This window comes from Marmota monax, unplaced genomic scaffold, assembly GCF_021218885.2.
Source record: "Marmota monax isolate L192 unplaced genomic scaffold, Marmota_monax_Labrador192_F-V1.1 WCK01_AAM20220418_F8-fsc00215, whole genome shotgun sequence".
In the NCBI taxonomy this organism is placed as follows: Eukaryota; Metazoa; Chordata; class Mammalia; order Rodentia; family Sciuridae; genus Marmota; species Marmota monax.
Genome location: NW_026695214.1, coordinates 196,640 through 256,609, shown reverse-complemented (window position 1 = coordinate 256,609; position 59,970 = coordinate 196,640). Strand labels below are relative to the sequence as shown.

The 59,970-nt window shown below is 52.3% G+C and overlaps 5 protein-coding genes, 1 long non-coding RNA gene and 1 pseudogene across 9 annotated transcripts; 3 read left to right on the top strand and 4 right to left on the bottom strand.

Annotated features, from left to right (window-relative positions):
- Window positions 1-9,511: 9,511 nt before the first annotated feature.
- Window positions 9,512-13,694, bottom strand: A1bg (alpha-1-B glycoprotein). Of its 4 annotated transcripts, none has more exons than XM_046430985.2 (8): window positions 13,539-13,691; window positions 12,722-12,757; window positions 12,342-12,623; window positions 11,762-12,034; window positions 11,351-11,641; window positions 10,564-10,860; window positions 9,781-10,068; window positions 9,512-9,641 (listed from the first exon to the last, which is right to left on the bottom strand). In XM_046430985.2, the coding sequence occupies exons 1-8, from the start codon at window positions 13,558-13,560 to the stop codon at window positions 9,634-9,636; spliced, it is 1,497 nt and encodes a 498-aa protein (XP_046286941.1). In that variant the 5' UTR covers window positions 13,561-13,691; the 3' UTR covers window positions 9,512-9,633. The 4 variants fall into 4 exon arrangements, with proteins under 4 accessions (XP_046286941.1, XP_046286940.1, XP_058430733.1 ...); XM_046430984.2 differs by lacking the exon at window positions 13,539-13,691 and adding an exon at window positions 12,831-12,982; XM_058574750.1 differs by lacking the exon at window positions 12,342-12,623 and having other exon boundaries at window positions 13,539-13,694.
- Window positions 13,695-15,541: 1,847 nt separating this feature from the next.
- LOC124084092 (adenylate kinase isoenzyme 6-like) lies at window positions 15,542-16,777 on the bottom strand (annotated as a pseudogene).
- Window positions 15,542-22,647, bottom strand: LOC124084081 (uncharacterized). Its single transcript, XM_046431037.2, has 3 exons — window positions 22,049-22,647; window positions 18,466-18,580; window positions 15,542-17,626 (listed from the first exon to the last, which is right to left on the bottom strand). Exons 1-3 carry the CDS (start codon window positions 22,537-22,539, stop codon window positions 17,420-17,422), a joined length of 813 nt encoding a protein of 270 aa, XP_046286993.1. The 5' UTR covers window positions 22,540-22,647; the 3' UTR covers window positions 15,542-17,419.
- A 4,570-nt stretch (window positions 22,648-27,217) lies between these two features.
- On the top strand, window positions 27,218-32,442 carry Rps5 (ribosomal protein S5). The gene is made up of 6 exons (XM_046431041.2): window positions 27,218-27,375; window positions 28,197-28,305; window positions 30,980-31,189; window positions 31,361-31,489; window positions 32,149-32,247; window positions 32,326-32,442. Exons 2-6 carry the CDS (start codon window positions 28,198-28,200, stop codon window positions 32,392-32,394), a joined length of 615 nt encoding a protein of 204 aa, XP_046286997.1. The 5' UTR covers window positions 27,218-27,375; window position 28,197; the 3' UTR covers window positions 32,395-32,442.
- Window positions 32,443-32,595: 153 nt separating this feature from the next.
- Window positions 32,596-35,430, top strand: Rnf225 (ring finger protein 225). Its single transcript, XM_046431033.2, has 2 exons — window positions 32,596-33,315; window positions 33,722-35,430. The coding sequence occupies exon 2, from the start codon at window positions 33,733-33,735 to the stop codon at window positions 34,708-34,710; it is 978 nt and encodes a 325-aa protein (XP_046286989.1). The 5' UTR covers window positions 32,596-33,315; window positions 33,722-33,732; the 3' UTR covers window positions 34,711-35,430.
- An 8,527-nt stretch (window positions 35,431-43,957) lies between these two features.
- Window positions 43,958-54,006, bottom strand: LOC131423698 (uncharacterized). Its single transcript, XR_009225600.1, has 2 exons — window positions 53,001-54,006; window positions 43,958-45,993 (listed from the first exon to the last, which is right to left on the bottom strand). It is a non-coding gene; the product is annotated as an uncharacterized LOC131423698 (long non-coding RNA).
- Window positions 54,007-54,265: 259 nt separating this feature from the next.
- Window positions 54,266-59,091, top strand: Znf584 (zinc finger protein 584). Its single transcript, XM_046431030.2, has 3 exons — window positions 54,266-54,397; window positions 54,869-54,995; window positions 56,112-59,091. Exons 1-3 carry the CDS (start codon window positions 54,281-54,283, stop codon window positions 56,993-56,995), a joined length of 1,128 nt encoding a protein of 375 aa, XP_046286986.1. The 5' UTR covers window positions 54,266-54,280; the 3' UTR covers window positions 56,996-59,091.
- Window positions 59,092-59,970: the final 879 nt, after the last annotated feature.

Below are 59,970 nucleotides of genomic sequence, written 5' to 3'. Positions count from 1 at the left end.
TAATCCCAGTGACCTGGGGATCTGGGGAGGGATGTGGTGCAGTGACACTCACCTGTAATCCCAGTGACCTGGGATCTGGGGAGGGATGTAATGCAGTGACACTCACCTGTAATCCCAGGGACCTGGGGATCTGGGGAGGGATGTGGTGCAGTGACCTGGGATCTGGGGAGGGATGTGATACAGTGACGCCCACCTGTAATCCCAGTGACCTGGGGATCTGGGGCAGGAAGACTGCAAATTAACAACCAGCACCCCCCCCCCAAAAAAAAAAATCCCACTAACTTGGGCAGTTGAGATCCTGCCTCTCAAGGTAAAAAATGAAAAGGGATGGGGATGTGACTCAGTGGTTGAGCACCCCTGGATTCAATCCCTAGTAAAATAAATAAATAAATAAATAGGAGCTGTAGCTCAAGGGTGGAGCGCTTGCCTAGTACGTGTGAGGCACTGGGTGCAATCCTCAGCACCACATAAAAAGAAATAAAGTGTCCATCTACAACTAAAAATATCTTAAAAATTAAATAAATAAATGCCACTGGAAGAGTGAAATATATATAAATATATAAGGTATATATAAATAAATACATATAAAAAAGTTGTGTGGGTGTGTATATATGTGTGTGTCTTACACACATTGTGGATTGAACTAAGGGACGCTTGGGCACTCTGTCACTAAACTACATCCTCAGCCATTTTTTTTTTAAAGAGAGAGAGAGAATTTTTTAATATTTTTAATATTTATTGTTTTAGTTTTTCAGCGAACACAACATCTTTATTTGCATGTGGTGCTGAGGATCGAACCCAGCGCCACGCACATGCCAGGTGAGCACACTACCGCTTGAGCCACATCCCCAGCCCAATCCTCAGCCATTTTTATTTATTTTTTTTAGGTTTTTTTATTTTTTAGTTGTAGTTGGACACAGTACCTTTTACTTGATTGTATGTGGTACTGAGGGTCGAACCCAGGGCCTCACGCTTGCTAGGCGAGCGCGCTACCACTGAGCCACAATGCCATTCCTTCAGCCATTTTTATTTTGAGATAGGATCTCTCAAAGTTGCCCAGAGTGACCTCCAACTTGGGAACTTTCTTCCTTAGCCTCCTGAGTCACTGGAATTATAGATGTACGCCACCATGCTCAGCTTCATTCAATATGAATGAATATATATATGAAATATATATATATATACACATGGGCTGGGGTTGTGGCTCAGAGGTAGAGTACTCTCCTAGCACGTGTGAGGCACTGGGTTTGATCCTCAGTACCACATAAAAATAAAATAGAGATATTGTGTCTACCTATAACTAAAAAGTAAATATTAAAAAAGAAATATATATATTTATAAATATACATTTTTAAGCAGAAATTTCATAGCCCTAGAACCCAGAGGGACCCACCTGAAACTGCTACTTAACACTTTCCAATATTGTATTTTTTATACCAAAAACTTGTCTAAACTGTCTATAAATTATTATCCTGACTCTTTAACCACTTTCTTTCTTTCTTTTTTTCCTGTGCTGGGGATCAAGCCCAGAGCCTTGCACATGCTGAGAAAGGGCTCCACCACCAAATGACATCCACAATCCAGAAGCTCACAAAGTTTTCATGACGTGTGAAAATGTTATGTTAGATGTAGACCAATGGTAGAACACTTGCCTAGCATGTGTGAGACCCGGATTCCAATCCCCAGCACCACAAAGATAAAAACAAAAATTCATGAGCTTATTTTAAACCACTACAAGATATATATTCATTTACTTACTGGTGTCTCCATCTCAGCCACTTAACTTTATTTTTTTTTTTTTATCCTGGTACTGGGGATGGAACCCAGGAACACTTTACCACTGAGCTACATCCCCAGCCCTTCTTAGTTTTTATTTTGAAACAGGCTCTCGCTAAGTTACTGACTCTGGTCTCAAACTTGTGGTCCTGCTGCCTCAGCCTCCTGAGTTGCTGGGATTACCAGCCTTTGCTTTCCTTTGTGAAATCCATCATAAATAACATTTTTTGACATTCATTTTCTATCCATTTTCTGAATATTTCAGAAAGTTGCCCTCAGGGGCCGTGTAGAAATGTGTGGGGTGTGTTTGTGTCATGATGACTAGGGGAGGAAGCTTGCTGTATTCTGGGGTGGGAGCAGGTGTGTTAAAGTCCTGCATGTGAAGAACAGGCCCCAAAAGGAAGTGCTGTCCCTCTACAAATGTCAGTAGCTCCCCCATCTACAAGTGGGGCTGGATTCTGAGAAGAAGGGTTGATACTGAGCCAGAGGCATGAGCACTTAAAGCTCTTGTGACATGATTGCCCCCAGGAGTAGTGCAGTGGCTTCCCACTGGCTGGCCCCCGCCAGCATTCACTGCTCAGGGTTCCTCTAGAGTCGGGATGGTTGTGCGGGGAAGCCCCTGTGGAGGAGGGACAGCAGACACCTGTGCTGTGCCCAGCTCTGCACCTGCTGACCAAGTGACCCCGGAGCTCCCTTCCCCAGCTTTTCAGATGCACGCAGTACTGGGGCTCAGTGGTGAGGGGTGACTGTAACAGGCAGGCCTGGACCTGAAATCTGTTCTCCTCTCCTTGTACGCCTGTCACAGGCACCTGTGTCTGTGGCCAGCAGCACTGCCGCAAGTGAGTCGCACCCTACCTTGCAGCAAGGGAGACAGGTCCAGGCAAGGGCCGGCCAACGCAGACTGAGGCCAGGGCCTGGTTCCTGGGCCACTGAGCTTGACTGGACTAGAGCAGCGGTCACTTCACCCTCGACCTGCCTCCTCCCCCGGAGCATCCTGTGAACCTGGCCAGATGAAGCCCCTCAGGCGCCCTTTGCACCCATGAAGGGCAGGTCGGTGCCGGCATGCCTTTCCCTCACACGTCCTGCTCTCCAGCTGCCCCTCAGCCACCGTCTTCCATCACGGCGCTTCATGAGGGGTGGGTCTTGGGCCTCCTGGGAGCTTGAGTGGCCAGGTGGGCACTCCCAGCAGCAGGCATCCACTGGGCTTCTGGGGGAACTGTCACGGTCATTGGCATCCAGATGGACCCCTTGTCCAGCCAGTGCTCGCTGAGCACTGGGACTCCCCCAGGCCAGAGCAGTGTGGTGTGAGGGGTGCAGCCATCCTCGGAGCTGGGGTCCTCCCTGGGGAAGCAAGTGTGGCAGCCCAGGTGAGCACAGTCACTCCCTGTCTCTGCGGTTGCTTGGTGTGTGTGCGTTCACGCACTGAAGAGAGTCCAGTGGTGCTTCACCACTAAGCTACGTCCCTCAGCCCTTCTTATTTTGGGGACAGGGTTTCAATATGTTGCTAAGACTGACCTCGAACTTGTGGTCCTCCTGCCTCAGCCTCCTGAGTTGCTGGGATAGCACCCCTGCCTGGCCTCTCTTGCCTCTCTCAACTCAGTTCCACCTGAGGTTTTTCTTCCGACGCTTAAGCTAAAATCAGGACCCCTGAAGGATGGAGAGTTGGTAGGGGTAGGGAAAATCAGAACCCATGATGCAGTTTGGGAGGTGTGGGAGGGCAGCCTTGTGTCCTCCAAGACACCAAGTGAGATGCTTCCTTTTGGAAATGGGCCCAAGGGCTGGGAGTGTAGGCAGCGTAGAGCGCCTGCCTGGCAGGCTGGAGGCCCTGAGTCCAGTCACCAAGACGGCCTCCCACAGGAGAAAAAGATGGGAACAGGGCCAGGTGTCGGGGCGGTTCACGTCTTCCCGGACGGAGAGGGTGGCCAGCGCCCTGGCAGGTCGGGCAGCGTGGTGTGATAGGCTTGTGGCGCTGAGTTGGGGCTGTTGAGGACAGCAGCCTGGCGCTGAGCCCCAGAGGCAGGGGCGAGCAGAGCAGTCTGGAAGAGCTGGGCCTCAGACACGGCCAGCGAGACCACACGGGAGGGCTTTCCTAGCCCCCAGCTCTGTGGACACCGGTGAACCTGGGCAGCTCAGAGGCCAGCAGGACTCTCGGGGGACACCTGGGCAAAGTCTGTCACCCAAGAGCCAGGCTTCGGGAACACCCCAGGGCCTCATGAGGGCATCCTTGCCCACCAGCCTGGCCGTGAGCCTGCTGCCTTGGGAGACAGCGGCAGGAGGCCAGACTTCACCTCCCAGCAGAAGGCTCCCTCGGGGAGGGGTGGTCTGTTGGCTGGTGGGGGGGCAGCACCTCCCTTCACACACTCAGGGGAGAAGTCCAGGTGTGCTGGATGTAGGAGAACATTCCAGGCACCTCAGCCCTCGGGGCTCACCAAAGGGCCATCCCAGAAGACGCCGCATGCCGCAGTGAGTGTGGAAGGCCTTCAGCCGCGTCACCCACCTGGCCCACACTGGGGGTCCACAGAGGGTCCACACTGGGGAGAAGCCCTACAGGTGTGGGGAGTGCAGCAAGGCCTTCAGCCGGAGCACCCACCTGGCCCACACTGGGGGTCCACAGAGGGTCCACACTGGGGAGAAGCCCTACAGGTGCGATGCGTGTGGCAGAGCCTTCAGCGACTGCTCAGCTCTGATCTGCACCTGCGAGTCCACTCTGGAGAGAAGCCCTACGGGGGCCAGGTCTGCCCCAAGGCCTCCGCACAGAGCTCCTCCCTCATGGAGCACCAGAAGACCCACACCAGGGAGAAGCCTTCAGCCGCAGCTCGGCCCTCCTGGGCACCTGAGGGTCCACGTCAAGGTCTGCAGTGACTGAAGTTGCTCTCGGGACAGAACTGAGCCTTCCTCAGAGCCTCAGCTTCTACCAGTCCTGAGCCCTGAGTCGAGAACAGGGTGGGTGATGACAAGCCCCCCGGGAGCCTGACGGCAGACCAGGGCTGTCAGAGAATCTGCATTTGAGGACCAGGACAGAGTGATTCGGCCAGCTGGGCAGCTTCCAGAAGGGTCCTACTTTCCTTAATATCCCACTCAGGTCAGTCCCCGAGAAGAGGCAGCTGAGCTCGGATTTGGATGGGTTCTCGGGGCTGGGGCAAGTGGAGGCTCGCGTCTGTCAGGGCGCAGGTGTCCCCAAGGCTCCGGGCAGGGAAACCAGCCATGCTCTCTGGGACTGCGCTTCTCACTGCTTCTGTGCTGCTCAGTAAAGAAGGACGCCTGCCGTGACTCCTCTGTGCCTTTGCACCCAGTGTCCACTCCTCCCTCTCTGTGCCTGACTCTGAGCCTGCCTCCTGTGAGACCCTCGCCAGACCGTCTCTCGCTCTCCTGTTCATCCATGCTGCTGCCCTGCGTCTGCCCACGCCCTCTGCCCTCTGGCTTGCCTCACGCACCCGTTTGTTTCACCCGAGGCCCATCTCTAGTGCACCCCTTCCACCACCTCATGCAGCCCTCCGCGCCTCCCGCCTGGGTGACAACAGGGTCCCCTTCCTGCCATCATTCTCTCCCCTGCTGCGTCGTCCTGGGCCTGGTACCTGAAGCTGACTGTGTCGCTCTGGTGGGAAGCTCTCCACCTACAGCAGACCTTCCTGAACGGTCACACGTTGGCCAAGACACACGTCACCCTGGGACCCGAGCAGCCTTTCGACCATTCTCAAGTGTGCGAACAAATGCTGCCCCTGGCTTGTGTGCAGAGCTGTGACTGTGGTTCCAGAGTGCCGCCTGGGGCAAGCCGGACTCCTCACCTGCGGCTCCGTGACCTGTTCTTCTCCGGCCTTGTGTACACAGCCTCTTGGAACGGCGTTGGTTCCTAAAAAGTCATACTTTCCCCACTTTGCGCCTTTGTTGCCTGTACTTCTCTTTCCTTTGGGATGTCTCTCATGTTCCCGCCTCCTCAAGCAGACTCCACTCCTCTCTGCTTCCAGGCACCCTGCACTCCACATTGTCCCGACACATACAGGCTCCCAGATCTGCACCTTGCAGGGCAAGAGCCCTTGTGCCCAGGCCAGCTGGCAGGCAGTGACTCAACATGTGTCTGCATTGAGTCTTCCCTTCCAAGGGCCCTCGAGCCCCTGGTGCCGTGGATTCAGTGATTGCCGCCCTTCACCAACTCTGCAGCCTTGCCCCTCTTCCAAGGTCCAGCGTGTAATTGATGTCCAGGTTCTGTTCCTTGTTATCAGGGTGTCTTTAGGCCTCTGCTTTGATGACCCCATCCTGTGTGAGGCACTCAACCTGCCACATCATGCACTGGTCACTGTCACCCTCAGCATCTCCATCACATGGTCCCTCTGTCACGAATACACAGACCACAAAGACTGAAGAGGTTCAGAGCAGGAAGGTGAGACCCAGGGAGAGCCCGGGCACAGGCAGAGCTGGCCACACATGGCAGAAACTGAGGGCTCCAGTGACGTGGTAGCCCAGGTTCCCACACGCTGGGAGGAACAAGATTGGCATGAGCCTGCCGTCCAGCTGCAGAGCCTGCTCCCAGGGTGACTTCCTGAACCTCCGTGGCCTCCTCCATAAAGCAGGGACAAGATCACTGTACCACACCTGACCCCTCTTCTGGCTCTGACTGAGGCGCCCAGCTCCACTTTGCTGTCCCCCATGTGCCTGGCCTCCATCTACCAAGGCTCCAGGCTTCTCTGCCACTTTACCGTGGGATGTCCATGTCCGTCTGAAGGGCAGGCAGGGGAAAGAGGAATCTACTGAGGGACTGTGCTTGCTGGTCAGTCTGCCAAGTAATCTGTATACAGTATCATTGACTCCTCACAGCACACAGAGGACAGGGGCATCCCTGTGGTGCCAGGGGCTGGGGATATAACTGACTGCTGAGGTCACATGGCCAGGCACTGGCAGCTCGGGACTTGAGAACACCAGGTACTTCAGCAGACACCATGTCCTAATCTGGTGAATATACTCAAGCCACCAAATTGGGCACTTTGGAAAAGTGAACTTTAACTGGGTGCCGTGGTGCACACCTGTAATCCCAGCTTCACAGGAGGCTGAGGCAAGAGGATCACAGGTTCTAGGCCAGCCTCAGCAACATGGACCCTGTCTCAAAAAAACAAAAGTGCTGTGGGTGCAGCCCAGTGGTAGAGGACCCCTGAGTTCAATCCCTAGCACCACACAAGACAGAAAAGAGCGTCACACCTTCAGCCAGTCTGATATTTTAAGAGTGAGAAGGAACAAATTACAGGTTGAGCATCCCTAATCCAGAGATCTGAAATGTTCCAAAATCCAAAAACTTCTGGCTGCCAATATGATGCCACATATGAAAAATTCCACTCCTGACTTCGTTCAGTGGGTTGCAGTCACATGCAGGTGCACTAAAAGTACTGTATAAAAGTACCTTCAGACTGTTATAGAAAGTGTAAGTAAAAGAACGGAGTCTCATTTAGATTTGGATCCTGTCCGTCAAATATCTCATTATATATGCAAATATTCCAAAATCTGAAATTCAGCATGCCATCTGTTCCCGTGCATTTTTTTTTTTTTTGGAATTCAACCAAGAGATTTTATTGGGGGGTCTGCCTGAAGGAGAGGCAGAGAGCAGAGAGAGAAGAGGAGGAGGGCAGAAAGAAAGGGTAGAGAGGAGAGAAAGAAGAGGAAGAGGGCAGAGAGGGACAGAGAGAAGAGAGTATGTGCTTATAAGCTTTGGCTTAAGAGGGTTGCATAGGGGATGTGGTGGGTGCTGAGTGTCAGGGTGACTCAGGAACAGCAAGTGGACACTGTGTCCTATGGGGATTGGTCAAGAGGAAACCTTTGAATTCAGTGCTCTTGGCTTGGTGTCCTTTGGAGAGGAGGGGGAGGGGTAAGGGATTCAGTGATGTTTTTGTGAGAAGGGGGAGTCTCCCACACACCCAATATTCCTCCCTTTTTATTTTTGTGTTGGAAGTAGGTTGACTACGGTGACGAAAGTTCTCTGGCTACTTCCTGCTGGAGAGGGACATGTGAAGGAAGGGAGGGATGGTCAGGGTGCGGGGACAAGAGAAGCATCGCTGTAAAGGCCAGGGCGCTGAAGATGTGAATTTCCTTGGGCTGAAATTGATGAAAGTTCCTCGAAGCCATAGGTCATGGATAGTCTCCATCCAATCCTTGTCCCTGCAAATGGGGGGAGTCAGCCAGGTGTCCTGTCGGAGGGCCTCCGCGAACTCCGCGAACCAGGTGAGCCACTTTGATGAGCCAATTTGTAGGCCGATGGTGGATGCGAATTAGGCGATGGAGAAGATGGGCGTAGGTTGGTCTCCGCTCAGGTGATCTCTGATGGGATGGGATCCTGCTAAAGGCAGGGGAGCCCCATCCGAGTCAGGGCACCAATGAAAGGTGAGTGACTCACCTGAGATGGACATTCAACCAAGAGATTTTATTAGGGGGCTGCCCGAAGGAGGGGCAGAGGGAGAAGAGAAGGAGGGCAGAAAGAGAGAGAAAGGGTAGAGAGAGGAGAGAAAGAAGAGGAAGAGGGCAGAGAGAAGAGCTGTTCCCGTGCATTTTGGTTAAGAGATACTTAACCTGTACTAACATCAAGAATGACACAGGCTATAGCACAGATATTAAAAGCACAATAAAGGAACATATCAAATACCTCTGTACACTTATATCAAAAAACTTAGATGAAATTGCTGCCTTGAAAGTCAGAAGCTACTAAAATTAACCAAAGAATGTCCTATATTAAATTGAATTTATAAACATTCTGGAAAGTGAAACTCCAGGCCCAGAAAAATTAAGTCGGAAATAGAAGAAAGGGAATGACACACAAAACAGACAATAGAAAAATTAACACAGCCAAAGTTCTTTGAAAACATTTTTAAAATTGAGCCAGGCATAGTGGTGCATGCCTGTAATCCCAGCAGCAGGGGAGGCTGAGGCAGGAGGATGGTGAGTTCAAAGCCAGCCTCGGCAACTTATCCAGACTCTGACTTTAAGTAAAATAGTTTTTAAAAGGCTAGGATGTAGCTCAATGGTTAAGCACTCCAGGGTTCCATCTCTCTCTCTCTCTCTCTCTCTCTCTCTCTCTCTCTCTCTAATCATATATATATATTTAATAAGCCCCCAGCTAGAGAAAGAGCTCACATCATTCATGGAAGACGTAGTCATTTATAGACATCACAGAACACTTTATCATTACTTAATGATGCTAACGCACCTACTGTGTGCCAGGACCTCACCAACCAGCTCTAGGCAGGGACCAAGCAGTGGTCCACGGGGTTGTCAGAGCTGTGGGAGAGTCCAGCGGCTTACACAGCTCTGCCGGCACCATCCAGGACCACCATCAGACTTGGAGGAGGAGACCACAGAATGCAGCCTGGTGTGGGGACTGCCCCTGTCAAAGCAGGGTTGGGAGGTCTGGAGACAGGCTACCTGCCAGGCGGAACAGAGGTGCCTCGGGAGTAGGAGGCAGCTTGGTGGAGGAGGCGGAAGAAAGGGATTTGGGGGGCCCGGGGTTGTGGCTCAGCGGTAGAGCGCTTGCCTAGCATGCGCGAGGCCCTGGGTTCGATCCTCAGCACCACATAAAAATAAACAAATAAAGATATGGTATGCAACTACAACTAAAAGTAAATATTAGAAAAAAGAAAGAAAGAAAGGGACTTTGGGAAGTGTGGACCCAGAATTAGTCCTCCACCCTCAGGATCCAATCCAGAGCCCATCCACTTTTCAGGACACAGATCTCAATTCTGAACCTATTGACAAAGACACGTTTTAAACATTCTTGACATTTATTAACTTCTAGGAGAAACGAGGGACAGGCTGCCAGCCTCCCAGGGTGTGGCCATCAGCTGCAGCAGGAGGGTGGCAGACCTACGTGGGTCCAGAGCGGAATCAGCGTCCTAGGCAATAAGACCCGAGAAGTGAGACAGGAGCCAGGCCTGGGCCCCTGCCCGGGACACCCCTTGGGAAGGAAGGGGCGTGGTAGGTGGCCCGCCTCGCCCCCTCGGGTGCCCCGCGGGCCTCCTGCCCGGTGCTTACCCGCCACCAGGAGCTCCACCGGGTCGCTGAGCCCCGACGGGAAGGAGCCGGCCCCCCAGGGGTGGTAGCGGCAGCTGTAGTTGCCCGCGTGCTGGGGCCCCACGAATTCCAGCACCAGGTCGGCCGAGTTGCCCGCCGTGCGGAACGTCACCGAGGGCTCCTCCTCGCCCGCGCGCAGCAGTTCGAAGGCGACGTCTGGCACGTGACTCTCGCAGCGCAGGACGGCGTCGCGGCCCGCGGGCACCGGCCCGCTCCACAGGGCTCGGAGCCGCGGCCGGGGAAGCAGCCCTGCGCGCAGTGCGCAGTGAGGCCCTGGCCGCTCCCGAGACCCCCGTGCCCGCGGCGGGTCTGCCTCTCCACTCCCTGCCCCGCGACCCAGCCGTCGCGCTGTCACGTCTGTATCTGGCCTCTGCGTCACGTCCGCCAGGACGACGGGACCCCCAGGCCCGGCCTGCCCCGAGGTTCCGTGGGGGCCCCCAGCGTCATGGAAGGGAAGAAGCCATCCAGGAAATGGCGTTCTCCGCGGTGTACGGCCCAAGGGTCAGGCGGCAGGGCGCGGTCTCCGGCCCGCCTCCTCCCCAGGAGACCTCCACGAGGGAACCCCGGAGCTCGGGAGAATCACCCCTGGCCCCCGAAAAGGGCTTTGAAGAGCACACCTGGCTCTGGCCCCCAGGCCCTGGTCAAGCACCACCTGGAGCCCACGGCCAGAACTGGAGGCGCTGCGGGGCCCTCGGAGGAGGGAGAGTGAGCGTCACGCAGACGCCCTGCCCGCGCCGTGCTCACCGTCTACGCGCAGTTCCAGAGGCACGCTGGGTGCCGAGCCCGCGAAGGGCGGCGTCGGGTCCACGTAGATGCAGCTATAGTTGGCCGTGTCCGCGGCTGACACCTCGGGCAGCTCGAAGACGGCCTCTGGCCCCGCGGGGCTCAGCAGGCCACTCAGGCGCAGCCCGCCCGCGCCCTCGCGATTCAGCGCGAAGCGCAGCCCCGCCCGGGGCGCGCGGCACCGCAGCCGCACGAGCGAGCCGGTCGCAGGGCTTGTGCCCTCCGGCTCCACCACGAGCACCGGCGCGGGCAGCGTCTCTATGGAAGAGAAGGAGGCTGACCTGGCCGAGGGCGGCTGGGCCTCGAGCTGTCCCTGCCTTTGCCGGGACCCAGCTCCCGCTATAGACATCCCGCCGCGCGAAGGACCGCCTGCCGCCAAGCGCACAGCGCTTCCCCGTCCAGGAACACCGGCTCCCAGGAGGCGGCTTGGCGCCCGGGGCCCGACGGCCCTCGGTCGGGGGCTGGCACCGCGGGGTCTGCGGCGCCCGGGAACTCGCTCCTGGGGCTCGCGGTCCAGGGCCCACGGTGTGAGCCTCAGCGAGCCTGGACTTGCGGCCCCGGGGCTCGATGCCCGCCGCCCGCCCTGGCCCCGGGACAGATGGCTCCTGCCACACCCGCCGCCTGACCCAGTCATTCCCAGCGGGGCCTGGGTGTTGCCGCGTGGACCATCTGCAAGGCGCTTCCGCAGGTCCCACCTCTCCCTCGGGCTCCGGGAGGGCCACGTGCGCCCGCCGGTCGCCTGACTCACCGTCGCTCCACACCAGCTCCGTGGGCGCGCTGTCCGCGGACCAGGCGGCTTCCTCGGAGCGCAGCCGGTAGCGGCAGGTGTAGGGACCGCTGTCCCCCGTGTCCGCCGCGTTCAGGTGGAAGAAGACGCGGTCCGGGCTGGTGCTGCTCCTGGGGACCAGCAACTCCTCTCCGCGCCGCCGCAGCTGAAAGTGAACGCCGTCCAGGGGCGCCACGCAGATGAGGGTCGCGCGGTCGCCGGGGCGCAGGACCTCGGGGAACTGTGCATTTAAACTTGGCGGCGGAGGCGTGGCTGCGAGGCAGAGAGGTCGCTGCGGTGGCGCCAGTCTGCCCAGCAGCCTCAGGAGCAACCTTCCTTCTCTGAATTCCCACGCCCCGCGCGGGGTCTCAGTGTTGGGGGGTCAACACTCACTCATCTCCTCGATGCTCACAGTGGCGCTGGGCTCAGAGGGGTCACCTGCGGTGTGGGTCCGGTAGCTGCAGCTGTAATTGCCGGCCCGATGGACTGGGAAAGTGACCTCTCTGCCCTGCCCGGCCTCAGCCACCTCCAAAAATTCATCGTCGCCTTCCCGCCTCAGCAGGAAGGTGACACCCAACAGCCCCCCGTGACACAGCAGAGTGGTGTTCAGGCCGGGTGTGATCCAGGGCACCGGCTCCGTGGAGAGCCAAGGTGGGGGCAAGGGCTCTGTGGAAGAGGCGGGGGGGGGGGGGAGTGGTTCTGCCTGACTCGGACCCGGGTGGCTCACCTGGACCTGGACCCCATACTCTGAAAAGGGGAGGGACCCAGGTAGGTGGAGCATATTTTTAAGGGAGGCAAGAGCAAGCCTGGAGGGACGGGCCCTGAGCCCTCTCGGGGGATTCAGCCATTTATTCTCAGCCCTCTGGGGAGGGGACAGATGGGAAGCGGGCTCAGAAGCCAGGTGACTTGCAGGGAGACTGCCCATCAGCTTCCGCCCCACTGCCTCCTGGACTCCATCCTCAGCCCTGCACACCTGTCCCTGTCACTTCCAGGAGGTTGCTCAGTGCGGTCCATCGCCCATCCCTAAGCCTTGAGCGGCAGCGGTAGAGGCCCTGGTGGTCATTGGTCACTGCTCCCAGCGGGAACTGGTGCTCCATGGTGGGTGCGCTCAGGTGCACGAGCTCCTGCATCACCCCACCCTTGAGCAGCTGGAAGTCCAGGGTGGCCCGCCGGGCCTGGCACCGCAGGGTCACGTTGGCCCAGGGTTCCAGCAGCGATTCTGGCTCTGCCCACAGGCTGGGTTTGGTCTCAAATACTGGGGCAGGGGACGCTAGGTCAACTTGGTGCTGGGGGACAGGGGCTCCCCACAGTTGGGGGGGCCCCCTGTCCCCCAGGCCCCAGCCCTGCACTTACCCACGGCTGCCTTGGTTGCTGGGTCCAGGGTGAGACCTGCAGAGACAGCACCCATGATGCTCCATTCACATAGCCCTGTCCCAGGGTAGCCCAGACCCCAATGCCTTACCCCAGAGCAGCAGGGAGGCCACCAGCACAGACATGGTGGTGACCCCGCACTCCACTGCCTACGAGTGTGGTGTTGTATAGAGTGGCAGGTGGCTTGGGGCACTGACCTCTTCCCTTGTTTGTCTTTCCCAAAAGGCAGGGACAGAGGCTTTGGGACTGGGGACAAGGATGAACCTTACAGGAGCCACCATGGCTTGAGCAATAGTACTATTAATGGATAACTGGTGATCCATATGCACAGCACTAGGGTCCTTTTCGGAGAAGAAATGTGGAGTCCTCTCCTGCCCTCATGAGCCACACCCCACAGTGACCCAGAGGTGGGGGACCCTGTGAATTACTTGGGTTGTCTGGAAGCCTGGGGGCTGCCACTTCTCCATCAAGTCCCACCTGTTACTCAGGACACTCAGCTCAAACCTGTGTCTCCAGCCTCTCCTGGTGACACAGCTGTGGACACTACCTAGGCTGCCCAAGTTCCCCAGTAACTAGCCTACGGTCGTGTAGGCCACCCATGGGAGGTGCCTTGTGAGGGCCCCATGACCTACAGCCCGCCCTCCCCAACCCCGAGACCTTTGCTGAGCCTGGTGCTCTGGGGAGATGAGTGTGAAAGCTGACTCTGGAGGACCCCAATCACACCCCAGTAGAGCTGCAAAGCCTCACTCCTGTAATTAGCATAAACTGGGGAATAGATGTGACATCTAAGGGTACTTACCAAAGAAGACGGGATACAACATGGGCCTGTTAATCAGCTTGTCATTAGGCTGCCGCTCTCGTGATTTTGTCACTTTGCTTCTGAGTATTCCTACACAGAGGCTTTGGGGGATGCCTCATATCCAAGCCGTAAGAGCCAGGATCAACTATTATTTCCCTCCCAGTTCTGGGGAGTGAACTTAGGACCTTGAACACGCTAGGCAAGCACTACCATTGTGATACACTCCCCACCCCCAGCTGTTTTTACTTTGAGACCGAGTCTTGCTAAGTTGCTGAGGCTGGCCTTGAACTTGTGACTTTTCCACCTCGGCTCCCATGTAGCTGGAGTTGCGGGTGTGCATCACAGTTTCCATCCCTGGATCCTCTTGATTCATATGGGATAACTTACAAGACGCGTCATAGTTGTTAGCTCTTGCAGCTTGAAGATCAAGTTTGTTTAGTAGTCTGGCTGATAACTGGACTCCATGGTGGCCCAAATTCAATGAGACGACTTCCAGAGCTGCTGTGGTGTAATGAGGAGAATCCAAAGGCTTTAGGACACGGGAAGTGCTGGAGTGCACTTATCCTGTGCAACACCATGCACACACGCACCCCCACCACTCTCCTCCTCAGCCCAGGCTGGCTCCCCCTCTCCGTGTCCTGAAGGCCTTTGCCACCCACTTGCCTGGCTTGCTCTCTGCCCCTGAGGCTATTAGATCTTCAGACAAAACTTGAAAATAGGAGAGGGGAGAAGATTGTTCTCCTATCTCTGTACCCACTCCAGCAGTTATTCCTAATCCCACCTGGAAAGGAATTAGTTGTATATCCTGCTTAGCTCTAATGGATGATGTGAAAGGTGTGATTAGAGTCTTATTACTAGGGGCTATGCTAGATAGACTAGTGTACACGTTCCTGTCCAGTGAGCTGGTAGGCACAAGTAGGAATTTGTTCAACAAAGAAACTAGTTTCAATAATGAACATGTAAGTTAGTTTTTTTATTTTCAAATCCCCATGTGAATAGGGTTCCAGTTAATGTAGCCCCTGTCAGAGGCTGGAAGGGACCATGGGACTGGTCTAGGGTTGCCCCTAAGGTCTTTTTTTTTTTTCCTGGTGATGAGGATCAAACCCTTGGCCTTGTACATGCAAGGAAAGCACTCTACCAACTGAGCTAAATCCCCAGCCCAAGAAATTTCTTTTTATGTCAATGAGACTCCACAGTCAAGTTTTCATATCCGAGGATTAGCAAGCATTCTGCAGGGATAGGGTTGGAACAAGTCTCCCAAGGGAAGATACTGTGCCAGCAGAAAGTCTGTCCTGGCTGTAGCCTAAGTTTCTGTTTAATAATTAATACTTTTCAAGGTTGGTTTTCAGAAGACTGTACTGTTTGTTTAAAGGGGGCATATTGGGCCTCTGCATAATTAGCGTGGTTGTCTGAGGGGGTAATTATTAAGGTGTGGTTGCAAAAATGGTCTTCTAATTTCCCCTAGTTGTGCCCTCTGCTCCCTCCAGATAGAGGGGCGCCTGGAACTTGAGCCTCATTTGGGTTGTAATAAGCCCCTATATTGGCAGGCAAGATGAAGTCTTAGTACTGAAGGAGTTGAATTGCCCTTGCAGTCATTGTGTTTAGTAGTACCTGTGATTTTAAATTAGTATAAATCATCAAAAGTCATTAGCTGGAATGGATGACCACCTTGATATTTAGGATGGATACACATGGCCTGGAATGGCAATATTATCTGTGGAGCTGCAGACAGGTAAATCCAGCAGTCCTTGGCCAACCCTGGGTTAGACAAATTTAAAAGACAGTGGGTAAGGTGTAAAGTTTTTCTTTTTTGCTTTACTTTTTACTTTAATAAATCATCTGTATCTTCTATAATAAGCATAAAAGATACCTACCTCTTTGGTCATATTTATTTAGTAACTAAAGCATTAAATGACAATTTTTACTTTTAATATTATGTTCATTATACTTGAGATTGTTTAGCTTTCATGTAGAGAAAAAGAGACCCAGGCATGTGCACCTGCTAGGACTGCAACATGATTTTAATATTTACTGGTATGTGGACAATTTCTATGAAGTGGACAGAAAGAAATCAATAAGAGTGACTGTAAAGTGGCCAGTCAAGTGCTATTATCTCTAACCCACTGCTCAATCCATTTCAAGATGTGATCTATATTATTCTAGTTCTGGTTTATTGCTGGACAGTTGATGCACAATTTCTTCTGTAGGATGCTATGGCTTCTTCACAGAGAACTTGAAAAATCTCACACTGAATGTTATCTTTTAATTTCTTCTCACCACATAAACCCTTGTTTCAAGTCTTTTGTACAATAAACTGTTATCTGTTCTCAACACAAAAACTATGTGAAACCAGTGTCCAAGGAAGAAATCACAACTATGGTAATCAACAATAGTTTTAAAGTGGCACCCCCTTTCTCCACAGAAAAGTCTTGTCTTCTCCAGAAATCTTCACCATGGCTGATTTTAGGACTGTCAGCAAAAGAGTCTCTGCAAAAGAGTCCAATGTAGATAAACTTCCTATTTTCGTGTTGCCCTGTTTATTTGGCCACTGGCTGAGAATACCAGCACTCCAGGTTCTGGACACCCCTTACTAGTTTTTCAAACGTATCCAGTATAGTAGTTTGTAGAAATGTGCAAACAAGGCCTCTGGCCTTGAGCTGGGCTTCACAGAGATGTCTACATTTTTAAGATAAGAGAAGTTGCCAGTTGGGCTCCATTGTAATAGCTGGCAGGGGGAGGAAAGAGAGGGGAGAAGAAGCTCCCCCCTTCTCAGGTGTTGTCCTTGGAGGGTTAACTTGCCCAAAACAGTGAAAGAAAAAGCTGCTTTTATGTGGACTTCTGCAGACTGTGAACTTCTGAGCCCCTCCCCTTACATGCTGGGTGTAAAACTCTGAAACTACAGGAACTCGGGGTTCAGGGGATTAACGGATTACAGCAAAAGCTGTGCCCTCTGAACATGGCTGCAGCCAAATAAAACTGTTTCCTGCTGTCCTCGGTGCCTTGCCTCATCTATCCCTACAACAGTTTCACCTTCTCTCATTTGGTTTTCTAACTCATCAACTATTCTATCTTCATCTAAAATGGGACAATCATATTCTTCATCAGTCATTATATAACTACCCTTCTCAAGCTAAATCACCCACATTAATGTATTTCAGTCCTGATATTGATGCAAGTCCTTTGCCTATTCTAGTTTTTGCAACCCCTGGAGTACCTGGCCTTTTATGACACATTTCCATCGCATGATCACATCCAGAGGCACAACTCTGGTCTGCATTTCGGGTCAGGAATTATATGGGATCAATTGTAAAGTTTTAAACAAATATGTTAGATCTAAAGATCTCTTAGAGGCTGACTTGAGCCAATTACTGACCAAAGGGTGAGGTTTAGTCCTGGGAAGGAGATCCCTACACCTTGGTTGGAAGGTTTTATGGTCAGCATTGCAGAGACAATGAGTAAGTTTGGTTATAGATAAGACAAAATAGTTATTACCTTGTTAAAATACTCAGCTAATCCTTAAGTGATTGTACTAAAGAGTAGCTTGAGGTCCTCAATTGGCTCACTGAAGGGGGTCTGCAAATCCAGTCCTGACTCAGGAGAAGCAGGAGCTATCTTCACTCTTTGAGTGATGTATGCGGCTGCTGATTTATGTGACCTTAACAACTGTGGAGGTGGCCAGGATTACTAGGCAGGGTCCCTTCCATTTAGGTTTTTTGTTGGTGGTGGTGTTTTGGTACTGGGGATTGAACCCAGGGGTGCTTAAGCATTGAGCCACATCTCCAGACCTTTTTACTTTTTATTTTGAGACAAGGCCACGTTAAGTTGCTGAGGCTGGCCTGAAACTTGCAATCCTCCTGCTTCAGCCTCCTGGGCCGCTGGGATTAGAGCTGCGTGGGCCACCGCGCCGGCCGTTTAGGTTTCAGCTGGTTTTCCAGAGACCCTCCTTTCAGGATTTTAGGACTCGGTGTTCGCGACGCACGCTGAGCACTTCCAGGGTTTAACTGGGCAGGGGGCTTTCGCCTGGGGCCGTAGGTGCACAGGGGACAGGCTTCACGTTTTTTTCTCACCGTAGCTGTTGTTCTGTCACCCTGGAGAGTCGAGTGGGTTCACGACTTCTCTTCCCATAGAGTCGTGTGGGGCCCAGGGCTTCCCTGCGGGGGACACAAGGCGGGCACAGCCGCCAGCCCTTCCCGGGAGAGCACCTCCAGGCCCGGGTGGGCCCTTCGGTTCCTACTGGCCACTCCCCCTAACTGGGACCCCCACCTCCCCTTCGGGTTCCCGCAGGCCGGTCCTCCCGCGGCCACCAACGCCTGGGCCGAAGGAACAGCGCGGCTGGCACTGCCCAGGCGCCATGGCAGGCGAGCGAGCCAGGAGTGAGGCGCGGCCAGGGACCGGGAGGGCCCGGAGCCGGGGACTGGGGACGCGAGAGCGAACTAACGCACGAAGAGGAAGGGTGCGCCGAGAGGACCCGCCCGTCCAGCCCCGCAGCGCGCCAGGCCCGGCGCTTCCGCCTGAGCCCCACTTCCGGGCCGCTCTGGGCGCCGCGGCGGCCGGGTTCTCGGTGGTCTCGGAGAGGCTCCTCCGGCCCCGAGCCCGGCGGCCGTCCGCCTCACTCAGCGTCCTGGCCGAGCCCGGCTCCCCGGACTGAGTGACGGCACAGGCTCTCCGAGGAGACCTGCGCCCGCCCCCTCGGAGCTGAGACGGCGCGGGACCCCGGCCAGCGCCACCCCGCACCGTCTCGGCCGCTGGCGGCTGCTTCCCACCAGGCGCTGGCCGGCCAGTGGGGGGGACTGCGCGTCCCCGCTGAGTCCGTCTCCTCGCCCCTGGAGCTTTGTTTCCCCCGGGCAGCCCCCACTCCCAGTCCTGGTGGCTCAGACGAGTGTGGGCCCACGGCCCAGCCAAACATCGCTCAACGAAAGACGTGCACCTGTGAGCATCTGGGGCCGAGGATTCTGCGGGCGCCTCCATTTCCTGTAGAACTTGAAGCTCTGAGCACATCAGCTGGAACCGCTGCAGCCTTCTTCAGCTTAAGAGGGGAGAACCTATTAAGGGAGTGGATGGAGTCCACATAGGGAAGAGAAACGTTTCCTGTGCTGTAGCAAATTACCACGAACTCAATGACTTAAGACAACCGTAATGTGTCGGGCCTTGATGATGCCTGTCTGTAATCCCAGACACTCGAGGCCTAAAGTAAAGGACTGTGAATTGAAGCCAGCCTCTGCAGTTTACTGTACCCTGTGCTCAGTGGTAAGGTTCCTGGGTTCCATCCCAGTACCAAAAAACAATGTATTTCCCCCCACACACACACAGTTCTGGGGCCAGAAGCCTGACATGAACATCACTAGGCTGAAATCAAGATATCCTCAGACCCTGGGTTCAGTCCCCAACCCCCCCCCCCCCCCACACACACACACACACAGTTGATTTCAGCTGAGCTCCCACTAAGGCTCTGGGGAGAACCACTTTTCTTGCCTTTTCCAATGGGTTTAGCTGCTTTCCTTGTATTCTTTGGCTTGTGGTCCCTTCCTCCATCTTCAAAGAATTGCAGACATCTTACTATTTCTCTAGTCAATAAGTAAAAATCCACCAGGTTGGTGGCATACACCTATTATCCCAGCTAATGGAGAGGCTGAGGCAGGAGGATTTCATATTCAAGGACAGCATCGTCAACTGAGTGAGACCCTGTCTCAAAATGAGTACTGGAGATGTAGGTCAGTGGTAATGCACCCCTGAGTCCAACCCCCAGAACCAACCAACCAACAAATAAAAAACCAAGGAAGTAAAAATCCTTAACACGTTTGTTTTGTCTCACTTTGCACAAGTAATGATTTTAGCTTTAATTTTTTAAAAAGTCTTCAGCAGCAGGCAACACTGCCATAACAATTACAGGAGCTCAGTGCCATACGACACTTTTCCCCTGGGACAGTCTGAAGTGGGTCAATGGGCCCTTCAAGGAAGGCTGTGTCCCCAGTGACTCAGGGGCCCAGGTCCCTTCTAACGTCTAACCAACTTCCTTGAGTCTTCAGCTGCGTGTTTTCTCTCTGGCTATGAAGCAGGTGAGGAAGATGGTGTACTGTATTCCATGTCATCTATCATCTGTCCACACCCCAGAGCTAGACCCCAGTTGCAGAGCTCAGGGTAACTGCAGGGGAGCTGCACTATGCAGGCTGTGTGCACAGGATGAGAAAGGGGACTGTGGGTGTCCCTCTCTTGGATAGGACCCGCCATCCTCCCCTCTACCCTGAGGCTCATCATTAAAGCACCCAGCATCAGACAGAGCCCATCACCCTCGCTCTCACCCTCCAGCTTTTCCTGGCAGTCTGAGTGCCCACAGGTGGCCTACTGTACCCACTTAAGTTGAGTGAAGTCATACAGGGAAGGAGTTCCCTGGGTTCGATCCCGAGTACCAGGGGTTCTGCCCACAAGGAATCCCTGGTCTTTACTGGCTCTAGCTCCCAAAAGGGCCTTCAGATGAATGCAGCTTCGACTGACATGTTGATTTCAGCTTCAACCCCGGCACAGATGTCCAGTGAGTGCTGAAACTTGCTGTCTCTGAGGGCCGGCCCGGAAGGAGGCCAGCACAGTGGGGAGACCCTGAGTCAGAATCACCCTGCCAAGCTCCTCCTACTTCTTCACCCTAATATACAAGATGATAAGTGTCCGTTGTCTTAAAAACACACACCTGCTGGTTTGATGGTGCACCCCTGTAATCCTAGCAACTCAGGAGGCTGAGGCAAGAGTACTGGAAGTTCAAGGCCAGTATCAGCAACTTAGCAAGGCCCTGAGCAACTTAGACCTGTCTCAAAATACTCAAAAACGGGGGTGGAGAGGGTTCGCTGGATATGTAGCTCATTGGTAAAACACCTCTGGCTTCAACCCCCAGTACCAAAGAACAAACAAAACAACACACACATATACACACATGGGAAATTTTAAGCATGGACAATTAGTACTCTGGTACAGACCCAGAGTGCTCAAAGAAGGTCTAGGCCTGATGGCTGTTGCCACTGTCACCGAGCCAATCCCCAGACAGGGCATTTCCCTGGCATGACCTTGCTGAAGTCATGAGCATATAAGGAAGCTAAAAAGGGGCCCTGGAATGCTGCAACTAGAACCAGAGGGCATGAGAAGAAGCCGGGAACACCAGCTTGGAGACCTTTAGCCTCATTCACAGGATGGAAGATGAAAATATGAGAATATTTTTATTTTCTGTACCTTACGGTTTCTTTCACTCAAAAGTCTTTCTGAGCTGGGAGGTTGGCACACACTTGTGGTCCTAGCACTGAGGCTGAGGCAGGAGGATCACCTTAGTCCAGCCTGGGCAACAAACAGACCCTGTCTCAACAGCAGCCCCTCGTGGGGCCAGCCAGCAGCAAGTCTTTGATACGCAGACTGACCAGTTTGGGCCCTGTGCCTCTGGAGGCAATATTCCTGTTTCAGTCGTCCAGGGCAGGTGCCAAACAACTAGGAAATAGTCTGCGGTTTAAAGCTTGCCGGAATCATTCCAGCTAGACTGTCGTAAACTGTTTTCTCTGCCCTGCCCTGCCTTTCTGGCAGGCCTTCCCCTTGTCCTGCCCCTACTGCCTCCTGACAGACCTCAGCATTCCCACATGGCCTACAGGGCTGGGTACATGGCTCAGTGGTCCAGTGCCCCTGAATTCAATTCCCGCGGCCTGGGAAGTCCTGTGAGCCCAAGAGGATCTACAGGGCAGGTCTGAGGTGTGGAGAGGTGCCCCCTCAAAAATAAAAAAGACTGGGAATATAGCTCAATGATAAGAGTGTCCTTGGGTTCAACCCCCAATACTGTTGGGGGGGGGACGGGGGAGGGGCAGGACCAAACCAACAAACAAAAAAAACCCTGCCCCCTACAACCCAACCCAGGCCTTGCGGCCCCCCGCTTCCTTCCAGCTTGCACCATCCAACTACCCGACCTGAAACTGAAAATCCTTCTGATCTTGGACCCAAGAACCAAGAACAAGCATGGCAAGAATAATCTGGGTTTCAGGTCCCCGGAGCTGGGAAGCATGTCCCCAGTCCTGCATTACAGCTGTCTCAGGCTGCTTTGACAGCAAATCCTTTCTAAGTGTCCCCAGGGATGCTGGTGTTGAGAGCAGGATGCAGAATCACCACCTTAGGGCACAGGGGAGCTGAGAGACCAAGTGTTCAAGACTAAGCCCTGCAGAACCAAAGGGCGAAGAGAAACCCAGGAAGTTAGTGAGGTTCAACTCCCCCAGGGGGTTGGTCCGCGGCCCGGGAAGTCCGGTGAGCCCAAGAGGCTCTACAGGGCAGGTCTGAGGTGTGGAGAGGTGCCCAGTCCACCGCAGCAGCACCTCCCTGGGTCACAGGCCAACCTCCCCGACCATCCTAACGGACAGTAACCCTAGCCGTCGGTCCTGCACGTACACGCGGCGGGAAGCGGGAGGCCCCTGCGTGCCGGCACGACTCTTCTGTACCTGTCCCCTCTTCTCCCCACTGTGCCGCCCTCGGGGACAGCAAGTTTCAGCACTCACTGGACATCTGTGCCGGGGTCGGAGTGAAGTGGGGCAGTGAAGGCAAGCAACGCACTAGGCGTCCACTTAGAAGAACAAGCCGTCGGGGACGACCAGCGGAGTGCCGCTGGAATGTGGGGAGGGGCGGCGGCTTCTTCTGCCTTTCCACGGGGGCGTTGGCGCTGGGTCCGACCGCGGGAGAGGAGCCGCCGGGCTTGGCCACGCGCAGGGGAAGCCAAGTGCAAAGGCCAGGAGGCGCCACCGGAGGGACCCGGAGCTGCCCCGGTAGTCCTGGGCCTGCCCTCGTGGGGCGCGACCTCCCACGCAGCCTGGAGAAGGCAAACGACAGACTGCGGACCTGCCCGGAACTGAAGGCGCGGACCCAGAGTAGACGGACCGGAAGTACGAGGCTTCCCGCCGCCGCCGTCCCCAGGCGCGGGAGAGCGTAGCGCTAAAGCGCCCGGAGGTCCCCGCCTCGAAGGCCAGGGTCCCAGGTCCGCGCAGAATGCCATTTACTCGCCCGGGGCGGTCTCAGGGCCACCGCCCCGCACGCAACTCGGAGCCCTCCTCCCGGATCCTCCGGGCCGAGCGGCACTGAGGGTTTCGGGACCCCACTAGGGTAATGGCGGACGACGCTTGCGCTGGGGCTGCTGGGAAACGTAGTTCTGCTGGGCCCTTTTCTCGTTAACCGAGGTAGCGGGGAAACCTCGTTTGTCACGGCAACCAGGTAGTGCGTCCCCTTGGAAGGAGAGCTCAAACCTGCGTCGTCGTCAAGGAGACAGCGTCCGGGTAAAGAACGCCTTCGCGCCCGTCCCGCCGGGCCAAGCGGGAGATTGGCCGGCAGGATGTTGGCTAGCCCTGCGCCCGGTCACGTTTTCGAGGGGTCGGGACCCAGAAATGGGCTTCCATTTCCAGCCTCGATGCAATAAGTGTTGGGTGGGGATGCAAAACACCTGGAGAGTTCTGAAATGTCCCAAGGAGCGTGCGCTCTCTGGAATGACAAAATCAGAATCTCAGAGTGAAGGCATCATCTGGACGCCAGGTGACTCTACAGCCTCGGCGGAGAATCACGGCCTCCCACAAAAGTGGTGAGACCGTACTGTCTCCTTGGTCCTTGGTCTTGGATAGGATGAGCTGGTCAGACATCCTACCTATTTGTCACTCTCATCTTGTCCCCATCGATCTCGTGGCCCCCTCCATAGACCTTTTTTTTTGGGCATTGGGGATTGAACCCAGGGCCTTGTGCTTGCAAAGCAAGCATCCATAGGCTAATTTTGTTAGCCAATCAGGCACAGGCAGAGTGCCACCGATTTGCTAACCCTCAGATTACTCCATTCCCTTTCTCAATCCTGTGGCAATCTGGACATGGAGCCCCCTGCACCAAGGGGTCTGTTTTCCCTGTCCAGCAAGGTTAGTCCTTAGTTTGTTACTCTGCCTAGGACATGTCAGTGCTTCTCCAGGTTGGAGTGATGACTGAAGGGCACTTGGAGGACCGCTGGCCCCCTGTGTCATCTGGTGGCTCCCAAGACCTTAACTCCAAAAATCTTAAGGGGGGTGGTGGTTTAATGAATGGAGCAGGTTCTGCCACTGGCTGAAGGCCTGGGTTGCTGCCCTCCAAAAATACACAGGACTTAGGCACTCACGCATAAAGAGGAGTTCTGAATTACTGAGACCTCCGGCTCTTGTGCACAGAAAGGGCCTCCCTCTGGAGTAACTACCTGGTGCATGATCCCATGGCAGCCCACCCACAGACCCTGTTGCTGTGCTTAACTGGAGCCACTATTCTGGGTCCAGTTCCCAACAGGGGCCCTGGTTGTAGGATCTGGAAGTGCAGAGGTGAAATGAAGATTGGTAGTTCCCAGGAGGGGAGAAAAACACAGTGGCTTGGCCAAATTTCCTCAGGAGGGAAAAAAATTTTTTTTGTTGGTTTGCAGTGTTGGGGATTAATCCTAGGAAAATAGTCTATCACTGAGCCACACACTTAGACCTAAATCACAAATCTTGAAAACCGTAACAAAGTTAGAAAAAGTAAGGAATTTCAGCAGGAGTTGAAGGCATCTAGGTCAGTGGGGAAGGCAAAGGTTACCTTCTTGCCTGTCCTCCCCTACTGTATTAACCTCAGTGCAGCACTCATTTTGGAATTCTGACCTCCTGTGTGTTGTATTATGTCACTAAGTTTGTGGTAATTTGTTACATCAGCAAACAGGAAACTAATACAGTCTCCATGAGGTACTAGAAGGTCTGACAATTTAAAAAAATCTCTGACCTATGTCCCTTTTGAGCAGAGTAAGGGAATGCCTCAGGCCTAGAGCCTCTGCCTTCAACCTCATCAAGCACAATTCAACCACAGTAGTACCTCTATGTACTTATGCCTGTGTTTCCAGCACCTGATGCTCCCTCCCCACCCACCCCCAGTACTAGGGATTCAACCCAGCGGCACTCTATCACTGAACTATATGTTACCAGCCCTTTTCATTTTTTATTTTGAGACAGGGTCAAAGTTGCCCAAGCTGCCCTGTAACTTGCAGGTCTCAGCAGCTAAGAATACAGGGGTGGGGCTGGGGTTGTGGCTCAGTGGTACAGAGCTCGCCTAGCATGGGTAAGGCCCTGGGTTTGATCCTCAGTACCACATAAAAGCAAATTAATTAAAGATATTGTATCCAACTACAACTAAAAAATAAATATTTTTTTAAAAATACAATACAGGTGTGCTCCACTATGCCTGGCCAGCCTCCCATTTTCTCTACTAGCTAACCCTAAGTATGGGGATTGGACTGGATCCATTCTTATCAACACCCCAGCACATGCACTCTCCCTGTATCTCTCCAGATCTACAGTCATCCTGACAACACAGGGTCTCAATCTGCAGCTTGCAGACTGAACCTAGAAGAGGCTTAAGCCAAGTCACCCAGCAGGTGGACTGGCACAGGCAGCTGTCCCTAGAAGCCTGTGTTTGGACACACTCCATAGGCATGGCACTGTGGCAGGGAGAGACAGGGCAGTCCTGCAAGAACTGGAGAGTCAGTATGCCTGTTCATTCCTTTGCACCTTTATTTCAGCAGGCCTGGAGGCAGGACAAACCCTTCTGTAACTACAGCCCATAATCACATGGTTACTGGGCAAGCAGCATTTCCTTTGAAGAGGGAGAGTGTTTAGGGATAGAGTCCCTGTCTGGATTATGCCATACCTAGGGAAAAGGACCACTCCTTGTTCACAGAACAAATATGTCATAGGCATTGTGTATGTGCAGGGGCCCCCAGAATTGTGGGAGACACAACGCAGGGACATGGGAAAGACAGCTGAAGTAGGAGAGATCACACCATGGGGCAGCCATCGGAGATTCCTTCTGCTCTTTGACCTGAACAATGTTACTTCATCTCTCTGGGACTCGCTGACTGTAAAATGGGTATGTCCACCTCATAAGATTGTTTTTTTTTTTTAATATTTATTTTTTAGTTATTGGCGGACACAACATCTTTGTTTTGTATGTGGTGCTGAGGATCGAACCCGGGCCGCACGCATGCCAGGCAAGCGCGCTACCGCTTGAGCCACATCCCCAGCCCATAAGATTGTTTTGAAAGGTAAGCAATCTGGTTCCTAGATTCTTAATTGTCCCTATGGGATCAGGGAGCTGCTTACCCCAGAGTAATTGCTAACTATAGGAGGCAAGAGAATGAGGTAGGAAGGATGGCATCTCAGGTGTCACCGTGAGGTTATCATGGTGACACGGAAGTAAAGGCCAAACATGGCAAAGGGAGCTTTTCAGTATCTGGAGTATATTAGTGCGGATGTCTGCAGTAATAAATTGCCACAAACTTAGTGGCTTAAAACCACAATTTACTGAGTTCCGAAGATCATAAGTTCATAAGGTGGTGCAAGGGCACATTCTCTGTGGAGGACCCTTCCTTGTTTTTTCAAGCTTCTGGTGGCTCCATGTTCCATGGCTTATGGGTGCATCACTTCAATCTAGGCCTCTATGGTCACATGGGTGTCTCCCCCAACTTTGCCTCTTCTTTCCCTTGTGGTTTTGGGCACTGAACCCCTCTTGCACTGAGCTACATCCCTAACCCATCTTTATAAGGACACTGTCAGCCCCTCCCCAGCTGACCTTTTCAGAGATCCTTCTGGGAGCAGCTGGAAGAAGCAATAGCTGGGGAGATAGAGGCCTGTATGGGAGCCGGATAGGGGAACAGTCCCATCCCTCATTACAGCCTTTGGTCTCAAAAGCAGAAGTCAGGGGGCTGGGGATGTGGCTCAAGCGGTAGCGCGCTCGCCTGGCATGCGTGCGGCCCGGGTTCGATCCTCAGCACCCCATACAAACAAAGATGTTGTGTCCACCGAGAACTAAAAAATAAATAAATATTAAAAAAAAAAAAGCAGAAGTCAGAGGCTGGGATTGTGGCTCAGAGGTAGATCGCTCGTCTAGCACGTGCAAGACTCTGGGTTCGATCCTCAGCAACACATAAAAATAAGATAAATACAATAAAGATATTTCTAAAAAAAATTTTTTTTTAAGTAGAAGTCAGCCTAGTTCAAAACAGCAGCCCAAGAGCCGAGGCCGCGGACATAGTTATGAGCACCAGGATAAAGAACGCCCCCGAGGGGACCCAGCTTGCCAGCCCTGCCCGGCTCCAATTCCCCCACCTCCAGATGGGTAGCACTGCTCCAGCATGTGGGTCTGGCTCTCAGCGCCGCGAACCCGTCTCCCCAGGACGCGAAACTGTGGAAGCAAAGGCACGACGGCGGGGAAATCCCGGCGGCAGGTACCCGGAGGAATGACCGCCGCGGCCGGGGACCCGCAGACCCAGGCAGTGGGGAGGGGCCGCGCGTGGACGGCGCATACTCGTGGCACTGCGGAGGGCGGTGGCAGACTCACTCCACCAATGCGGAGACGCGATGCGTGTGTCCTGAGGAAGCCGTCCTGAGGGCGGCAAAGAACGATAGGGTACCGAGCCGAATGCCAGGCCGAAATGATCGCGTCCCGGACTTCTGCCCTCATTTGAAATGGCGGCGTTGGTCTTGGACGTCTAGGCACTTGGGCACTGGCCCCCGTGTCCTGGCAACGACGTCTTACTGCACTTCCGCCAGGCAAGTTGTGGTCCCGCTTCTGAGAGTGCGCGTGCGCGGCGGATAGGCGCGTTCGTCTGATTGGGAGGCTGCCCTTCATCCTCACTCCGGATTGGTCTGTGAGCGCTCAGTGCCACTGTGCTCTCCCGGAGCCTCTGCTGACCCGGAAGTTTTCCCTCCACTTAAAAGCGTCGGTCTGCGCTGCGCGGCCTCTTCCTGTCTGTACGAGTGTGGCGCGTGGTGCACGCGGAGCGACCGAGACTCCCCAGCTGTGCTCTCAGGTTAGGCTGTAGGGGGGTCTGGGTCCCGAAGGGGCGGCCCAGGGTCTTCTGGAGATCGGCGGAGGGGCCCAGGGCCCTGCGCCTTCCGTGCTCGGCTCTCCCCTCTTCTGGAAAACGGGTACTCGGAAGCGCGCGCGGCCAAAGCCACTGGGTGCTACGCCGTGGTCCTCCACCGCCGAGGCCGCGCGCCCGGGCACTGATGTGGGATTTTCGGCTGCACGTTGAGACTGGAAGTTCCCGTTCTCGTAGCTCCTTGGTAACCGTTTGTTACCAGTATTCGTTTTCCTCAGAGAATTCTTAGTGTCTGCCGAGTATCAAGCCGGAATGGAAACTTTTTCATGGGTTCTGTCGCAGCATTTGTGCGGTTATCCTTATGTCAGATAGTGTTACCACCTCAAGGATGCGGAAGACGGTCAGAGCAGCCTGTTTTGCCTGGGTAAAATTGGCATGGCGGTGTGTGATTCCCGTCAGATGCTGGGCTGAGCATTGTCTGCTAAGCCGCTGTAGGGCTTCATGAAGCAGCTGTGGACAAGGTGACTTGTCAGATCTTGGAACCGGGGCTCCGGGGTGAGACGGATGGCAGCCGAGTGCTTTTCCGAAGCCTGAGAAAGTGGTCCCTCCTAGCTTTTCAACTCACCGCTAGGAGGAGGGTCAGCCTCAGGGGTGGGGGTGTGGGTGGGGTGCCTAGATGTTCACAATTTGTTTAGGTCCCTTCTGATTCCCACAGGATGGGGTCAGCCTCACAGTTGATCCCACCGGAGTTGGAGCGTGTGCTCCAGGCTGGTGGACTCTGTTTATTTCTGCTCTCACCCTGTCCCCAGGATGACGGAGTGGGAGACAGCCGCACCTGCAGTGGCAGAGACCCCGGACATCAAGCTCTTCGGGAAGTGGAGCACTGATGATGTGCAGATCAATGACATTTCCCTGCAGGTGAGGGGGACTTGACACTGGCCTTCCCTACTAGGCGTTGGAAGGAGATGGGGATTGTTCCACTAAGTCAACATTTAAAGTCAGGACAGTTAAAAAGATCCCTGGGCTTGTGGCTCAGCATTAGAACCCTTCCCTAGCATGTGTGAAGCCTTGGGTTCAGTCCTCAGCACCACATATAAATAATAAAGGTATCATGTCCACCTACAAGTAAAATATGTTTAAAAAAGATCGCTGAATCACCACATCCACTCTTTCTTGTATCTTGCCTAAAGGTTAGTACAGTTTTATATGGGGTTCCTTTTTCAGAAGTATCACATATACTGTTGCATGCGTTTTGTTGTTTTTGTAGTGAATACACATAACTGTTTACCATTTAGTCTAGGGTCTATAGCTCAGTGGTAGAGTGCTTGCCTAATGTGTTCAAGGCTAGGACTATACACACAAAAAAAATATTTTTCTATTGTTTTAAAGTGGAAGCATCTGGGTGGTTTGGAGGGGGGGTTGGACAAAATGCCTTTATTTTATAGTTTTATTGGTGCTAAGGATCGAATTGAACCCAGTGCCTCACACATGCCAGGCAAGTGCTCTGCCATTGAGCTATAGCCCTAACCCAGCATCTCGGTTTTTTTTTTAACGTGGTCTGGTTATCCAACATCATCTGTTAAGACTGTTTTAATTTTTTATTGTGGGTTGTTCAAAACATTACAAATTTCTTGACGTATCATATTCCACACTTTGATTCAAGTGGGTTATGAACTCCCACCTTCACCCCATACACAGATTGCAGAATCACATCAGTTACACATCCATTGATTTACAAATTGCCATACTAGTGTCTGTTGTGCTCCGCTGCCTTTCCCATCCTCCACCCTCCCCCCTCCCCAAGACTGTTTTTTAACCAGTTGAATGGTGAACTTGTTGAAAATCAGTTGGCCGTGAATATATGGGTTTATTTCTGGATTCTGAATTATGTTGTTGGTTTGTATATCTTATGTTTATGCCAGTACTGTGTTGTCCTGATTACTGTAGCTTTGTAACATGTTGAAATCAAGAATTGTAAGTGCTTGTACTTCTGTCTTATTCTCATACTGTTTTACAGAGTTTCTGCCACTCCTGCCCCTTGATGCAGAGGTGTGCACTTTGCTGAGCATGCCCCCAGCGCTCAAATAGCTTCCTGTTTCAGGAGTTTCATGGACCTTAGGAGCTTGTATTTTTGAGGGCTCTTCCTGTGTTTTAAAAAAAATTGATATTAAAGGTTATATTTTGCAAGCCTGGAGTTCCTAGCACCTTGGGAGGTTGTGGCAGGAGGATCACAAGTTCAAGGCCAGACTCAGCAACTAACTGAGGCCCTAAGCAACTTAGTTAGACCCTGTCTCAAAGGAGAAAATAAATTTAAAAAAGAGCCGAGAATTCAGTGGTTAAGTGCCGCTGGGTTCAATCTCTAGCACCATAAAACAGTAGTAATAATAATAATAATGATGTTTTGTGAATGTGTTTGTATAAAGATAAATGTGAGTTGTGTTTACTTTTTTTCCTTTTTGTTTGAAAAGAAATTAAAGCATTTTTGTTCCCTCTAAAGATGCCATAGCACTTATGTACTGTGCCTAAAGGATACAGGATTATTTTCATTCTGGATGTCTGGGAGAGCTTCACTTCACCCCTCCATGGGTTTGCGTAGGCAGCTTTGTATATTGTGGTGCAAGGGATGGAATCTAGGGCTTCTTGCATGATAGGCGAGTGCTGTACCATAGCACCCCACAGGCCCAAACTTCTTCATTAGGAACCAGATGGTATGTTTTTGCCTCACGGTCACATTGGATTTCAGTTACTTTTTTTGTTTTTGTACAATGCTTTAGAAAGGTAAAAACTATGGGATTGAGGTTGTAGCTCAGTGGTAGAGCACTTGCCTAGCACCTGTGAGGCACTGGGTTCTATCCTCAGTAACACATATAAAAATAAAGGTATTAAAAATGTAAAAACTGGGGGTGGGGGAGTGGCCTTGGGCACATTTTGTAATGGAAGTATCAACTGCAGTCCACTCTGCATACTCCTCTAATTTCCTTCTGCCATCCTTATGTATGCAAGGCTACCATTTTGGCCTTTAACAATGTTTCTGACTCTGATGACACTCAGCAACATCTAGATATATTTTTAGTTATCAAAATTACAGTGGTGCATGCCTGCAATTCCAATAACTCGGGAGGCTGAGGCAGGAGGATTGCAAGTTTGAGGCCAGTCTCAGTAACTGGAGAGGCCCTGTCTAAATAAAGAGGGATAGTAGAGCACCTGCCTAGTATGCCCTGTGTTCAATCCCAGCACTGCCAAAACAAACAAAAACTGAGTGGGTTGCTGCTAGTGTACTGGGTACTGCTGAACATCCTGTGGTAGTTTCAGCAGAGAATCGTCCACCCTACAGCGTCCGTGTTCAGGGAGCACTGTTGCAAAAAAAAAACAAACAATGGACTTCACTCCGTTGTGAATGGAGTGCTCTTGAAGTGTTACATGGAAGGAAATCCACTTGTGTAGTTTTCCCTCTTTCAAGGCAAGCTGGATTCACATCCATATCCCCTGGGGCGGGGGCAGACTGGGATTGCAGTGTTGGGTACTGGGTATCCTCTGGTCCTGGGCTGTGTCCATCCTGTTCCTGACTGTTCCTCATCCCCTGCTGCCTCAGGATTACATTGCGGTGAAGGAGAAGTATGCCAAGTACCTGCCCCACAGTGCAGGACGCTATGCTGCCAAGCGCTTCCGCAAAGCACAGTGCCCCATCGTGGAGCGCCTCACTAACTCCATGATGATGCATGGCCGCAACAACGGCAAGAAGCTCATGACTGTGCGCATCGTCAAGCATGCCTTTGAGATCATCCACCTGCTCACTGGTGAGGTAGGACTCTGTGACAAGCAAGGCAGGCTGTGCCTGTACCACATACTGAAGCGCCCTGGTATGCATGCCACGCTTAGCACCTATGTGGCTGTCACCCTGTTTTAGGATTGAGTCGGGGAGGGGGAGCACGTGGGGCTTGACGTTGAGCTCATAGCCCCCCTTGTCTGCTAGAACCCTCTGCAGGTCCTGGTGAATGCCATCATCAACAGTGGCCCCCGGGAGGATTCAACGCGCATTGGGCGAGCTGGCACAGTGAGAAGGCAGGCTGTGGACGTGTCCCCACTGCGCCGCGTGAATCAGGTGGGGCTGGGCCCTTGGCCTTGTGCAGGTGGAATGGGAAGAGCTGTCAGGAGTGGGTGGAGTCCTGCCTGGGGCGGAAAGGTTGTCCCTGTTTGCATGTTTTACCTGGAGCCTCACTTCCTCCAGGAAAGCTTCCTGGAATCACACCCTGTTCAGAGCACATCCTGGCTCCTGGAGCCCTTCAAAGTCTGGCTTCATCTTGTTTCTGATGTACAGTGTGTAAAGTGTACCATAATTGTAGTGTATGCTACAGATGCACTGTGTGGGGTGGTTTCTTTTCTTTTTGTTTCCTCTTCTTGGACCTGGTAAGAAGCAGTTGTAGTAATTCTAACAGTTTTTCCCTAAGCATTTGAGCAGGTGTCTTATGAGCAAGGCTTATCTGTTCCCATCATTCCATTCCTGAGGAATTTAATAGCAATACGATATCTGTCATTTATCCATCTGTCCCAATGTGCCCTTTACCTTGTCAATCAAAGGTCCAGGTCAAGAGCACGCATCACATTGTTATGGCAGGTCTAAAGTCCTATCATTGGGTGTGTATGTCTGTGGACACTTGTTTTTTTCCAGCCGATGTCACCTCCCCCCTGTATCTTGTCTGAATGGGCCCAGTTACTGGAGGGCCACAGTCCTACAGGCCTAATTTGACCCCTATGCTCTAGGCCATCTGGCTGCTGTGCACAGGGGCCCGTGAGGCAGCCTTCCGGAACATCAAGACGATTGCTGAGTGCCTGGCAGATGAGCTCATTAATGCTGCCAAGGTGGGTTGGAATGTGGGTCTCAGGGCAGGGGTCGGGGGCGCTCCCAGCATCTAGAGCTAATTCGATGTTTCCTCACAGGGCTCTTCTAACTCCTACGCCATCAAAAAGAAAGACGAGCTGGAGCGTGTGGCCAAGTCCAACCGCTGATTTCCCGGCTGCTGACCAATAAACTGTCTTCCCTTGGGGACAGCTGTACCCATCTGTTGCCTGTGTTTTGGGGGGTGGCCTTGTGTGATGGGGATGCTCATGGCACTGGCATGACTTGTCAGCCTGTGGAAACCTGAGTCACAGGGCACCGGCCAGATGCCCTAGAGTGTTCCAGCAGGTATTGGGAATGAGGGAGAGGATGTCCATGACGTGAGAGCCTGGCATATCCGATGTTGCTCTGGTCTTGGTCGTGAGACCTGGGTACCTGTGGATCATCCTGAGGTCAGGCTCCCCAAAAGCACGCCCAGGTAGAGGTAAAGAAGGTCTGTTGTCTGGGCCACAGTCATCCCAGCCCTGTGTGCAGGCTGGTCAGTCCAGCTGTCCACCTCTTAGATGTGTATGCTGGCTTCACTGTTTGGGTTGTGGCCTGTAGGTCAGGCCCTGTACTCACAGGGTGCTAGGAGAAGCAGGAGCCTGCCCGGGCAGCCCATCTGGTGGCTCCATAGTGGAATGTTTGGTTTCACAGTGGATTGAACCTGTGACCTTGCACAGGAAGCTACAGCCCCAGCCCCCTGAAACTCAGGCCAACCCTTGACTTGGGATCCTTGTCTTACAAACTCCAGTTGCTAGGGTTACAGGGGCACCGAGGTAGGTTTTGGAAAAGGGTGGTCGCATCCCCCCCTGCACAGTATCATCAGCATCCATCCGCCCGAGTCAGGCTTGCTGTTCCAGGCAGGCTTGGTCTTGGGGGTGGGGTAGCCAGCCAGACAAGTTCAGCAGGTGCGTGGGACCTGTGGGGGTGGCCCCAGGTCAGACACCCTCCCCTAGGGAGGGGCACTCAGATACCCAACAGCAGGCAGACCAGAGACTGGGCAGAACACGAGGGACACCCCTAGCAGGCAGAGGAGAAGGCATCACAAGGTAGGGAGGGTTGCTGGCTGTCCCTTCACCCTGTAGTGAAGTGTCCTGTAGCTCAGGATACTTCACTGGTCTGAACGCATCCTTATCTCAGGAGTTGACCCTGGTGGGTCCTCCGTGGCATCTTGGGTGCCACAGCCAGGTTTGCTTCCCAGGTCTGGGAGTCCCACTTAACCTTGGTCCCCTGCACCTATTCCTTCCTGGAGACACTGGGTCCACACAATCTACAAGTGGCTGCAGTCTCTACCTGGACCTTCAAGGGCCCATCCCTGACGCCTTGGCTCCTGTTAACCTGACAGTCCCCCCCCTGTTCTGGGTAACCCCCTCAGCGCAGCCCCTTTTCTAGAAGTCCTCCCTCTGGCACCCTACGTGCTGCTGCCCTTCCCCGCCTGACCACCTCTCCCCGTAGGTTGGTTCCAGATGCCCTGCCCGCGGCCTCCCTGGCTCCGCCGCCTGCGGACTCAGAGTGCGGGCCCCAGCTCTCCAGGCGCGCCCTCTGCGCCCGGCTTCCCAGGTAGAGATGAGGAAGAGGACGAAGAGGAGGACGAGGGCGATGGGAGCCCCGGCTCGGGCCCCATTCTGCCCCCCGCGTCTCCCATGGAGTGCCTCATCTGTGTGTCGCCCTTCGACGGCGTGTTCAAGCTGCCCAAGCGCCTAGACTGCGGCCACGTCTTCTGCCTCGAGTGCCTGGCGCGCCTGTCGCTGGCCACGGCGGGCGGCGGCGACGCGGTGGCCTGTCCGGTGTGCCGCGCGCCCACACGCCTGGCGCCGCGCGGAGGGCTGCCCGCCTTGCCCACGCAGCCTGGCTTGCTGCCCCGCGACGCGCGCGCGCCGCCACCGCGCCAGGGCTCCGTGCGCTTCGACCGCCGCCGCGGGCTGCTCTACCTGCGGCCGCCGCCGCCGCCGCCCGGGCCGCGCAAGAGCCGCGCCGCGCGCGCTCCGCCGCCGCCGCCTCTGCGCCTCGGCCGCCCGCTGTCGCGCCGCCTGACGCTGAGCAGCGGGGCCTGCGTCTTCAACGCGGCCGTTGCGCTGGCCGTGCTGGTGGCCTCGGGCCTCGTGGTCTCCGGCGTCTACATCTTCTTCCTCATCCCGCACGCTGCCTCCGCCGGCCCCGTGCGGCCGCAGCTGGTGGCTCTGGCCCCTGAGCCCGGCTTCTCCTGGTTTCCGCCGCGACCCACGCTGGGGCCACCCTGGACGCCGCGACCCACCAGCCCTGACCTGGACAACACCCTGCCAGGGCCTGCGGTGGGTGCGCTGGAGCGCGAGAGCGTCCCTAAGGACCCAGCCCAGCCAGAGGGCACGCTGGACGACCCATCAGACCGCACGTGGCCAGCAGGGGAGGGCCCCGGCTGGACCCCACGACTACGGGGCATGAGGAGGGTGTGGGGACCTCGATGAGTGCCTCCGCGCTGCGCCTGGGATCCTCTGGGCATCCCCCGGGGCCTTAGCGTGTGCATTCCCAGCACCTATCTCTTCAGACTGGGCAGGGCACTTAGGTAGTACCACCACGGACAGCAGCAACCACCGCAGCGGGTCCACATGGATCCTCTGGGAACACACCTGACCCTCATGGGAGGCCACCTGGAGATGTCTCTGGCTGATTCCCATGGCTGTCCAGCTGAGGGTGCCCTGGCCTGACGTTTGTAAGGGTTTTCCTGGAGGTCACTGGTGAACCTCACCCCTGTTGAGATCTAGTTGGGAGTCTAGTGGAGTCCAGCTGGGCGCCACCCCACTGACATCCATACAGGGGCTCTGAACTCGAAAGAGGGCCGCGGAAGAATCCCCAGCCGGCACCAGGGTTGAAGGTTCTGATCCACTCTTCCTTGGGGTGCACTGTAGGTCGAGGGGTCTTGGAGAGAAAAGTTGCTGTTGATATCTTGTGGTCATGCCCCTCCACTGTTCCTTGCAGGGACAAGTATCCCACACGGAGTGTGAGCTTTTCTTTCCACTCTACTGCCTGCAGGATGGACATAGGAAGACAAGTATGCCCCTGGCTGGAACTCAGGCTCGGAGGGGCAGGGGTGACCTGACCAGGGATGGTAGGGCCCTGTCTCTGTCTTCGTCTCTCTCTTTAGTACCAAAGATTGAACCCAGAGGCCCTTAACTGCTGAGCCACATCCCCAGTCCTTTTTACTTTTTTTTTTTTTTTTTTTTTGGAGGGGGGGGGGGTGGGTGTATTGGGGACTGAATTCAAGGGCACTCGGACACTGAGCCACATCCCCAGCCCTATTTTGTATTTTATTTAGAGACAGGGTCTCACTGAGTTGCTTCGCACCTGCAATTGCTGAGGCTGACTTTGAACTTGAGATCCTCCTGTCTCAGCCTCCCCAGCCACTGGGATTACTGGTATGCTCCACTGTCCCTGAACTATTTACTTTTTTTCTTTTTTTAAGAGAGAGAGAGAATTTTAATATTTATTTTTTAGTTTTCGGGGGACACAACATCTTTGTTTGTATGTGGTGCTGAGGATCAAACCCCGCTGCACGCATGCCAGGGGAGCGCACTACCGCTTGAGCCACACCCCCAGCCCCCTGAACTATTTACTTTTTGAGACACGTCTCTCTTAGTTGCTTTGGGCCTTGCTAAATTGCTGAGGCCCAGCGAGGCCATCTCATGAAGACGGGCTGCTACCCTGTTTCTAAGTCCCAGCTTGCCTTCACCTCTGGATCATGACTCTGCAAACCTCCCAACATGCTGTGGGGCAGCTGTGGTCATCATGGCTTACGGAAGCCAAGGTGGCCCAAGTCAGACACAAGCATGTGACTAGAGGAGTCCTGGACTTCCCTGGTTAGCCTCAGTGATTCTGGCCTCTTTTCCTGCCCGAGTCCCTTCACCCTGATTAATTTCCAAGGGTCAATTTTTTTGTTGTTATATATTTAGTTATATATGATGGTAGAATGTATTTTGACATATCATACATACTTGTGGGAGTACATGATGTAGAGTTTCACTGGTTGTGTATTCATGGTGAACACAGGAAGTTATGAATGATTCATTCTTCTGTCTTTCCCATTCCCATCTTCACTCTCTCCCCCCACCACCACTCTGCCCTGTCCAATCCATTACAATACCCTCCCACTCCCAGGGCACTTATTGTATTTCAGCAGCCACATATCGTAGAAACCATTTGGCCTTTGTTTTGGGGGAATTGGCTTATTTCATTTACCGGGAGAGTCTCTAGTTCCATCCATTTACCAGCTAATGCCATAATCTCATTCTTCTTTGTGGCTAATATTCCATTGTGTATATGTACTACATTTTCTTGACCCATACATCTGAAGGGCACCTATGTTGGTTTCATAACTTAGCTACTGTTAATTGAGCTGTTACTGTAGTATGCTGATATTTAGTATTGCCTCCCCTACCAAACTCACAAACCAGGGAGTGGGATAGCTGGGTCAAATGGTGGTTGCATTCCAAGTTTTCTGAGGAATTTCCATACTGCTTTCCAGAGTGGTTGCACCAATTTGCAGTTACAACAGCAATGTACAAATTGATCATTTTCCCCACATCCTCACCAATATTTATGGTTATTTGTATTCTTGATAATTGCCATTCTGACTGGAGTGAGATGAAATCTCATTGTAGTTTTAATTTGCATTTCTCTACTTGCTAGAGATATTGAACATTTTTTCATATATTTATTGACCATTCATATTTCTTCTTTTGTGAAGTGTTTGGTTCCTTTGTTCATTTTTGATTGGGTATTTGGTTTTTTGACGTTCAGTTTTTTGAGTTCTTTATATATCCTAGAGATTAATGCTCTGAGGTGCATCTGGCCAAGATTTTCTCCCGTTCAGTAGGCTCTCCTCACATTCTTGGCTGCTTCCTTGATGTGAAGAAGCATTCTAGTTTGATGGCAGGGGCCAGTTTCCTTCTCCATGGCTCCATCAGCTCTGCAGAGCCTCTCCTCCAGCTCCAGTGGAAGTTGGAGTCTTCTAGTTCGCAGCAGTCTTCAGGGAAGGTGGCATGGGCTCCCAGAAGCCTTCTTGTCACAGGAGAGGCCGATGGTAGCTACCTTCTGCACAGACTGACCACAGGCCTTGAAACCCCCCTTGGTGTTGGGGTTCACCAAGGGACGGGGAGGCTCACGTGTGATGGGAAGCTCCTGTGTGATGTTCACATGTCTGTCGCCAGCACTGGAAATGCAGTAGGTGCCAAGAGGTTACTGGGGGAATGGTTACTGGAAATTGGTGGCATCACAGATAACTGAGATGCAGCCTGGGAATGCTTGCAGGTACCCAAGGCTTGCCAGGGCCCCAACACCCTGACTCAGGCATGTCTTCAGAAGTAGTTCAGGTGGCAAGCCAGAGGAGGAACACCAGGGAGTCCAGGGTGTGTCTTCCCAGACCAGTTCTTGCCCCACACCACTGTGAACATCATCCGTGGGAGCTGGGGTTAGCACACTGGGTCACTGGGAAGCCACACCCCTGCCTCAGGAAGGAAACCGGCCCGGCAGGAGCAGGACTGGTGGTCCTTTCTCTGGCTACTGTAACAAACTATCCCCAACTCGATGCCTTAGGATAATACATTTATTATCTTACAGTTCTGCAGTCCAGAAGCCCAAGATCATTTCACTGGACTAACATCCAGGTTCAAACAGTTCTAGTTCTTTTTGGAGGCTATGCAAAAATCTGTGTCCTTAGTTTTCCCAGCTTCTACAGCTGTCTTCCTTGGCTTGGCATAGGAAGACATCAGCATAATATCTACAAACCTCTCTGACTCTTCTCTTTCACTTAAAAAGACTGTGAGAGTACCCTGGGTCTGTACAGATCATCCAAGATAACTCCCATCCCCCGACTCTTAATCTAATCAATCTACAAGGTCCATTTTTCTAGGTAAGTTAGCAGACTCACAGGTTCTAGGGATCACCACCTGGACATCTTTGGGATTCTGAGATCTCCCTCCTCACTGACTCTTCTCCACCCCAACCTGGGGGAGTGAGGGTGGGCAGACCTGGCCAGAAAGGGATCCTTGGCTGGCAGTGAAGAGAAGCCAGAGAGTTTGCCGTCTGAGGAGGACCCTGCAGGATCCTGGAGGAGGGAACCTCAGGGCTGTATCCTTAAGTTTATTCAAGAGCTGGCATTGAGGTAGGTGCATATCCTGCAGAAAGGTAAATGAATCTGGGGAGGACAGGTGGAGGCCAGGGGTGTGGGCAGGGCTGTCCCCTCCCTGTCCTAACTAGCTGCCTTGGAAGAACTACTGTGGCTTCTGCACCATTCCAGTCTGGGAGCCTGGGTCTTATCCTCTCCTTCCCTAAAAGGAGGCTGATGACAGAGCCCAGGTGTTGCTGACATCCATCTGTAGATTACTACTTTGGTTCCTCCTTGCCCACTGCCCACAAAGGGGCTGCCCTAAACCACCCAGCACAGGACCACGGGGTACTTTTTCACCCCAGCCCATGTCCCTCTCATCTTGGGCTCGGGAGTTGCACCCTCCCTTTGCCCACCCCATGCCCACTGGACACCACCACTGGTCCATGGCCTTGTCACTTAGCCCCAGTTTTGTTGTGCCTTGATGCCCAGAAAGTGGAGACAGCTTCAGACTCTGGCACAGGTGCCCAAGAGGCCTGTGTGGGCCAGGCCTTGGTTCTCTCTTCTCTAATATGGGCGACAATAAACCCTCAATTTGAGGAAATTTGTTTATCCACAAGTATTTGTTGAGTGACTTTTACATGCCAGGGTTAGGGGACTCAGGAACAAGGACTGACCTCACACTGCAGATGAAGGGCTGAGCAGACTGACCCCTTCTTCTGGCCACCACACTGCCTCCTCTGCCAAGCCCATTTTCCCAAACCTTCCCTAGTCCTGTCTCCCAGCTCTCTTCCCCACAAGCCAGGAGGGATGTCAGAGGCTCCACTGTTTGTGATCTATAATGGTTAATTTAAATCGTCAACCTGATTGGATTAAAAATGCTGAAGACTAACAGGCTTCTGGGGGCTGGGGTTGTGGCTCAGTAGTAGCGTGCTCGCCTACCATGCATGAGGCACTGGGTTCGATCCTCAGCACCACATAAATGTAAAATAAAGATATTGTGTCCACCTAAAACTAAAAAATAATATTTTAAAAAAAGAGGCTTCTGGGTGTGTCCGTGAGGATATGTCTAGGAATGACTGGCATGTGGGATAGCTAACCAAAGTGGAGACCCTCCCTCTACATGGGCAGCCCAGTCCAATAGGTTGGAGGCTTAGATGGAATAAAAGCTGAAGAACCAGGAAGTGGCAGCAGATGCAAGCTAGATTCTTCTTGACTGCATTCTTGATTGCTGCTGGGATGGTAGGAGGACATCAGACTCTTGCTCCTCCACTCTTCCCAAGTGGACTCTGCCAGTGATTGATTCTCCAGGGAGTTTTCAGAAGCCTTCAGTCTTGGACTGGGGCAGCACCACTGATCTCTCTTGTTGTGAGGCTTCAGCATCTTGGACCATGCTGCTGCTGGTTCTTCCAGCTCTCCAGGCTGCAATGGCCACTGTGGACTACCAGCTTCTGGTTGTACAAGCCAAGCTAATGACCCCCTGTTCATAATCGTACCTCCTCTTGGTTCTGTTCCTCTAGAGGGCCCTGACTAATACAGAATCCTGCCAGGGTCCCAGAGGCTGCTGCCCAGACCCGACAAGTCCGTGGGCATTCTCTTGGCCTCCGAGGAACCAGGGGCCAAAAGGGGCCGTCGCTGGACACTGGGGGGTGCAATGTCCAGACTGAAAGATGGTGAAACAGGCTGCCCAGCAGGGCAGGGTGGGCTGCGGGGGCTTTCTTCAAAATCCCTGCTCACCTCACCGCCGCCGGCAGCCTGTTTCCCCTCCCTCCTCAGTTCTCCTCCGACGCCCTTTTCGCCTACACACTAAGCCACAATCTCACCTCCTCCCTCGCCCCCTCCCGGGTCACCCGGGAAAGCGGAGGGGTGGGCAGGAGACCCCCTCCGGGCAGGAGAGTCGGGGCTTTGATCGCTACCGCCACAGGCCCCGCCCTCCCTGCGCGCGCCAGGAGCGCCCCCCCAGCCTGGTGGAAGGAACGGCGAGCGCGTCGGCTCCGAACGGCCAATCAGAGGCGAGAGGTCGGGCGGTGAGGCCCCGCCTTCGCCGTACCGCGAGGTCGGCGCGTCGCCCAGACCGCGGGCCAGGCCGGGGCGGGAACGCTAGAGAGGCTGACCCATCGGGAGCCTGCGGCCTGCGTGGCTCTGACGACGCACGCCGCCCCGAGCGCAGCGCCAGGGGTCGGGTCGGGCGTGGAGGAGGCGGAAACCCGACGGCCGCAGCGAGTAGGGGAGGAACGAAGGGCGTGACCGGCGGCTGCCGGGCTGAAGCGGGACGAGTGAGGCTGAGGAGGGAGCCTGACACCGAGTGCTGCAGCTGAAGGGGGCGCGCGGCGTTGTGGCGGCGCCAGGCCCTGGAGTCAGGCACAGGCCGTGGTTAGGGGCCCTTCCTCAGGCGCCGTGCAGTCCCGTGAGCTGTGAGTACACCTGAATGCGGCGGCCAGTTGGTACCGGGTAGATGAGGTCATAGAGGAAGAGAGGAATGCGACAAAGGGAGAGCCCTGCTTCCCCACACGGTGAGGGTGAACCTTGAGAAGCCGCCGAGGCGAGCCGGGAAGCGGGGGTAGCAGACTTCTGCGAGGGAGGACGGGGCCGAGCTGGTGTCCCCAGAGGCAAGGTGTTCTGCCCTTGTTCTGCGTCCTAGGGTTCCTCTGTCCTCCTTCCCCTCCTTGTCTTTCTCCTTCCTGCAGAGGTGGGAAGGCCCAGGAATGCTCCGTGGGAGGGCCAACAGGTGGGAAGAGGTGGGCTGAAGGGGGAAGCCCCTGTTTATTTATTTTCAAACATGGAGTCACATCAGTTTCTTACAACAACTAGAAAATACCTATTAAAAATTAAAAAAAATAGAAAATATGGCAAAGGGGCCTGGGAATGTGGCTCAGTGGTAAAGTGCTTTCCTGGCGTGCGTTTTCCCTCCCAGTAGGGAGGGGAAATTCCTGGGATGGGTTACCTTGGCAACAGATTGGAGCAGGGGCAGGTTCTTCGTAAGATCCCTCAGGGGACAGTCTCCAACTTCCCAGACTCACTCAAAATTGGCCTCCTTGACCGGACCTGGACCTGACTCTATTTACCTGTCTACACAGACTGCCTGTCTAATTCTGGCGTCAATGGGAAGGAGCAGGGTTTGGCTTCCCCATCCTAGGGAGTGACAGTCACCTGCATCCCCTGCTCCCTGGGGATGAATACTTCCTTTTTTTTTCTTTTGGTAGCAGGGATTGAACCCAGGGGTGCTTAACCACTGAGCCACTACCCAGTCCTTTTTTATATTGAGACAGTCTAAGTTGCTTAGAGCTTTGCTATAAGTTGCTGTGGCTGGGCTTCGAACCTGGGATCCTCCTGCTTCAGGCATCTGAGCATCCTGCCTGGCTGCTCAGATTCTAACAATGAATCTCTCTGGTTCTTTGTCATTTATTTATTTGGTGCTTGGGGATTTGAACCCAGGGCCTAATGCACGCCAGGCAAGCACTTTACCACTGAGCCACATTCCCAGGCCCCTTTGCCATATTTTTTATTTTTTAAAATTTTTTAATAGGTATTTTCTAGTTGTTGTAAGAAACTGATGTGACTCCATTTTTGAAAATAAATAAACAGGGGCTGGGGTTGTGGTTCAGCGGTAGAGCACAAGGCCCTGGGTTCCATCCTCAGCACCATATACAAATAATAAATAAATAAATAATAAAGTCTAAAAAAATTTGTAAAAGAAAATAAATAAATAACAGCAGCTTCTACCTCAAGGCCTGTCCTAAGGAAGGGGGCGTGACCCTTGTCCTTGGAAAAACCCACAGAGCCTTTCTAGGCTCCCTGCTGAGTTGTTTGTCTGTAAATAATAAGATCTGCTGCACCAGGTGTCCCTGACTGGGTCAGGCTAGGTGAGGACCCATAGCAACCCCCTAGCAACCACCAATCAGCATGAGACAGGGAAAATACCTGGGATGCCAGGTGACCCCCCAGTAGTTTACAGTGATTGGTAACATGTTGGGAAACCATGTCATTTAGCAAGTACACCCCTCGAGGCTTAAACCAATCAGTTCAAAGGAACCCCCCTCTTGTACTAGCCAATCACCTTTACCCATCTTGTTCCCGCCAGTGAATGTGCTAATCAATGTTAAGAGTTGTTGTTTGATTTTCCCATGGTATGGATAGAGTATCCCCACAAAACCTATAAAATCTCCCTGGACAAAGGACTGGGATCACTGTGTTGGGAACCGTTGTTGTGAGTCCAGGCTTGAGCTTGCAATAAAGACTCTTGTGTGATTGCATTGGATTCGGCTCCTGGAGGTCTATTGGGGTCCCACGAATCTGGCATTACAGTTGATTTATTTTATTCATTTATATGTGGTGCTGAGAATCGAACTCACACATGCCAGGCAAGTGCATTACCGCTGAACCACAACCCCAGCCCCTGCCATATTTTAATCACTCTGGTTCAACCCATGGGCTACCACTGAACTACACCCCAAACCATTTTGAAAATTTATTTTGAGACAGGTTCTTGCTGAATTGCCCAAGCTGTCCTGAAATTTGGGATCCTCCTGCCTAAGCCTCCTGGGAGGGTGGGATTACTAAAGGCATGCACCATCGCTCTGGGCACCTACTTTTTTATTTTTTAAATATAGCTTTATTGAAGCTTTTTTTTTTTTTTTTAATTTGCCCATCCATGCAATTCATGGACAGCAGAGCTGTGGTTTAAAGTATCAAACAACATTTTTTTTAAAAGAAACTTAATACTCCTTAGCAGTCAAATCCCATTCCTGCCTGCCCTCAACAGGGTAAGCCATTCATCTGTTTTGCCTCTAAGGACTAGCTTGTCTGAGACTGGGCCTTCTGCATTGTCGAGCATCAGGGTGTCATGGGACCCGGATTTCTGGGTAATGTAGTTCGCGTGGTGCTGCAAGCCTGCTCCCTGCAGGGCCAGACATTGTGGGGCGTTGTGTCCTGCATTTGGTACATGCTCTCTGACACTGTTTCTGGAAAGGGTGGGGTAACCACTGACACTGAGAGCCCAGTCTGTGTTTCAGGAGGAAGGTCCAGGCTTGGGTTTGTGCCCAGTATTGCGAGATGTCCCAGAGGCTGCTGAGTGGCGGCTCTGCGTGGGCAGAAGCTCTCAGCTCTCCTGGGTGGAGACTTCTGAGTAGTCAGAACTGCTGTGTGGACCAGAACGCACCTAGGTGTTGGATTGGGGGGGGGGGGCAATAAGTGCCCCAAGGGTCTGGACGGTGAGAACAGCTGTCTAGTTCTTAAACCAGGAAGGTGCTGGTGTCACAGTGCCTTCTGTGGAGGGCGCCTGTATCAGGAGAGGGATGCAGAGCAGGGGTGGGAGCCAACTCTCCTGAAGGGCGAGTGACTGGGGATGGAGCCCGTGGCATGGCGATGAGGTAGGTAAGAGTGTCGGCAGGGCCTGGGTCTGGGTTGACTCTCCTTCTGTGGGCTTGTGTGTCTGCTGTCCCTGGAGCCTCGGGCTTTCCTTTTTTCTCCTTTATTCTTTTCCTGCCTCTTCCTTCCTTCCTATTGGGGACTGAACACAGAGCCTCCTGCAGGCTAGGCCAGCCTCTGACTACAACTGCGTCCCTTTTTATTTTATATGTTTTTATTTTAAAAAAAAAAAAAATATATATATATATATACATATATATATATATATATATGGTTGGACACAATACTTTTATTTATATTTAATTATTTTTACATGGTGCTGAGGATTGAACCCAGCGCCTTGCACATGCTAGGCAAGCACTCTACCACTGAGCTACAACCCCAGCCCCCCTTTTTTATATTTTACTTTGAGACAGGGTCTCACTAAGTTCTGCAAGCTGGCTTTGAACTTGCCATCCTCCTGCTTCAGCCTCCCCAGCTGCTGGGAGGCTGGTCACCTGCCTATTGTTACTGCAGACTGGACACAGTGTCTAATAGTAAAGTAAGAAGCAACCAGACCCTCGGAGGTAGAGGCTGTTATGGTTTAGATATGAGGGGCCCCCAAAGCTCAGCTGTGAGACAATACAAGATGGTTCAGAAGTGAAGTGATTGGGTTATGAAAGCCTTGACCTAATTGGTGCATTAATCCACTTGAGGGGTAACTGTAGGGTGTGGCTAGAGGAGGTGGGTCACTGGGAGCAGCCTTTGGGGCCTATATTGTGTCTTTGTGGAATGGAGCTTTCTGCTTCCGGGCTACCCTGAGCTGCTTTCCTCTGCCACACCCTCTGCCATGATGTCCTTCCTCACTTCAAGCCCAAAGCAATGGAGTAGCCATCTATGAAGGAAAACCCCCCAAATAACTTTTCCTTCTCTACTTCTTCTTGTCAGGTCTTCTGGTCACAGCAGTGAAAAGGTGACTGAAACAGGTCTGAAGGAAGGTGGAATCAGGATATGTGCACTGTGCTGTGGGCCTCTGGGGAAGTTTGATGCAGTGGAAGTGTGGCAGAACCCTTCCCAGTCAAGGGCCTGGCAGGGTCTATCTGTCCATACTTCTGCCCCCAGGATCGGCTGAACCCATCCATTGCAGGGTTTGGTGACACTTGAGGATGTGGCCACGCATTTTTCCCAGGAGGAGGAGAGGCTTCACAGTGTGCTCAGAGGCCTGTGCCACGGGGTGATGCTGGAGAGCCTTGAGCTCTTAAGCTCACTGAGTCCGTCCCTCCTGCCCTCCTCAGCACGCTGCCTCACCCCTGGGAACTTGGGAAGGCCAGTGCAGCCCGACATCGGACCACTCGCTGCTCCCTTGGCTGGTGCTGTGGGTGCTGGGGCTGTGCACACGCAGTCCTTGGCTCCCCTTGAGTGCCCCTGAAAGCAGCCTCAGCAGCTGTCACCTCAGGTTTTATGGGGTAAGGTTTGGGGGCTGGGCTTTCAGTGTGCCCAGCGGATCCCATTGATCTGTCCCTGGCTTGGTTAGTGATATGGCCCCTTTCTGCTATAAATGTACCCTCTCTTCTTCCTCAGTCAAGTCTTTTTTTGTTCTTCTCAGTACAGGATTTGAACCCAGGGAGCTGCCCATGCTGGACAAATGCTCTGCCACTGAGCCCTCCACAAGTCTTGAGGCTTGATCTCTAACAGACCATTTTCACAAAACAGCAGATTGTTGCATGTGCCCAGCTGACTCAGGGCTACAAGGGCCCGACAATACTCAGCTCATGATGGCATTAAGGCCACATGGTTGCCTGATGGCTCATAGGCATTCATTTGCTACTAAAGGTGCAGTAGCAAGCTAGAAAGTCTCTCCAAGGTAGAGAAGGTACAGACTTGCTCCTAAATCCTGTTGTGCTTTGCTACTTGCTGGAGGCTCCATACTGGTTTGTTTGTTTGTTTATATATTTATTTATTTATTTTTGTACGGGGGATTGAACCCAGAGGTGCTTTACCACTGAATCACATCCCCAGCCCTTTTTTTCTATTTTTTTTTTTTTTTTTTTTTTAAGAGACAGGATCTCACCCAGTTAGGTAGGGCTAAATTTGCTGAGGCTGGCTTTGAACCTGCAATCCTCCTGCCTCAGCGGCCTGAGTTTCTGCAATCCATACAGTATTCTCATTTGCTGCACACATTTCAAATGTTGAATCTGCTGAATCACAAGCTGGGTAGTAGAGTAGGCTGCCCTGCAGCCTGAAGCTGTTTCAGAGCCTTCTTTCTTTCTGGTTCCCATCCCAAACAGGAAGCTTGACCACTCTGTGGATAGTCAAAGAAGTAGAGTCAAACATGACAGGCTTACAAGTGCTTTGCCTTTGGTCTGTTGTGGTAGATAGAATCAGACACCACGGCACCCAGCTTCCAGTACCTCTCTGGATGAACTCCTTGGGTTCACTGGCCCACCCTGGTTACTTCCCCAGCCACTGAGTACCTAATTGGTATAGGCATACCAATACCTGGCACAACCCACATCACCACGCTGACCCCCAAAGTGAGTCATTTTGCGAGAAGGCTAAATGGAAGCCTCTGTGTATCCATTTCCTGCCTAGATAGCAAACTGGAAAGAGCAGCACATCCCTGGAAGAAATGCAGATTAGATCCACAGTCAGACTTCAGCAGGGCTTCACAGAGGTAGCAGCCCCTGGATTTGGATAGGTTTTCTCTCCTACTCTGTTTGCCTGTGTCTTATTAAGTATCTAAAGTACTTGCTACTTCTTATCAGATGCACATAGTATAACGTCATCAACAAAGTGATTGATGTGGCACCTTTGGAGTGTCCAGATGATCAAGAGCTCTGTGGGCTGTATGATGGCAGAGAGCAGACTGAGAGGTCCTGAGGCACCAGTGTGAAGGTACACCATTGGTCTGGCCAGGCAAAAGCAAATGGTTTCTGGTGGTCCTTTCAAACTATGTGAAGAAAAAGACACCCACTTTTCAGTGGCTGCATGCCCAGCGCTGGGGGCTTGTTGCATGTTGCAGTAAGGGCACTACCTCTGGAACAGCAGGGATAATTGGTGTCACCACTGGATTAAATTTACTGTGGTTGGGCTGGGGGTATAGCTCAGTAGAGTGGTAGAGTGCTTGTCTCACATGCATAAGGCCCTGGGTTCAATCCCCAGCACCACCACACACACACAAAAAAAAAAAATTACTGTGGTTCACATTCATCAAGATATGCTAACTTCTGGGCTGGGGTTGTGGCTAAGTGGTAGAGCACTTGATTAGAATGTGTGAGGCACTGGCTTTAATTCTCAGCACCATATATAAATAAATAAAGGTTCATGACAAAATACTTCTTAAAAATGATAACTGCTGCACAATGGGATGTGCACAGCCACCTCTGCTGTTTAAAGTCTGACTGTGGATCTAATCTGCATTTCTTCCAGGGATGTGCTGCTCTTTCTAGTTTGCTATCTAGGCAGGGCTTAGATACACAGAGGCTTCCATTTAGCCTTCTCGCAAAATGACTCACTTTGGGGGTCAGCGTGGTGATGTGGGTTGTGCCAGGTATTGGTATGCCTATACCAATTAGGTACTCAGTGGCTGGGGAAGTAACCAGTGTGGGCCAGTGAACCCAAGGAGTTCGTCCAGAGAGATACTTGAAGCTGGGTGCCGTGATGCAAGTGTAATCCAGTGACTCAGGAGGCTGAGGCAGGAGGATTGCAAGTTTGAGGCCAGCCTCAGCAACTTAGGCCCAGTTTCAAGATAAAAAGAGCTGAGGATGTAGCGCAGTGGTAGAGTTCATCTGTGTTAGATCCCCAGTGCCCCCCACACACACAGAGAGAGAGAGAGAGTTGTACCTGAGTTAAGACCATCTATCAATGGACCATTATGGGGCTCCACTTTAACTAAAGGACAATCATGGTGTTTGGGGTTTGAAGAACTGTCAATTTACACACAGTGTTCAGGAAACCCCAGAAGGGCTGGGCATATCCTTTTCCCCAGTGTAGTTACCCTAATAACTAGCTGCAAGTCCCTCTGGGAAGGCGTGGAAGAAGACTGAGATTGTGTGTGTGCGCTGGGGATGGAACTCGGGCCTGGCACAGGTGGGGCAGGCAATCTGCCCTGAGCTGCACCCAGTCCAGTGGTGCCTGCTTTTGGCAGTGATGCCAGGTCCTTTCTCAGGAAAACCTGGTCTCGTCTTCAGGCAAAGTGTCTGCAAGGCTGTGAGCTGACCTGTCTGTAAACTGAGGGGCTGTGACTCTCTCCTGGCAAATGACGTCATGTCTTTGGCACTAGAACTAGAGCTTATCTTAATAGTCCACACACTGCTCATTTATTTATTTTACCACTGACTTTGGCCTTACCTTTCCAAATGAACACTATTTTTGTTTGTTCTAGTTAGTTATACATAGCAGTAGAATGCACTTTGACACATCATACATAGATGGAGTATAACTTATCATTTTTCCGGTTGTACATGATGTAGAATGACACCAGTCATGTAGTCATATATGCACATGGGATAATAATACACTATTTTAAAAAATTTTTGGAGTTGTAGAGGGACAGAATGCCTTTGTTTATTTTTATTTTTATGTGGTGCTAAGGATTGAACCCAGTGCCTTGTGTGTGCTAGGCAAGCAGTCTGCTACAGAGGTACAGCCCCAGCCCCACTGTTTTTTTTTCACTTTTTAAAATATGTTCTTTTTAGTTATGCATGACAATAGATTGTATTTTAACATATTATACATACGTGGAGAATAACTTCCCATTATTGTGGTTCTCATTTATTTTTGAGAACTGTAATCAATCAGTCCAGGCCTTCCACTGGCAGACACGCCCACCTGTATTGGATAGTTAAGAACCCACACCAGTGGCAGCATCTCTGGTTATAACTGGCCTGCAGAGATCTTCATGGCCGAAGTTCTCTTCGTTTCTCAATCACAGTAGTGGAAGAGACCTCCCTCCTCTTCTTATAGAACATGGTTGGGAATGGTGATGTGTTTCCTATTGCTGCCACAACAAATCTCACAGCTTAAGACAAAACACAGATGTCGTGCCTTAGAGTTCTATTTCTAAGGTCAGAAGTCCGACACGGGGCTCACTGGACTTAAACTGAGGGTCAGCAGGGCTGCACTCCCTTCTGAGGCTCTGAAAGACATCTTGCTCATTGGGATTCAGAGTTCAGCTTCCGGTGGTTGTCAACAAAGGTCTTGATGTCCTTGCTGGACACCAGCCCGAGGGTCATTCTCACCATTTTTTTTCACCTCAAATATTTTTTGATTAAAATAGTCCTAAAGACTAAAACAGTTGAGACAAAGCACATAAGAAAACATTTAACAACCACATTCCTCAAGTACTAAAGAGAGACAGAGGAAGTGGTGAACATGGATGGATCTGCTTTGCTGCTCTTGGTCATACCAGTCAGTGGTTCTCAGCATCAAAGAATCTCTCCCACAACAAACGCACACCACACACGTTTTGCACAGAATTTCACAGGTTCGTGGCCCTCTGAAGCCTATTTATGGACTTCATGTTCCAAAGTGGTGATTTCTAGAAGTTGACTCATCTTCTTACATACATCCTAGAAATGCCACCTTCTCACATCTTCAACTTATTTTATAAGGAATCAATGTTACCAGTTAAAAACTACCCAAGTGGCGCATGTAATCCCAGCAGATCAGGAGGCTGAGGCAAGAGGATTACAAGTTCAAAGCCAGCTTTAGCAACTTGAGTGAGGCCCTAGGCAACTCATCAAGACCCTGTCTCTAAATAAAACACAAAAAGTGCTGGGATGTGGCTCCGTGGTTGAGTGTCCCTGGGTCCAATCCCAGTACCAAAAAACAAACTATCTGGAATAATAATGAGCAAAAACATCTAGTTTGAAGACCTTTATTAAATGATTGTGGGTGTTGCTGCCTATCTTTTAAAAATGAAAAATTCATTTCAATAAAACAAATATACACTGAAGCTATTTTCCTTTATATTAAAATAAATGTGTTCTCATTTATTTTTAATATTAATTATCATTAATATGTAAGAGCAAATTATGTCACCACCAAGCTTCAGATATCTTAGGATATTCTAGACACACTTAAGATCACCCAGCTCTGTCAGTACCCTTGGGAATGGGGATCAGCCTGTCCATGTTTGTTTCCTGAGCTTCTGCCTTAGAGCTTTTTGTCATTTTCCAGGGTTTGCTGAATGGTGTCAGTGGTATGAGAAGAACGTGAGGCTGTTTCTGTCTCAATTCCAGCTTATCTTCAGTGCTTTCTTGAGTCTGTGAAAGGTGTGCTGATTCTTTCCTCAGAGCCTCCAGTTCCTTTAGTGTCTTGTGCCTGTCTGGATGGTGCTGGATCATTTTTGCCAAAGCATCATGCTCTGGGCAGTTTTTTTGTATTTGTTTGGCTTGAAGATTCTGCTTTTGTGCCCAGCATCTTTTCATGTGCTCCAGCAATGCTGCCTTCTGTTCTTTGTAAAAATTGTTTCCTAATTTTCCATTTCTCTGAGATTCGTGTCGTACACCTGCAGGGTTCTACCCATTGAAAGTCCACATTGAGACGGTTGGTTCTGGCTGTGTCCTCCTTCTTGGGGTCCAGAATTGTAACGTCAGTGAGACTTTTGCTTGCAGACTAACTGTCCAGTCATCTCCGGCACTATCTCATCATGCAGGAGACGATTCCATAGACCTTGGCTGTCCGTCATGGCACCCACGGTGCACCCCGTTCTCCCCTTCCACAGGCCTCTGCATTCTCTGGCTTGTGGTCCCCTTCCTCTGTCTTGAGTCAGTAATGGCCGTTCGGTTTCCTCTCATGCTTTCGATCGCTCCTCAGTTTTGTTTTTGTTTTTTTCTTTAATTATTGTCTCTCTCACTCACTTTTTCACTTGTGTTCTTGTTTTCGAGATGGTGTCTCACAGGGTTGCCCAGGTATGAACTCCTGGGCGAAGCCATCCTGTCGCCTACATCCTTGAGCAGCTGGGTCTAGAGGCACATACTACCAAGTCTGCTCCTCTTCTGCTTTCCAAGGTCCACAGGAATAATCCAGGATACAATCCCCGTTTTAAGGGCAGCTGATTAGCAACCTTAAACCCATCTGCAAATTAATTTTGCCATGTAAAATAACATAGTCACAGGTTCTGGGGATTACAGCAGAGATGTTAGTATTTAGCTAATGACTGGAGCACAAGACAATTCACAGGATGAATCCAGTCCAGCAAGCCTGTCCTTCTAAGCCTCTGGCCTCCCCTCCACTTCACACCAGGGAAGATCTGGCGTCTCTGTCTCACTGACTTCAGGCCACCAGTGAGTCCAGTTCTTCAGCCTTCCGCAACTGAGCAAGAACATCAAATTGGAAATTGTAGTAAATCGCAACAATGTCAGCCCTGTTGTTAAATTCCACCCTCCTTGACCTGAGAATCCATCTCACACATTTTCCAGTTTCCCACTGATGCATTAATGGCAGTCTTGAAATTTCTCCATGTGAAGTCATTTTCTCTCCCCGAGAAGCTGAGATGTAACCTAGTTATGGGTCTAGCAGCCTTAGGTAGAGGTCATGTGGCTCTTGCTGAGAATGGGCATGTGCCCCAGGTGAGTTTCTCGCGGGTTTTCAAGCAGAGCAGGGATAGTTTTCTCAGACCCTGAAGAGCAAACTACTGCTGGCAAGAGAGACTCAGAGTGCCTTGGGAACTCATTTCATCTTGGTCCAACCAGATATTCCCATTGAGTTTCAGTGTACCATTTTTACCAATTGTTTTAATTTTCACACAAGGAACTTAAGACTTAGCAAGGCTGTCACAATTGATGTAAATCAGCCCCCTGTTCAACTGAGATTTTTTTTTTTTTTGTACTGGGGATTGAATCCAGGGGTGTTTATCACCAAACTACAGCCCCAGTCCTTTTTATTTTGAGGCAGGATCTCACTAAGTTGCCCAGGTTGGCCTAGAGCTTACGATCCTCTGTCTCAGGCTCCAGAGTTGCTGGGATCACAGGACAGCATCACCCACCCCGTGACATAAGCATCTTCACAATGCTTGGCTGTCACCAGCAGCCAGTGCCCAGTGGAGCACCTTAGAGGAAGGGGTCACTTTGTCCCCTCTTTAGTAAGACTCTGTGGTCTCTAGGGAAGCACTCAGCCTGAAATGTGAAGTGGGAAAAGTGAAACCAAAGTGAGGAACCAGGATGCAGGACAAACAGCCGTGAATGCAGGCTCAAGAGAGAACCTGGTTAAGAGTGGGAACCTGTCTGACAGGGCTCAGGACCAACTCTGTGATGCCTCTCACTGACTACATGACCCGCGCCTTGGTGGGGCAGACAGACTCACTTCACAGAACTACCAGTTTTCAGTGACTAAAAAGGTATCAATGGGCTGGGGATGTGGCTCAAGCAGTAGCGCACTTGCCTGGCATGCACGGGACACTGGGTTAGATCCTCAACACACATAAAAATAAAAAATAAAGACGTTGTGTCCACCTAAAACTAAAAAAATAAATATTTAAAAAAATGTTATCAGTCCATAGCATGTTAAGGAGTAGCCAGCATCTCAGAACTGGGCAGTAAGAGGGAGTGAGAGCCGAACGCAGTGGTAAACAAACACCTGTAACTCCCGTGATTCAGAAGGTTCTGGCAGGATCACAAGTTCAATGCCAGCCTCAGCAACTTAGCAAGACCCTATCAAAAAAAAAACAGGACTCAGTGGTAAAGTGCTCCTGGGTTCAATACCTAGTACCAAAAACAAGTCAGAGGACAGTTACAGGAATCAGTAAGCAGGTATGAAGGTAGACTGTCCAGCAGATCAGGAGGAAGATTGAAAGTTGGCAAGGCTAGTGACCTTGGCATTCAGACACGAGAAGGACAGCTCAGGTACCAGTATAAGAAGACCCCAGGGAGACTCCCCCCACCACTTGCAATCTCCACAGCTGAACCTCTCGTGCTATCCCTGGTTTCAATTCTATTTAGATCATCAATCAGTGCCTTTGACTGTACTCCAGTTGGGTAAACTCATGGAGCTTAAAGGTGACAATCCTGTGGGGTATGAATAAGCTAGTGAAAGTCCACTCCAGGTGGGACAACCCATCTATGTCAGTATGTGGCTACTGACCATGAGCTGGGGCAGTTTCACCTGTGCCCACCTCCACTGGAGACAATAAGGTGTCACTGAGGAATAGGGCTGCAAGGATTATCAGAGGATGTATGATGATCAGGACAGTTAAGGAAAGGTGAATGTTGCACAGCTGAGCTCTAAGAGAGAAGGGGCACAGCCAGGGGACTGGACTCAGAGAGCTATCAAGAGGATGGAAAAATAAATCAGGAGTCAGGGACTCACCAAGATCTGAGACGGCATGGACCAGGAAGCAGATGTGAGATCAACCCACCTTGAGGGATGGTCACCAGGGACAGGTCTCCTTTTGGCCTGTCTGCCACAGCTGATTTTGGTAGTGGAATGTTGAAGCAGCCAGACCTTGGGGATGACAGATTTTTAAGAATACTGCCCAGCAGAGGCCAATACACCCTGGGACAAACACCAGAGGGTAAGAATAAGCTGTACATTGAGCACAACACTGAACTTCACAAACTGAACGTCCAGGAGACCGCCCAGGAAAAGTACAGTAGACCCAAAATTGACCATGTTAGTACAGGCAGGGCCTGACGTTTTGTACAAAGTGACTGAGCTGGACATCATCTGCTGTGAAGATTTAGACTTGTACCCCCAATCTTGACCACCCAGGACCCCAGGGTAGAATGTGTGAGGATGCTCATGTAGCTGCTAGGAATAGGAGGTGGCAGTGCCTTCATCCCAGCACCAGTGGCAACTTCCAAGGGCAACACCGGAAAAGCAGAGGAAAACGGTGAGCACTGAAGTCATGAGTGCACAGTTCTTCAGCATCAGCCCCAGGCAGATGCTCCTCTGAGCCTTGCTCCTTCCAGGAGACACAGGGCCACGACCATGAGTAGGTCTCAATTAGGGACAGCCTCCTGACTTTGATATATCCAAGACCCTGTCTCCAAAGACACTCAACCACGTGCCACCCCTCCTTCGACAGACCCCGATTCTGAAATGACACCATGTCTGGAAATGGGGTAGGCTCGGAGCCTATTGTGCTGAGGACAAGCGCAGGGGGGACTCCCTGGCACCCCTCACTGGTCTACCAGGGGTCATTTGTCGCTTTTGCTGCGGGGAACCGACGGCCGATCTTCCTCCGATCCTCTCCTGCCCGGGACCCCAAGCCTAGACTTTCAGAGCGGACGCTACGCCCAGGGGGCGACCCGGCGACACCCCAGCAGTGCGACCTCCAGGACCTGGGACCTTCAATGGTTTTTGAAGACCGGCTGCTCACCGCACGAGTCACGAAGGCCGAGATTCCCGGTTCCGAGGCTCGGGAGCCTCCGGAGCGCGGTCCAGGGCGCAGCCGCCGGGCCCACTCCAGCGCCCTGAGGGGCCCGGACGGACGGACGGACGCGCGGCGCGGTGGCTTGTGGGAAATGTAGTCCGCGCCCTCCTCTGTGGCCTTGGCCACCCCCGCGCGCCGATCCCGGGGCGCGGGGTGCTGCGGGGGAGACGGCGGCGCCCAGGCCAGGGCCGCGCGGCGGGGCGGGACTTCCGGCATGTGGGGCCGGCCGGGTGCGGCCGCGGCGAGCGGGACCGAGCGCCGGGAGTGGCCGCCCGGCCCCGGCGGGAAGACTCCGAGTGCTCGGGCGCGGGAGACCGGCTCTGGAGGGCAGGTAACGGGAGGTTTCCACTTGGCGCACCGGTTCCCATGGCCGGCCCAGCGCAGGTGAGCGCCGGGACCGGCCGGCAGCGTCTGTGACCGAGGACGACGGGCCCGAGGGGAGGGCCCGGTGCGGGAGGCAGCGGGGAGGCCAGGCGGTGGAGTCCGCGCCCTGGACCGGGGTCGGGGACCTGCGAGGGCAGGTGGCGCCTCTGAGGGCCGTCGGCCGGCGAGAGATGGGGCGGGGCCTGTGCGTAAGGCGGCGGGCGCCCGTCGGGTCGGACGGATCCTGCTGAGGTGGGGGTCCTGGAAGAGCAGAGGTATGAGGGTCTGTGTGTTGGGGGAAGGTTGAGCTCACAGGAAAAATAATGCCCGTGAGTGATTTGAGACACCGGGCGAGGACCTGGATGTGTGCAAAGTCCAAAACAGAATCTCTCCCCCACCATTGGTTGACCTCCGGTCTCAGCTGAATCCACCATTGCAGGGCCCGGTGATGTTTGAGGATGTGGCCGTGCATTTCTCCTGGGAGGAGTGGGGTCTCCTTAATGCCACCCAGAGGGGCCTGTACCGTGATGTGATGCTGGAGAACTTTGCGCTCGTTAGCTCACTGGGTAAGTCTCCCCTTCACCCCCAGCAAACTGACACCTCGGCCCTTTCCCCCTGGACTTCTGTCCACGCTAAAGCTGGACCACAGGGCTGCTCCTCCCCAGGGTCCCTGTTTTAGGTTCTGAGAGAGCTAGGCCTGGTTGTGCCCTTTCTCTGCCTCTTTCTGAGCACCATCTTGGCAGCCTGTAAACACCTGTGGCTCCAGAGCCTCGTGGAACAGGATTTGGGGGGGCAACTGTTTCACTGTTTGACCCCCGAATCCCCCACACCTCTGACTCTCGGGCCCTTTTACTGCTGAGGACATGTCCCTCCTGGCTCCAGGTGTGCTTTCTTTTTCCACAAGAAATTTTATAGGGCCCTCCCTGGACCAGGCCGGAGCATGAACTTGAATCAGTACATCATTCTGGGGCATACTGCCATCGTAAGTCTTCTAGATCAGAGAATGTGGGGTGTCTTCTCGTTTATCTAGTTCTTTAGTGCTTTTTCAACATCTTAAGTTTTCAGTGTACACAACTTCACTTCTTTTGTTAATTTATTCCTTGGTGGAGCAGGGGATGCCTTGGTTTCATTGACAGGCTCATGGCCTGCTGGATACCTGTGTACACTGGCATTTTGTGTTGAGGTCAGTGACTGTACCTTCTTCCCTCCTTCCTTTTCCCTTGGGACACTGTACAGTTTTGCCTTCTCCGTACCATGACTCTCAGGCTTTAGATAACCTCACCTCGTGGCCTGTGGGACATGTATGTATCCTTAAATGTTTTTTGAAGACCAGCTGCTGTTTCGTAGTCAGTTTTGCTGGGACAAACACCTGCCTCTTCACAGTGCTCACTGTCACCAGCATCCAAGGCCCTGCTGACAACCTTTGGATACAAGTGTCTTGGTGACCACAGGTTTCTTCCCTGCGTTGCACCCCATTTTGTGTCCTCATCTCCATCCAGGTCTTCCTGATTCTGTGGTCAGTAGAGCCCAGTTCTGCTTGTGCAGCCTTTCTTCCTCTAGACCTTTCCCAGCAACTCATAGCAGTTCTTTGGAGTCCCTTCTGGGAAGGTGTGCTGTGCACTGGTGACGAAGGTACCTCCCTTCCGGCCCAGCTGCAGCAACGGGCTTTTTCTTGACTTCAGGTTGTCTGTGTAGAATGAAGGATGAGGATGCCCCTCCCAAGCAAGTGAAGAGTTGCAGAGTCGACCTGTCAGAGAAGCCTTTTGTGTATGAGAGGTTTGTGAAGGATGGCCCAGTCACCACAGGCTTCCTCCAGCACCAGGCCACCCCTGGGAAGCTGTGCAGCAGCACTAGGCACAGAGCAGTCTTCCCATCCAGCTCCAGCTGTGGACAGCAGCAGAGAGTCGGTGCTGCTCAGAAACCCTTCAAGTGCAGCAGCTGTGGGAGAAGCTTCCTGAAGGCCTTTGCTCTCCTCGACCACTTGATAACTCATTCTGAAGAGAAACCTTTCAGGTACCAAACAGGCAGAACTGCCTTTGAGGAGAAGTCAACTCATATTAATCACGGAAGAATCCACACTGGAGAAACATCCCGTGTGTGTGATGAGTGTGGGAAGGCCTTCAGTTACCCTTCTAAACTGAGGAAGCACCAGAAGGTTCACACAGGCATAAAACCTTTTAAATGCAGTGAATGTGGTAAAACCTTCAACCGCAAAGATGCACTTGCTCTGCACCAGAGGATTCACACTGGAGAAAGGCCTTATGAGTGCAGCAAATGTGGGAAGGCCTTCAGCGTTCTGTCCACCCTCATTCGACACCGGAAAGTTCACAATGGAGAAAGGCCCTATGAGTGCAGGGAATGTGGGAAGTTCTTCAAATATAACAGTAGCTTCATTCTTCACCAGAGAGTTCACACTGGAGAAAGGCCTTTTGAATGTGAGCAATGTGGGAAGACTTATGTGACCCGTTCTGGCCTGTATCAGCACTGGAAAGTTCACACTGGAGAGCGGCCCTATGAGTGCAGCTTGTGTAGGAAGACCTTTACCACCAGGTCCTACCGCAACTGACACCAGCAATTCCACACTGAAGATAGGTCTCATGAATGCCCAGAATGTGGGAAAGCTTTCAAGCACAGTTCTACCCTCCTTCAGCATAAGAAAATTCATGTTGGAGAAAGGCCTTAGGAGATCAGGGCATGTGGGAAAGCCTTCAGTGACTGGCACCTTGCTCAACACAAGAAGACTCATTCCAGAAAGGAGAGCAAGATGGCCTTTGTGCTGGTGGTGGTGGTGCACACCCGTAATCCCAGCAACCAGAGAAGAGGAGGCAGGAAGATCGCAACATTTTTTTTTTTTTTTTGGAGAGGGGAGTGCCAGGGATTGAACTCAGGGGCACTCAGCCACTGAGCCACATCCCCAGCCCTATTTTGTACTTTATTTAGAGACAGGGTCTCACTGAGTTTCTTAGTTCCTCACTTTTTGCTGAGGCTGTGAACTCAGAGGATTGCAAATTTGAGGTCAGCCTCAGCAACTTAGTGAGACCCTGTCTCCAAATAAAAAAAAATATAAAAGGCCGGGTGCAGTGGCACATGCCTGTAATCCCAGCGGCTCAGGAAGCTGAGACAGAAGGATCATGAGTTCAAAGCCAGCCTCGGCATGACGAGGTACTAAGCAACTCAGGGAAACCCTGTTTCTAAATAAAATACAAAATAGGACTGGAGATACAGCTTCATTGTCAAGTGCCCCAAATTCAATCCCTGGTACTAAAAAAAAATAAAAACAAAAATGATGACCTTTATGAGGATGCTAACTGAAGGAAGCCAAGCCTTGAATGTCCCACCAGTTCCCTGGGGAGATGGCCATGTGTACCAGGTGTGTGGAACTCTTGGGAGCTACATTGCACTCTGACCTGCCTGGGGCTGTTGACATGGTTATCATTGCCAGTTTCTGTGACTGAAGTCATCTCCCCTTCACCACCTGGCAGGTCCCCACAGTGTGCATGTGTCACCTAGTTTGTGCAGGAAAGCTGACCTCAGGACCCCTCCCTTGATAGAAGAGAATTACCAATGGCAGAGCCCATAGCAGGCCACTTTTCCTCCTCTTGCCAGGTTAGGCAAGTACATGACCCAGCTCTGACCAGGAGAAGCTGAGCTGGACTCTGCTGGGCCTCCTCAGGGGTATTTCCCATTCTCACAGAAACCATTGAAACTATCAGTGTGGTGCTTGCCACACCATGGTACAGGCTACTTCCTGCTGCTCTGGAATATGGGCAGTGAGTTTGACACCTTTCATACTGGGGGTTCTGATCCCTTGTATGGAAAGAGGGTGCTATGAATGAAGCAAGTTGCTTTTGTGGGGCTCCCTACTTTTTGTCTTGCCCTCATGGCACCAAGAGAATAGCTGTAGTTGAGGTTGGCCTCATTTGCACTGGTTCCTGAGTCCTTTAGGGAAAGACTTGTAGTCTGTCTGGCTTATTTGTGGGTCCAGAGCTCAGCCTGAAGAAGGCAGTGGTGGGTATGAGGGCCTCAGTGTGTCTAAGGACAGCAAAAGGTCTCTTGTTCCCAGGGATTTGTCCATATCTTCCAGCTGTGTTCGGAAGCCTTTGCAGAATCAGCTCAGAAGCCAGATCTCTAAAATCTAGGATATGTAGGTAAGTTCCAGATGAAACCAGTTGGGTAAGGTGAGTGAGTGCAGAAATACTGAGTGAAGTAATATAAACGGGGTCTAGGAAAGTGGAGGGCCTGAGGCACTCGTAGGGAGACGTTCGCAGTATTCCAGCAACTGTGTTTCCTGGGAGGATTCCAGACTCATCAGGAATTGCAGGCTGTTCTCTGTGGCCAGGAACGCTGGCAGTCCGTGATCTCCAGGTTTTTGATTCTGAGCCTCCTTGAGCTGTTGTCCTGGGACTGAGAGAAGGAAGATCCAGTCCATCTGGGGATGTGGCTTCTGGGTTGCAGCTGGTGCTCCCGTGTCTCCGGATACTGTGGCCTTCATCGCTGCACAGGTTTTCAGCCATGGTGGCCGGGCTTTCCCTCCAGAGCTCCACGAAGAGAGATGGTAGGATCAATATATGGGTCAGATCTTCTAAATTGTGGGGTCTTGTGATTTAAAAAAAATTGGAAACTGTTTCCCCAAAAGATAAATAAAATGTCACTTCAGCTAAACTTGTGTGTTGTCGGTAGCTGTCCTTCACGGGAAGGTATGTCTGGGAGAGCAGGAGCGCCCAGGACCACGTGCTACACAGACCATCCCCACACAGCAAACTGCATGTAGGCCTGCTGTGCACCAGAGCAGAGAGTGAGTTCTTGTAAAAAGTGAGACTGGCCCATCTGGTCCCTGGCTTCCTGCCTTACCATGTGATTTCTTCTGCCATCCATCATGAGGCACTCACCAGGGGCCAGATAGGGCTGCCTGGTTGGACTTTCACCCCCAAAACTGGGAGCTAAATTAACCTCTCTCCTTCTCCTTCTTTTTAAATAAAGCAATGTCTTTATTTTACTTTATGTGGTGCCAAGGATCGAATCCAGTGCCTCACGCATGCTAGGCGAGCACTCTACCTCTGAACCACAACCCCAGCCCTTAACCTCTTCTTATAAAGTACTGAGCACAGCATTTAGAAGGCTGAGGCAGGAGGAACACAGGTTCGAGGCCAACCTGGGCAATTAAGTGGGATCCTGTCTCAAAAAGGGCTGAGAATGCAGCTCAGAGGCAGAGTGCTTGCCTAGCATGCCTAAGCCCCGGGTTCCATCCCCAGATCCCCAGTCCTGTCCAAACAACAACAACAACCAAAAAAAAAAAAAAAAAAAAACAAGTACCCAGATGTAGGTCTTCTGTTACAGAGACCCAGGCAGCACAAGACAGTCCCTCAGCCCCCAGGTAACTGGAATTATAGGCATGCAGGGCTTACAGTGAATGCAGATGTCCTGGAAGTCTTGCCTCTGGTGGTCCTCCCTGCAGTGGTCACCACATGAGTCACACCCTCTCCTGCCATGGATGTCCCATAGTAGAGCCTCTTAAGAGTCCAACTTGGACTCCACACCCAC

Excerpts from the sequence above, each read along its gene's own strand:
- A1bg (XM_046430984.2), bottom strand. The coding sequence starts at position 12,864 with ATGTCTGTGCTGGTGGCCTCCCTGCTGCTCTGGG. Across the intron at positions 12,624-12,721 it reads AGCAACCAAGGCAGCCGTGG|TATTTGAGACCAAACCCAGC; the intron begins GTAAGTGCAGGG and ends CCCCTGCCCCAG. Across the intron at positions 11,642-11,761 it reads TGTGAGCATCGAGGAGATGA|CCACGCCTCCGCCGCCAAGT; the intron begins GTGAGTGTTGAC and ends TCTGCCTCGCAG.
- LOC124084081 (XM_046431037.2), bottom strand. The coding sequence starts at position 22,539 with ATGGCATTCTGCGCGGACCTGGGACCCTGGCCTTCGAGGCGGGGACCT. Across the intron at positions 18,581-22,048 it reads GACCCCGGCACAGATGTCCA|GTTCTCCCCTCTTAAGCTGA; the intron begins GTGAGTGCTGAA and ends CTCCCTTAATAG. Across the intron at positions 17,627-18,465 it reads TCGGCCCCAGATGCTCACAG|GGTGACAGAACAACAGCTAC; the intron begins GTGCACGTCTTT and ends TCGACTCTCCAG.
- Rps5 (XM_046431041.2), top strand. The coding sequence starts at position 28,198 with ATGACGGAGTGGGAGACAGCCGCACCTGCAGTGGCAGAGACCCCGGAC. Across the intron at positions 31,190-31,360 it reads TCCACCTGCTCACTGGTGAG|AACCCTCTGCAGGTCCTGGT; the intron begins GTAGGACTCTGT and ends CTTGTCTGCTAG. Across the intron at positions 32,248-32,325 it reads AGCTCATTAATGCTGCCAAG|GGCTCTTCTAACTCCTACGC; the intron begins GTGGGTTGGAAT and ends GTTTCCTCACAG.
- Znf584 (XM_046431030.2), top strand. The coding sequence starts at position 54,281 with ATGTGGGGCCGGCCGGGTGCGGCCGCGGCGAGCGGGACCGAGCGCCGG. Across the intron at positions 54,398-54,868 it reads AGACCGGCTCTGGAGGGCAG|GGCCCGGTGATGTTTGAGGA; the intron begins GTAACGGGAGGT and ends CCACCATTGCAG. Across the intron at positions 54,996-56,111 it reads TGCGCTCGTTAGCTCACTGG|GTTGTCTGTGTAGAATGAAG; the intron begins GTAAGTCTCCCC and ends TCTTGACTTCAG.
- Rnf225 (XM_046431033.2), top strand. The coding sequence starts at position 33,733 with ATGCCCTGCCCGCGGCCTCCCTGGCTCCGCCGCCTGCGGACTCAGAGT.